The sequence below is a fragment of the Lactuca serriola genome, chromosome 9, assembly GCF_051521515.1.
Source record: "Lactuca serriola cultivar US96UC23 chromosome 9, Lser_US96UC23_V15, whole genome shotgun sequence".
Lineage (NCBI taxonomy): Eukaryota > Viridiplantae > Streptophyta > Magnoliopsida > Asterales > Asteraceae > Lactuca > Lactuca serriola.
The window spans coordinates 180,044,286-180,116,374 of NC_136416.1; the positions used below are offsets into that span (position 1 = coordinate 180,044,286).

A 72,089-nucleotide genomic window follows, 5' to 3' on the forward strand; every position below is an offset into this window, starting at 1 on the left:
AGAACGCGTAAGAACTCGTTCAGATGATTCTCCTATTATTTGTGACTTGCGATGATCTTTAGTCCACTTAGTTAGTTGAGGGTAGTCAGGGTCATAGGTAGGATCCAACTCTGCATTTACCTCTACTTCAGATTCTGATCGATCATCTTCGTCATTTGGATTTTCATTCTCCCCCTCAGATGATGAAGTGGTTTCCTTGTTAGGTTCAGGATCCTCCCCCTCGGTTGGAGTTGGATTCTCTTGCTCGGTTGGAGTTGGATTCTCTTGCTCGGTTGGATGAGACACATATAAGCTCTCCCCCTCGAATATTGTGTTGTTACTTGGAGGTTTTTCAAAGGGTTGACCATTAGCTTGGTTTGTAGGATCCTTTGCCATGTCTTTGCAGCATCTTCGATAATCTTTTTCAGATGGTCGATTTTGTTGTCGGTTGCATTCGCCTCGGAGTGTGTAGTTGTAACATCCAGGATTTCAGGTATTATTTTATCATTTATTTTTGGAGTTTAAGAAAGAGAGAGAGAGAGAGAGAGAGAGAGGGAGACTCAACGAGTTGATGCCTAGACTCATCGAGTAGGGTCGCGTGGTGATGACTGGATTAATGAGTGGACTCGGCGAGTCGGTGAGGGGAATTGATGAGTCCGTGCTGGCGACTGAAACCCTAAGCCCTATTTAAAGGACCTTATAACCCTTCATTGCGGCTACCTTCGTCCTTGAGAGCACCAGAGCACCTGAGAGTCCTTGTGAGTGAGAAAAGAGGCCATTGTTAATCATTCATGTGTGTTTTAGCAAGAAGGGAAGAGGAAGGTCAAGCTAGGAGAGTTGGAGAGCTTGGATCTACTTTCATTTGGGCAGAGGAAGCTATTTGAGGTATTATTCAGAGCTTATTCTCGTGTTCTTGTTGATATAGTCAAATCTAGGGTTTCTTCATGCCTTGATTAGCTTGTATTTGGAGTGTGAGAGGTCCCATGGGGAATTGGTAGCTAGATCTGGACCTTAGAAGGTCCATAGAGTCCCAAATGCTCTGCTTTATGCCATTCCATTTGAGTTGTGGACTTAGGTTACCATTTTAGAGTTTATTTCACCAAAAGAAGCCTTGTAGGCGTTGCATGGGTGCCAAGATGTGCCCTTTACGTGATTATCATGCTTGGAAAGGTCAGATCTATAGACTAGAGAAACAGATCTGACCTCAGAAGGCCATTTGAGTTCGAGCATGGAATGGAATCGCCGAGTGCATGAGCAGACTCGACGAGTCGGACCGGGTTGTCCCGTGACTCACACAGTTGGTGACTCGTTGAGTTGGGGGAAAGACTCGGTGAGTCAGTTGGGATTTAGGGAACTGGATTTCACGTCTGAACTCGTCGAGTCAGTGTCTGACTCAACGAGTTGGGTGAAGGGGGTGGTAATTGACCAACGTTGACCAGAGTTGACTTGTGTTGACTTAAGGGCACTAGTCAAATTAGGTCAGGAAAATATTAATTAGAGATGTATTCATGCTATAGGAGGAAGCGAGTTTGGAGGATTGAGTGCGAGTGATTATCCGACATCTTCGAGGTGAGTCTTCTCACTATGCCTTACCCGATGGGGTGATTATGTGTGACCGGGAGGTCTTATGTGTATGATGAAAATGTGTTGTATTTTGTATATGTTATATGCTATGATATGAATATGATGATATGGATCGGAAGGTCAACAGAGTTATGGGATGGAAATCCCCTGAGACACCTGGATCGGAAGATCCCATAGAGCTATGACCTGGAAAGGCGTATGTGATGTGCGTGGTATTTTGGGTAACTCACTAAGCATTATTGCTTACCGTTTGCGTGTTATGTGTTTCAGGTACCAGTGATGATCGCGGGAAGGCGCCGGCATGATCAGTACACACTTATGGTGGAGATGTTTTGGGATTCTGCGGTTTTTGATTTGTACTTATGTTATGTAAAAACGATTGATACACGTTTTTGGGAAATTGTGATTGGAGTATTTTTATTAAATTAAAATGAAAAATTGTTTTGAAATTTCACGTTGTTACAGTAGCTTTTTCTCGTTCATCAAATAACCTCATATACTCTTCGAACAAATTTGAAATGGGAACCGAGACCTGTCCTGATTCAGGAAAAATTTCCCCTGTTGCACTTTCTTTTGCTTGAGCTTTCTTTATGTAGAGGTCATCAAAGGTTACATAATTTGTTTCTTCAATACGTTTGGAGTGTTTATCCAAAACCCTATAAGCCTTTGAAGTGACTGAATAGCCCATAAAGATTCCCTTATCTTCTTAACATCGAACTTGTTGCGGTTCTCTTTAGAGTTAAGAATGAAGCACCTTGAACCGAAAACGTGAAAGAATCTGACGTTAGGGTTTCTGTTGTTCAGAATCTCATATGGAGTAATTGAGAATCACTTGTTGAGTAAAGATCTGTTCTAAGTATAACAAGCAGTGGCAACCGCATCCGCCCAGAAGTATAATGAAAGGTAAGCGAAGCTCAGCATGGTTATGGCTGCTTCACAAAGGGAACGGTTTCATCTTTCAACGATTCCATTCTGTTGTGGAGTATAGGAAGCAGAGAAGTTATGAGATACTCCCTTATTGGTCAGAAAGTATTCAAGCTCTTTATTCTTGAATTCAAGTCCGTTGTCGCTTCTGATGTTTCTCACCACTTTTCGTAGCTGCAGTTCCACTTGCTTGATGAACATCTTTAACTTAGGAGTAGCTTCTGATTTCTGTTTAAGAAAGTAAACCCAGGTGAAACGAGAAAAATCATCTACAATGACAAATATGTTCTTACTACCACCAATGCTTTCGATAGCCGAAGGTCCATATAAATCAATATGCAGACGTTCAAGAGCTTCAATGATCTTGGTGTTGATACGTGTAGGGTGGCTCTTTCGGCTTTGTTTGCCCTTCTCACAGGCTGAACATAGGTGTTCCTTGTCAAACTTGAGAAGAAGGAGGCCTTGAACATGATCTCCAAGCACTAACTTATTAATGTCTTTGAAGTTTAGATGTGACAATCGTCTGTGCCACAACCAGCTTTCATCAGAATTAGCTTTGGACAGCAGACATATAGCTGGTTTCCCTTTAATTGAATTCAGATTAAGGAGGTACATTTCTCCTTTTCGTTCAGATTTTAACAAGACTCTTTTTTATTGTTTTTCAATGATTTCTGAGCCTTCGTCATCAAAGGAGACTTTCAGTCCTGTTCCCACAACCAATTGAGATACACTTATGAGGTTGTGCTGCAATCCTTCAACATATGCCACTTTTCGAATTGTGAAATCTCCATTGGTTATCATTCCATAACTTTTGATCGTACCATAAGAGTTGTTTCCATACTTTACACATCCACCATCTTTAAGGGACCGAAACTCCCTCAATTCTTCCTTTCTTCCTGTCATGTGACACGAGCAGCCATTGTCTATATACCATTCATCATCAAACTGCTCGTCACTGATAACCTGCAAATTTAAGCAGATTTAGGAACTCAAAGTTTCTTGGGCCCAGGTAAGTCTTTTACAGAAAAGGAATAACAACAGAAAGATCAACTAAATAAGTTCTTTTTATTAAAGTAGTTTCATCTTTTCGTTTAATGGTGTACATTTTAATTTTATTTTTATCTTGTTTAAACTTTAGTGTTTCAAATGATGTAATGTTAGATGGTTTTGAAATGTTCTTTTGAGTTGTGGGAAAGTCAGAATTTTTTATATTGTTTATGTCAGTGTTAGTATCAAGCTTTCCCTTTCCTTTAGCATCCTTCGTTGAATGAGTCTGTTGAGGACATGAAGTATAACCGAAACCTGACTTTCGGTTCTCACACTTGGTAGAGGAACCGAAGCCTGAAGTTCGGTTCTGATGTGTACTGAAGCTAGGCTTGTTGTTTCGTGAATAATAAGAGTTTGGACCGAAACTAGACTTTTGTCTGTTTTTGAACTTGTCACATCCTTTGATATTTGTTTCTTGCTTAGTAGAGATGTGGTTAGGGTTCTGAGACTGCCAAAACCTTGTTCGTTCACTCAGATTTTTCATGTATCTTCGGTTTCTTTCTCATTTCTGTTCAGCCAGTTGCTTTTGAGATTTATGAATGTTAAAGCTTGATTGTTGCTTCTTCTTTTGAGTTTCGGTTGAATTAGGAGACAAATTCATGGTTTTCTTTGATTCTTTTGCTTCCTTTCCTACTTCTTCTGGTATCTCTTTGGTTCCACTAGTGCTTGGTTTGTCAAAGCTTGAGGGTTTGTTGATTGGTTATGCTACATATCTGCCCTTTACCCTCCATGAGGTTTGTTTTGACAGACCGACGGTCTCGTCTGCATTATCGATAGGAGCGGACCAGAAATAGTTATCACACCCTTCAGCATTGTCTTTATCGACCAGGATTTTTAGTTCTGTTGTTTTTTTTCCAATTACTCCTGTAGCTGCATAAACCTGATTTGGCACGGTTTGAACTATCTGATAAACCACTGCATTCTCTTTGAGTTTCTTGGACTTGTCATTCGACAAGCGAGCATACTCAACAGAGTTTTCAGATATAAGGGGTTCTTCTTTCTCGGTTTGGTTCTTTAAGAACTCAGAGCAATCAACTACATCTTCCACTGATATTTCGCTCATCTCACTTTACTCATCGAATTCTGATGTGTTTTCGACATTTATTTTATAATTTGAGCAAAGTTTGGCATGTGACGATTCAAATGTCCGTATGGTGTCGGACTTAATTTTCAACCTATCATTTTCACCCAATAGATTTTTAAGCATACTTTTGTGTTCTTTGGAGTCGATAAAGGTCTCAATTTTGTCCAGTCCATATTTGTAAGTGACTGAAATTTCTTCAGAGGACATTATTGATTCACATTCAGCAATAACTTCATCCTCCTTAAATTCAAGGAAGGGTAAAATCATCTTATGAAGCTTTTTCCCTATTTCACAATCTAGATGAAGTTGAGTTATGTTAGCGTATAAGTGTTTTGCAATTAAACAGAAAACATTTCGTTGTTTCAAAAACTTTAAATTGTCTCTTTGCAAATAAATAATCTCATCACTAGCCCTAGCTAACTCTTTCTCCTTCAGTTGTATCCATGCTCTCCTTTCCTCACTCTTAGAAGACTCCCTGCTGAGTTGATCAGTTAGGTTAGAATTAACTAGTCGGGTTTGCATGAGACTACCACTTAAGTTGGAAAATTTAAATTTTAGTTCGTTTAGTTCTTCTTCATAGTTAGTGACAGGAACTTTCAATGATTCTAGGATGAATTGTACCATTTTGATCAAACGATCGCAGTCATTGATTGTTTCGCTCACGGGCTTGGCTGCAAAACACTTGTCTCTTTTCAGATTCGGCTCCTTATCCTCACCTTCGGTTGGTGTTTCTTCAGATACCATCAGGCACTTCCTAGCCGAACTGCTGACTCCTTCTCTAGCCACATATGCTCTACCATGCGATTCCTTTCTTACTTCTTCATCTTCTGAGTCGGTTGACCAGACTTCAACTCCACTGAACTCGTCATTTTCCAAATTCTGCTGCACAACTAAAGCATTCATTGAACTATTTGTTGCATTCTTTTTCTTTATTTCATCCAACTTTCGCAGGTAATAGGCTTCATCATTTTCACCGTCCTTTTTCTCTACCATCTTTCTCAGCATACAGTCCTTGGCAAAGTGGTTCTTGTCGTGATAGTAATTACAATCATATCCAGAATCTCCTGCCAGCTTGCTTTCTCTCTTCTCATCATCCTTTTGGGTGACGTTCTTCTGTTCTTCTTTCATCTTTTCTGAGCTGTAGCTTCCTTTCCAGTTTTGGTTCTTATTGGCAGGGAATTTTCTTCTTGCAAACTTCTTAGGATTGGATACCATCATTGCATATTCTTCGCTTGTAAGATCACACTCAGACAAATCTAAATCAACTTCTTCTTCCATCACATTCTTTCCTTTCGAGATAAGGGCTAATGAGCCCATGCCGGACACAGCCTTCGCTTCTTTTGTTACTATGCTTTCATGGGATTTTAGGATTCCCATCAATTTTTCCAGTGAGTAAGACTTGAACTGTTAATGAACCTTTACAGTTGAGACCACTGCCATCCACTCCGGTCTTTGGTCATTCATAAACGTGACTTTCTGTTCAATTTCCCTTCTTTCAATACCATGCTTCATCATCTTGCTGAGCAGATGATTGTAACGATCAAGCGTCTGAAGAAGAGTCTCCTCAGGTTTTTGAGCAAAGGCACCGAACTCAAAGAAGAACAAGGTTTGTGTTGAGTGCTCTAGATCTTCATCGGTTGAATACAGTTCTTTTAGTCTGTCCCATATCTCTTTTGTAGTAGTGCATGAACTGACCAGACGGGAGGTGTTTGCTTGTAGGGAAAACCGGATCATCCTTAAAGCTTTGAGATTGCATGTCACTTATCTTTTTCATCTTGTGGTATCCTTTCTACATCCAATAAAAGCTTATTATATTCCTTTTGAGTTTTTATTGTCCTGTTTGTACCGGAATGGATGAATTGACCGATCATAATGGCTTCCCAGATGAGATAGCCATTATCTTCAGATCCAATCACGTAATCTTCAAAGTGATGTGCCCATACTTCGTAGTCTTGATTGTAGAGAATAGGAACCCTTGTGGTGGATCCAATGTTGTTTGAGATGTTAATGGGATTGTGTAGTGACAAAGAACATGATTTGGCATGCGGAATTAAAGCTTGCACAATTGAACATGGTGATTTGGGTGTTTAAGAGATATATTGAATGTATATGGTGTTACAAAAAAAAGATCTAGATCTAGACTACATAATTAACACACACTTACGCACTCACTTCTACATCTCTCAAGCACACCTCTACAAGTGGACAAACCCACTATTTATAGAGGTGTTTACATGTCTCTTTCTCACTCTCACTAACAAATGGGTCAAAAGGCTAAAGCACCACATGCAAGTGGGTTTTACAAAAGTCAAACATTTATAAAGTCATGAATGAAGAACTTTGCACCCCAACATTCTCCCCCTCAAATTTAGGAATGAATGACCCACTTCAAATCTTCCAAAATCAAGCACTACGCGGTTCGAGCCTCAAAGATGACACATGTCGAAACGAACTTCAATCTTCAATTTTTCCATGACTCTTCAATTTGGGCTCTAGGATGTGAAACCATACAATCCGAACAACAACGAATGATTAAGAGTATTCCAAACTCCAAATAATCACCCAAAAGTTGCGCATAAAAACACACCCCAAAAATCTTCAATAAAACCAAACCCATTTCAAATATATCACTTCCGAACATCCAATTGCATCATCTCATAGGCTTCAAAACTTCAAGATCACTTCGGTCATCAAATCCGCGTAATATGAAAAATTCAAGTTCGAATTTCCATATAAAACTTCTCCCCCTTTTTATAATCGAAATTTGATTATAAAACTCCAAAGGAAAAAGAACGTACTCTATTCGGAATTTTTCATGTCAAAACTCCCCCTTAACATGTGGCATGAACTTTGTGCTTCAATCCGGAAAATCCAAAAAATAATGAATTTTTATCTTCGTTCACGGATCGCCTTTGACAAATTTTCTCAAAAATGGGTAGAAATTGTCAATTTCAAAATTCTGCAGTGACCCGTTGCGCCCAAAACAGCAAAATATGCAAAACTCTCCCCCTTTTCCAAAGCTAGGTAGAAAGCGTCAATTTGCACAAACTGTAGGGGCCTGAAATGCACTTTCTTCAATTTTCAGCAAAAAATAGTCCTTTTTGAATTTGGGTGAAAACTGCCAAAAATTCAAAGCCTTAGGGACCATTTTCAAAAATTCTGCCCTTTTTCACAAACATAGGAAGATTTGTTCCAAAAATGCAAAGCCTCAAATAATTTTCGAAGTTGGGTGAAAAGTGTCAAAAATTCGAAACTTGCTTTAATTTGTGAAGTGTCACATATTCGAAGGTTCAGGGGCTATCTTCGTAAATTCTGCCTTTTCATTCCATACATATGAAGACTTTGACAAATTGCAAAACTTACGAAGCTTTTTTTTTATAATTTGAGAAGTGACAATTTTTTTTTTAATTTGAGAAGTGACAAAAATTCGAAGGTTCAGGGGCCGTTTTCGAAAATTTGCCATTTCATCAAATCATACGAAGGTTTTGATCATTTCATACGAAGCCTTTTTCCATTTGTCAAGGGCTAGTTTCGAAAATTCTATCTTCCTTCTTTTTAATTCATACAAAGACTTAAGCATACGAAGGATACGAAGACTTGTTCATGAACAGTAATGAGCAGTAAAACTCTTCGTAGAAATTTTCAATATACCCCCTTCGAATTTAAAACACTCTTCGTTTAAATCTCCAATAACCCCTTCGTAAATTCACCCAAACCAACCCTTCGATTTTTACAATAGATCCTTCGTTTCTTACTGATCTTCCCAAGCATGTACCCTTCGAATCTTCAACATATACCCTTCGTTTTTCCCAATTAAAATACACTTTTGAATCCAAATCACAAACACCCCTTTGAATCTAAATCCAAACAAACACGCCTTTGATCATTCGAATATCAAACCATGAAGACCCTTCATCTCAAATCTCCGTTCTTTATCCCTTAGAATCAAAATCACCAATCACAGTCTTTGTTCTTAGATTAATCCCAAAATCAAAACTATCGATCAATGATATGAACAATCGATCACAGTTCTTCGTTATCAAAACTCAAATCAACAATCCAATAACCCCTTTTCACCCATTGTCGACTTCTTGGACTTGATCTAATTTCAAATCATTTGACTAGCAAAACATCGTTTCTGTTCGTCACTCGCATCGTCTTTTTTCTCAGTAACTTTCACGTTTAACATCAAGACTATAAACTCAATGGTTTTCGAAATTGATCCACCAATCAATCATGATTGTGACCTCTATATCTCATATTCAGCTTGCATCAAACAATTTCGAACTATAATTCATTGAAATCAATCCATAGAAATCGATCCTGACTTTTCGAATTCGTCAACCAACAAACACAAATCGATGTTTCTAGTGACAAAATTCAGATCAAAATATGATTATCCAACTATTCATCACAAGTTCTTCACAACAGTTTCAAATTTCTTGATCAATTTCTTCAACCATTCATCAATTAATACTAAAATCGAACAAATAGAAAATAGATGAAAGACTTAAACATATATACAATAGATACGAACAAATTGAACATATCAAGAATCAAATCGATATGAATCTAAGATGAAAAACTCAATCGGTGTAATACGAACTGAATCAATCAGAAAAAAAAAACTCCAACATATGATATGTCGGCAAAGAATGAAGACTGAATCAAATGACGTAGACGGAAATAATTTTATCTAATTAATGGATTCGAAAGTATTTTGAACAGTAGCAAATCAAACCAATTGGGCTTGTATATTGATTCAATGAACAGTGATATTCGAATTTTGGGCTCAATTAAATCAAAGATGAACATTAAAAGAATTTGGATATTGGGCTCAATAAAGTGAATAGTATCGGATTTAAATTGATTTTGCTATTTATTTGAATTTGATCTTCGAATGAAAATAAATTGGATCTGCAATTGGGCTTGAAACAAATTCGATCCAATCCGAGATAAAACGATCAAAAATCATAAACGCAACGCACGAATTCAATGATTACGAGAGATCATAGAGAGAGACTCACCAAAATTGTTCAAATTGCGACAAAAGTTGCCAAACCGAGAATCGTTCTTCAAATATCACCTTGATCTTGAAGACCAGCTCTGATACCAATTGTAGTGACAAAGAACATGGTTTGGCATGCGGAATTAAAGCTTGCACAATTGAACATGGTGATTTGGGTGTTTAAGAGATATATTGAATGTATATGGTGTTACAAAAAAAGATCTAGATCTAGACTACATAATTAACACACACTTACACACTCACTTCTACATCTCTCAAGCACACCTCTACAAGTGGACAAACCCACTATTTATAGAGGTGTTTACATGTCTCTCTCTCACTCTCACTAACAAATGGGTCAAAAGGCTAAAGCACCACATGCAAGTGGGTTTTACAAAAGTCAAACATTTACAAAGTCATGAATGAAGAGCTTTGCACCCCAACAGATTGGCTTGAGAGTCGTCGTGTGACATGATGAGCTTGTTTTTTCGGATCTGCTAGAATCAGACTTGTAATCTAAAGATTATAGTTTTTATCAATTATTGATAAAAGCGGAAACCCTAAAGAATTCTTCACACAGAAGAGATGCGTATGAGTAACACGGTCTCCTGCTCTGATACCAATTGTTGGAATAATAATCCTTAAAGATCGATAGATTCAAGCAGTAAAACAATAAATGAAACAATAAAGAACATAAGAATGGCTTGAATGATGTCGAATGATTAAACTTTGACACCTCAGAAGAGCTCGATTAAGAACTTCGTCTGTAGAGGTGTTTACAGTTACAATGCAAAAGATAATTAATCAATCGTACTAAGGCATACATGCATGCACTATATATATAGTATGTAACCCTAATCTACAATCACAGTTGGACAGGCCCAAAACTGGATATACAAAAGAACAGCCCATGACGCAACACATCAAACCCAACAAGAGTTACAAACCACTACGAAGGGTTTTGATGCTATCTAGGTGATAGTTGATCGTTTGACGAAGAGTTCTCACTTTCTAGCCATATGTGAGAGCTCTTCTTTCGAGAAATTGGCTAAGATTTATGTGCGAGAGGTAGTGGCTCGCCATGTGGTGCCGACTTCCATTGTGTCAGACTAGGATGTTTGCTTCACTTCCAAATTTTGGAAGAGGTTTCATGAGGATTTGGGTACCCGATTGCATTTCAGTACCGCTTACCATCCACAAATAGACAAGGTGAGCGAGCAGTCTATTCAGAAGTTTGAGGATATGTTAAGAGCCCAAATCTTTTATTTTGGAGAGATCTGGGACTCTTACCTTTTTTTAGTTGAGTTTAATACAACAAAAGCCATCATGCTAGTATTGGCATGGCTCCCTTCAAACTCCTATATGGGAGGAAGTCTCGGACTCCTATTTGCTGGGGAGTGGTCTGTAAGAAAGTCAAAGGGAGCACTGAGATAGTGCTAAAGATGAAAGAGTTTATCCAACAGGTTAGACAGAGGTTGCTGACAGCCTAGAGTCGCTAGAAGAGTTACACGAATTGGCGACTCTCTGAGTTAGAGTTTTAGGTTGGAGATTTGGTGCTCCTAAAGGTATCACCTATGAAAGGTGTTGATCGATTCAGGAAGTGGGGAAAGCTGGGCCCCAGGTTTATTTTCCCTTTCAGAGTGGTAGCCTGAGTGGGCAAGGTGGCATACCGGTTATAGCTGTCAGAGGAGTTAAGGCAGATTCATGACACCTTCCTTGTTTCCTAATTGATGAAGTGTGTGGCCGATGAGATAGTTGTTGTTCCTTTGGAGGACATTCAGGTCGACGGTTTCCTGAATTACATCAAGAGGCCGATGGAAATTCTAAATAGGAAGGTGAAGACCTTGAGGAATAAGGTTGTGAACTTGGTCAAAGTTCAGTGGCAACATTGGAAAGACAATAAGTATACTTGGGAGCCTAAGGTTGAGATGAGTGAGCATTACCCTGATCTTTTTGTAGCGACTGAATTCGAGGACGAAGTCTGACTCAAGTGGGGCAGAATTGTAACACCTGTTTCCAGGTATTTCCATTTTTCAACCTTAAAATGTCAAATTATTTCAAAGTAAGTCCTTAAGTTGGGCGTACATGAAGTGTACGTCGGGTGTAAGTCAGTATACGAATCGTGAACCTTCTTGAGTACATTAGTCGTACTCGTGTTGTTCCTAAACCCTAATTTTTTGGGGTTGTCTTCCCTATTTAAGCATCTTATTCCCCCTTGGACCTTCTTATGACCATCCTCCCTCCCTCTTAGCCCTAATATCGAAACCCTAACCCTTAAGTGTGAGTTTTGAAGATTTTGAGTGATTTTTTAATGTTCTTGGTGGTGAAGGAAGATCATTGAAGAAGTGGAGATGCATTTAAGCTCTTGGATACAGAATCTACACCTCATTGTTCATCTACAGAAGGTATAAAGTTCATACCTTGAGGCTTGATTTGCTAGACTTTGTTTAAGCTTAAGTTTATGTTCATTTTATCTCAAAAACTTTGTCTTTGTGAGTATGGACTACTTCATACCATTTGATTTTTCTTTTTCAGATGTTTTTGAGTGCATGGTGTCATAAAAATGCAAGCTTGGTCTTTTCCTTTATCCATACATGAGTTATGGAGTTTTTGGTGATGTAAGAAGTTAGGGTTTTGGGATTGAGCTCTCTTTAGCCATGCAAAGGCATAAAGTTAGAGACTTTATGAATTAGAATGCCTTTTAGGTTTAGATCTAAGGTTAAGATAAAGTGTCTTATTGATTAAGAACTCAAAAGTTGATATTTGAGTTTTGGCCAAGTACACTGAGCGTAAATCTCGCTATGCCCAGCATAACCAGCTGGAAAATCATTTTCAGACTTTGTAAACTATGCCTATCATAGAGCCTTGGTACGCCGCACATAAGGTCAACTGTGTTGACCTTTGACATTTTAACAAAATGTGGCTTTTGGGTCAATTTGTGGGGGTTTGGTCTTGGAAGGGGAAAAATTGTCTTTTTCCCAAATTGTGGATTAGAATTGGCTTTAGAATAATTGAGTTGGGAAAATTACCTTAACTGTTAATTAGAGTTATTTGATGTGATTAATATGTGGAGTCTAGTTCCGACAGTGCAGGTATGAGGTCTATCAATCTTCTATGTGAGATGATCTCCTATCTATTCTTACCTGTGTGTTATAATATATGTGTTGACCAACTGAGTCTATTTGTTGTTACTGTGATATGTGTTACTGTGCATACTGAGACTTCGGGTAGTCTCCGGGATTGTTGATAATCCACAGGGCGTGTTGTTTGTCCATTGAGACTTCAGGTAGTCTCCAGGGTTGTTGATAACTCATAACTATTTGTTTATGTTGTGATGTATGTGATATTTTGGGGAACTCACTAAGCTTCGTGCTTACAGTTGTTGATTAAATGTGTTTCGGGTACTTCTGATGGTCGGGATAAGGCAAAGGCTTGATTGTACACATTCGCCTGCAATTTATGATTCCGAATATTTATGGGACACTCTGATATTATGATGATAATTTGTATTTGATACTTATGACTTTCTTAAGATGAGTTTTTATGAACAATGTTTTTAGTTAATTAAAATTGAAAATTTTTGTTTGAAAATTTGGATGTTACAAACAACCTGACATCTTGATTAAGCAATAAATCAAATGTAAATTTTGTTAATCCAAAATCTGGTGACGACGCTACATACGCATATGTTTCCCACAAAATATTTTCCGTCAATTTGCGGTTTATATTATGATAAGGATATAAACAACATTTGAATGGGAAACACCTTCTTTCAAAAATTTATATCACAATTTGACACAAATGTTTTTGTATCACATATTGGCATTTAAATGTTTGCAAATTGTTAATAGTTGTGAGGTGGTATCCCACGAGATCTTCACGACACATGACATTTTACTTTAATATCCAAAAGAAACATATTGATACATTGTTATTCACCGTTTTCTTTTTCTTAATGGTCTCTTCTTGATCTATATGTCGAGCTAGCAATGAAGGAAAAGGATGTGTAATGCAATTCCAAAGGGGTTGTTTATTATCATTGCGAAATGTAAGCTCCTCCCAAAAACCTCATAATATCAAGGATCCGCAGTGGGCAGTGAGGAACCCATTTTAGTCTATTAAACACTAGTAGAAGGTTTATTGGATGCCATATTTCAAGTATCGTGTTAACAGCAGTGTTTTAAAAACCGGTTGGAAACGGCCGGTTGAACCGATCGAACCGGGAACAAGAGGTGAGGACGGTTCAATTTGGACCGGTTTTATAACGATTTCGTGACCGGATTAAACCGTCCGATTTTGGTAAAAAACCGGTTCAACCGGCTGAATTGAACCGGGTTGAACCGGACATTCTTGGATTTTTGTGTTTGTTTTGAACTTCTTTGTTTGATTTTGACTTCTATAATGATTGTTTTTATATGTTGGATTCTATTTACGTTTGTGATACTAAAAAGATAACAAGTTTTGTAATCAATGTATGCATGATAATTAAAAACATATAAAAATATAGAACCGGTTTAACCATCCGGTTGAACCGGAAAACGTCACCCAACCGGTTTAATTAAAAAAACGGTTTTTAAAACATTGGTTAACAGTATATATGTAGGGATTATAGTGGACTAAAAAAATTAATTACAGTTGCCTTAAACATGATATGTTTTATAGGACAATAACAAAGACTTTAAATATTTCTTATCGCTAAATGATGAACATAATCTACAAAGCTAAAAAGATTTGTTTCTTGACATGCACTGTGAGTTAAGGAATATGCATTCGGAAGTGAAGGAAAAGCAGTTGGAGTGGAAGAAGAATAACTTAAATGAGAATTTGAGGTTGGAACAATAAAAGTTGGAACTACAGTAACGGAAATGTGGTTGGAGTTGAAGAATGAGAACTAAAATATTAGTTTCAAATCGGAAGAACTGGAGTTTACACACTTATATTTAACGGTGGTAATCATGTCAAATTCGGTCAAAATGCATCAACTCGTATACAACCCATGTAATTATTTGTGTCATGGGTTGGCGGGTTGAAAACATCAACTCAGACACAACCCGTCTAACCCGTTTAGTTATATGGTTTCGAAAGCTCGTGGGTCGAGTTGAGTCAGTTGACGGGTTGACCAGTGAACCTAAATATTATTTGCATAAGGGATGATTTGTTTGATTTAGGGCATGCAGTACATATAGGATGATAGGCATAGTTAAATAACTTAAATCTAATATATTATACAATAAATCTTTCCATAAGGGAGGAGAAAGTCGTTTCCACTAAACTCACTGAACCCACTGCCACATCAGTTTTTCTCTTTGATTTTTTTTCATCTTTCCGAACCCACAACACACGGAAATCTTATCTTTTTCAACCCACTCAAGTAACAAAATACTAAACAACTAAGGTACAAGTCTTAAAACATATGGTACAAGAGAAAATGAGAGAGAGAAAGTAGAGAGAGAGGATGAAGTGGGTTCGTAAAACCAATTAAACAACTCGTCGAAGAGAGAGTGGTACCGGCGGTAACTCTATTGCTAATTAAGATTTTACATCGATTATTTTGTATATTTTTTTTAATTGAGCGGGTTTAGAAAGATAGGATTTCCGTGTGTCGTGGGTTCGGAAAGATGAAGAAAAATCAAAGAGAAAAACTGATGTGACAGTGGGTTCAGTGGGTTTGATGGGTTCAATGGTAACGACTCCCTCCTCCCTAAGGAGGTCATGGGTTAAAATCTTCAAGGTTCATTTCAGGGTAGCCAAGAGGGATTATGCAACAACCTTGCAAATGCAAGACAAATGTGTTTGTGTCTTCACCAAATGGTGAACCACCTTGGGGGGGGGGGGGGGGGGGGTGTCCTTTAAAATGGTAATCCATTTTAAAAAATTAAAAAATAAATGGGTTCACGGGTTGACCCAACACTACAAGGATCAAAATCCATGCAGACGACAATTTTGTACACTATATCGACGACATGTTGTCGGGAAAGGTTATCCAAACGATATGTCGTCGGCCCAGCTCCGTAGGTAAAAGTCGAAAATGTCGTCGGGACAAAAGTCGTTGGTTCAGACCCACCAATGCCTGCCCAGCACGACTCATTTATTTGGTGTCAGAAATCTCAACTCAAACATTTTTACTTTCGTATAGTGTTCGGGATCATATTGAAAATTGTCACCCCTGCTTCATTCACTACAACAATAAAACCCTATGGTGACGACAATTTCGGACCCTATCCCGACGACTTGTCGTCGGTATAGAGTCGTCGGCGTAGTCGTGTCGGCATAGGTCAATAGAGTCGTCGGTACAGATGTCATCTCGATAGCGTCGCTTATTCCGACGACTTGTCGTCGGGATAGAGTTTGTCAATCATATTTTCGGGGTTAAAAAATAAAGTTTTATTAATTACCTATAGCGACGACTTGTCGTCGGCAAACCTTTAGCGACGACATGTTGTCGCCACAGGTTTAATCTATTATGAAAACAAGTCGTCGCAATAGGGTTTTAACAGGAGTCAATGACATGCATGTAGCGACAACATGTCATCGGGATAGGTATTGTTTGTTTTTTTTTTTCTATTTTACAAATTTAGTACATTACAATTCCTGTATTTTTAACAAATCCAAAACACATTCCAACATATATCACTTAAAATGCATTAACTAAGTACCATAGTTCAAATTCAAGTCTAGTAGTTAACTAACATTGTTCAAATCACTAAAAAAACATCAAACATCATTATCATAATCATATCCTTTTTCTTCTTCTTCTTCTCCTTCTTCTCCTTCTCGTTCTTCTCCTTCTCCTTCTCCTTCTCCTTCTCCTCCTTGTTCTTCCATCCTTTCAGCAACTTGTTGAGAGGTACTTCCTTATGTGTTAGAGTTGAATAGAAAGTTAGGAAATGGAGGTGGTTGGAAGCCCGGAATACATGCCGCCAACGATGCATTATATTGTTGCAAGTATTCTTGCATTTGTTGTGCATCAAATTGGGATTGAGATTGGGATTGAGATTGAGGTTGATATTGGGACGATTTTGAAGTGGAACATCGTTCATTTGGCATTAAGCCGAAGTTGGCGGTTGGTCTCCTACACACCCCGCGAGCATGCCCGCGTCTCGTCCCAAGGGCACGTTCTAAACATTCTTCCTCGTCTACTATTCCGTCTTCCCCAACCTCGTTTTGCATTTTCTTATATTCTTCTTGAATTTTGTCTTAAAATAAATAAAACAATAAACATACGTTAATTAAAACAAACAACTAAACTTAAACAATAAACATGCGGTAATATCTATTTTCTTTGCTGAAATACCTTTAATGGCTTTTTTTTATAATATCTTGATTGCTGAAAATTTTAGTATCTTCATAATAATTGTTCATCAACTATATTCCAAAACAAAAGGACATTGTAATACACTACACTGCACATCGTTGATATGCTTTCTCAATTGCTCCACCAATGAAAACAACAAACAACGGTGAATTTGTCAAGAAGGCGTCGGAAAAGGTTACAATGACAAAACACAACCCCACTCGTGTCATTTCTTTAAATTCCAAAAAAGAAAGATTGTCTTGAATCACAATTCACAAGCCGTGTTTTCATAGTCTTACTGAATAACAATATTTGTTATCTAGTTTAGATTATTACTGTTGTTTTGATTTGTTTAGGTTCTTGAAAACGAAGTTCAGAATTGGACAAATGTTATTTTTTTTTAATTATGAAAATAAGTTTGATCACGAGGAATGAAAGTTACGTAGTAAACCGTTTTGATCACGGTATGTTTTTTAACAAAAAAAATTGCTAGAAAAAACATATACAAAAAGACAAACACTGGAATAAATATGGTAAAATTAAAATAGACCGACGCGAATATAACACCACCTACAAAAAGAACAACCCAATATACGTGTTATTTTGTTTAACAGTTTAAATTAATAGTAATTTATGTGCAGCTACGTACGAATTATTTAATTAAATATATTGGATTACAAATTTTATTATATATATATCAACTCTTGTATCCCAACATAGAAAATTACTCCACTGGGGAGCACATAATAATATCAGAAATTAAGAGATGGCGAGGGACGAGGTGCCTGTGATCGATATGCAAAAGGGTGATGGATTGGCTGAGGAAATAATGAAGGCTTGTGAAGAATGGGGTTGTTTTAGGATGGTCAACCATGGTGTTCCGGCGGGGCTCATGGCGGAGATGAAGGCGGTGATCGCCTCACTTCTTAGTCTTCCCGATGAGATCAAGAAACGGACGGTTCATAGCGAACAAGGTAAGGGCTACCTTCAACGCAACCCAGGAACTCCATTTTTCGAGACTTTAAGTATAGACGATATCTTCTCACCCGATGAGTTCTATGATCTCCTCGAAGCCTCCCCTCACCAAAGGTATCTTTTCCCTCCCACTATGGGAAAATGACTTAAAAGTTCAACCAAGTTTTCAAATCATTCAAAAAGCCTCAATCATGTTTTGTGTGTTCAAAAAAACCTAATGAAGTTAACATTTTGTCTAAAAAGTCCAACAAAGTTCCAAACGGTTCAAAAAATCACAATTTTGTTTTGTTTAAGTTCGTTCGGTTTTTTTTTTTTTAACAGTCAAAACATGATTGAAGTTTTTTAAACGTTTTGGAAACTTTGTTGGTCTAACAAGTCATTTTCCCAATACGGTAATAATCTACGTCATTTGTTTCTTTTATTTGACTTTCAGAAAACTGTAACTTAGTTAGGCTTTTTAGACAAAATGTTAAATTCGTTGGATTTTTTTGAATAAATAAAACATAATTGTGGTTTTTTGAACAGTTTGAAAACTTCGTTGGGCTGGTAAATCATTTTCTCCTCCAACTATATGCTCTTCTTATCACTAAAGAAAAAAATACATAAATTTCAATAAAAAAGAGAACTAAGAATATTATTAACTCAATAGTTTGATTGGTTGTTGTAGGGATATTATAAACACGTATATGAAAGCTACTCGTGATGTTGCCAAACTTCTTGGCCAGAAATTAATGGAAGGTAGTGGTTTAGCCGGAGATTTATTCGACAGATATTGTTGCCAAATGAGAATGAACAAATACCATTATTGCCAAGAAAGCGTTGGGTTAAGCGGCGTCGGCATGCACTCCGACCCTACATTTCTGACCATTTTACACGATGACGATAAGGTAAAGGGTCTGCAAGTGGTTGATAAATACTCCGGTGAGATAATTTCTGTAGATCCCGTTCCCGGTACCCTAGCTGTGAATATCGGCGATATTGGCAAGGTAATATCATTCCAAAGAAAGTTGTAATATTATATATCATATTCTTTTACTACTTTTTTTTCTTTATTATGATTTAATTGTATAAATGTAATGATCAAGGCATGGAGCAATGGGAGATTTTGTAGCGTGAAACACAGAGTCTGGTCTTTTGAACCGAAAACACGTTACTCGATAGTCTTATTCATGTTAGGACCGAAGGACAAGAAGGTGGAAGCACCACCGGAACTTGTGGACTCGGAACATCCTCGTCTTTATGTTCCTATTGATTTCAAAGAGTACAGACATGTTCGAACTTCTCATAGGTTACACACTGGTGGCGCCCTTGAGTTATTTAGAACCACTAATACCATGGCGTGAAAGATATCAGTGAAATGTTTCTCGTAATAAAAACTTTATATGGGTTAATTTGATCCTTTGCAATCATCTTGAATGTATTAATTTGTGGCCGAGTTTATATATGTATATCTGTTTAATTTAAGTTTACGTTCACTTAGAAACTCGAGTCTTTATTAGTTGTTGTTTTTTATTATTAATACCATGTACTTGAATTTATTTACTTTGTCATTACTTAAGATTTCAGAAACAAATAATCTTTTTACATAGGAAAAGTATTTGAGGTGTTTTAATTAAGAGTTTGAAGGTTTTTATTCTCTTCATTTAAAAGTTAAAACTCTTTTCTTGACTTATTCCAAAGGATTTGTATTTCAGAAAATTTAAAAGTTACCAACACTTTTCTTGACTCGTTCCAAAGGATTTGTATTTCTTTTTCTGAAAGGGTCCTGATTTGTATTTCAGAAAATTTAAGGGTTTTTTTTCTTCCACCGAAAAAAAACAATAGATTGATAATTCATAATTATACCTTTGTTTTAAGTTATAAATATTTAAGAGAGAAAAATATTTTTCTGTCCAAACTACTTACCATGAAACAACGCTCCTTCCTTACCTTAGAACCTCTTTCACGCTTTCAACAGTCGACATGGAGGCCTAGCTGCAGCATTTAAAAACCTCCAATGTAATAACCTATTTTGAATAATTTCAAATAATATTGTTTGGTTGGGAGATCAATATTTTACAAAGTCAATCCATTCATCTTCTTCACCAAGATTGAGAATAGTTCATATGCATCAATCCTTTTATTAATTCCCAAACTCACATACCCTAAGAATAAGATAACAGTTTGTTGAAAGATTTTTTGAAAATTCTACAAGTATTACTCTAGATGGTTGTGTTAAAAACTTAACTGCATTACATTAGACATAGAAAATGTATCTTTGTATCCCAAATTCAAACCACAACATCTTCACCATCACTAATGATGGTCTTGTTCATAGGTCCCCAAACAGCTATATTGATCCTTCGTTGAAGACCCTTAAGTACTACTACAGATTCACCGACCTCACCATGTGGTTTTCTTTTTCATGGATAAAATCGAACGAACGTTCAGTCTCCATTGCTACCGATATCTGCAGCCTTCTTTTTACCTATCGGATTAGTAACGTCACTTGAACGACCACGATTATCCATTCCCCTTTGAGTCAATTTTAACATCGTCATATTCAAGTTAAACAGGAATAAGACATCACCCATGGTTCTAAACTCAAGTCAGACATAGGTGATTGATTTAATTTCACTTACTGCTTGAGAGTGGGAGGAAGAAGTAGCGGCTGAAGGAGAAGCGTTGAGGAAATAAGAAAGGATCTTTCTCTCATTCACCGTTTAGAAACATGAAGGAACTTTTTATATATTAAATAGAACAAATTACTAAAATTGTCCCGATTTATAAAAATTTCATGTTTGGTCTCTATCTTTTTTTTGCATTCGGATCGTCCGTAAGTTTTGATTTTGTTATGGTGTAAGTCCCTAATCAACTTAAATTGACTAATTTGCTCTTAACACGATGGTGAAGCATGAAAGTAAAGAGCATCGTCGGAGAAGATAGCCTGTCGGAAAATCAGAATCTAAACCAGCTCAAGCACCATCGGTTTGTGACTTAATTTCGATCTGTACAGAAAAAGATAAGGACGGTCTAAGTGCAAAAGAAAAGATAGAGACCAAATGTGAAATTTTGGTAAACCACAAGGTCGTTTTCAGTAATTTATTCTATTAAAGATTTATAAATACCAAAGGGCGTGTAGCCCAACAATGTCAGGTGGTGTTCTCCCTCTTTTGAGCTCGAGGGTTCAAGTCTCGTGGTGGAAATAGGTGTTAGTTTATGATTATATTATATTTACCGGTTCAAAAATAATATTTATAAATTAAAACCATGGTATAATTGTCAATCTATTTCTTTTTTCAGTGGAAGGATAAAAACTCTCTCTTCAAAAATCAGGACCCTTTTGAAATTTTACTTGCTTACCATAAACTATAATAAAACATTATTTTTGGTAATTATGTTTTACTAAAATGGGTTTCTGTATGAAAAATCCTGCTATCTTGGCCTAACTAACTAAAAGGTTCGAAAATTGTTTTTATAAATCGTTTTTGTTCGGTTTCGCATTTTTATCTAGCATCGTGATTTTTTCTGGTTAATTTGGTTCAAAAATTATTGATTTTTCTGAAGTTAACATATTATTAACCAATAAGTTTTGACTTATTAATTTCTTAAATTAATATATGTTATAATTAACAAATCATTTATAAATATAACACATCTTTTTTATTATAAACAAAAAAATATAACCGTTGTAAATTTTTAAGGATGAAAAGGTGGACTACCTATTCTCTTATTGTTTGTTGACCACTTCATACATTTTGTGTTCCTCTTATGTATTGGTGTTCATGGTCAGATGCATTTTGTTCGTGTTCCTTTTATGTTCTTTAGCCTAACTACTACTCAACCTCTGTATCTTACATAGTAAACAACCATCGGTTAAGAAACATACATTGAGTGCTTATTTACTTCGTATTTATATCTGGACATAGATATAAACGTGAAATACATAATCATTCTTCACTCATCTTCCATTTAAACTGTCATTCGTCTTCCATTTAAATTGTCATTCAAGGTTCAGTTTTCACTCTCAATAGATGTGTGTTAGACGATGGTTGTTATCAGGTAACGTATGGAGGTTGGGTGTCAGTTAAGTTAAAGAACATAAGAGGAAAATCAACATCAAAAAAACACCTACATAGTGCATCTTATCATGACATGCATATCAATGCATAAGAGGAAAATAAAGAGTTTGAAGTGATAGCAAGCAATAAGAGAATATTTAGTCTACTTTCATTCCAAGAAATTAAGAATGACTGCATTTTCTTTGTTTATAATAAAAAATATTTGTTACAATTATAAATAATATTTTAATAATAATATACATTAATTTAAGAAATTAAGAGCTCATAGTGTATTGGTTAATAGTAGGGTTATCTTTAAAAATATTCTAATATTTTAACCAAATTATCGGAAAAAGACATTGTACCGAGTAAATATGAAAAACCTATCAAAAATGATATTTTTTTCAAAATTTTAACTAGTATCATGTCTTTTTTTGTAAAAATATTATGACTTTTTGCTTAACTATTGATATAATATTGAAACTTTTCTTACAATAACAATAGATACTAACCGATAATTAAAAGATTTACTTTATTTTATTCTTGGGTTAAAACCAAAAAGAATATTGACACAAAAGCTATAAAATTCCTCAATTAATAACGATTTATCATAAGTTTAATTTTATGTTCATTAATGTCTAAATTTTTATTATTATTTTTTTCTATTACCCCAATTTAATGGTAAAACAGATAAACACTCCATAAACACTCCATAAACAGTGCCGAAGTGGCACTGAATATGACCCCTAACAAAAAAGAGCAAAAGACCCTACCACTACACCAATATGAGTCTTTGGTTTTCAACATCTGCATGCTAGATATATGTATTTTAATGTATTTATATAAATACGTTAAAAATATATTAAAACGTTTTTATATGTTTCTTATATGTATTTAAATGTATAAAACACAAACACATGTGTGTGCATGCGCATGTACACACACACACACACACACACACACACACACATATATATATATATATATATATATATATATATATATATAGTTATGATCATATATAACCATCAAATATTATATGAATGCGTGACTAATTCTAAACCAATCATTATAAAAATATATATAGTTAAAAGATATATGCAGTGTATAAGAGAAATAGTCAAAGATATAAAAATTCTTATGAAAACATATAACCAATTACAACCATAAGTTGGCCACAAAGGGACAAACGTACAAATTTGTAACACAAAAAGTTGTTAGTTTGACGATTTGTATTTTCGCTTTTAAAACATAAATCAAATGTAAAATAAAATATCAAAAAATGACCAAATAAGTGGGTATCACTATCACCATTTTGTTAGTTATCTTAAAATGATCATTAATTTTGCATTAGGCACCGTTATAATTACAAAATCATTATTCGACAAAAAAAAAACCTTCAAAAAAACATGAGATATAAGAAAAATCATATACTTTTTAAAACTAATTTGTTGATTTTACCCTCCAATAATTTACAAGTCCAATATGACATCGTATAATTTCATCATATATATAATCATTTTATATTTTTAAAATCATATATAGATGTATTTGTTTTTACTAAGTAAAAAAACAAAGCAATAATCTATAGCTTTCAACTTACCGAATTAAGTTTTATGTCCTCATTTAGACAAATTTTTTAGAATGTTTATTCCCTAATATCTTCATACCAACAAAAAAAAGAGGTTGAGTTCAAGTATGCTCAATCTTTTAGATTTTACATTATTTCATAATAATCTGTCTGGATTTGTGATATGTATCATTCGAAATGTAGTTTCTTTTGTAATATAAATTTTTTTTCTAATTAAAAATAAATAATCTTAGTACCAAATGTTCTAACTTTTCTCTTTCTTGTTTATAGGAGAAAAATAAAAATTTTACTTGAGTGGTTTATTGGTTAACATGAAAAGGTAAAGATAAAGATATAGAAAAACCATAAAAAACAAATAAAAATTCTTCAAAAACAGTTATAGGTTCTTAAAGAATAGTAGTATATAGTATAAATTTTGTGCTTATTCTTTACAAATGATTACAAATTCTTAAAGAATATTAGTTAATATTATAAATTGTGCATATTCTTTAAGAATGATTACATATTCCTAAAGAATACAGTATAGAAGTTGGTGTATATTTCTTAAAAATGTCGTAATATTCTTGTTTTATATTATAAAAAATGTTCTTTTATGTTATAAGAATAATTCTTTTTTTAATTATATATATATATATATATATATATATATATATATATATTACAATATATTTTTCTTAAAGAGTTTTAATTCTAAAAAAATTCTTGGAATGAAATCGTATTTTCTAAAAAAAATTCTAAAAAAACGGGCATCATAGACAGAATGTGTTAAATACCTAGAGTAAGTATGGTCAGAGATGACAAAGGTATTTGTTAAATACCTAAGAGATGTATAAAGAAATGAAATATGACTATATCTAGCAAAATCAAATAAAAGAGTATGTGAGCATGTGTAGATGCTAATTTTATTGAGACTAATACATGTAAGATGTAGATGAGAAAAGAATAGGAGTATATACCTTATAACCCTATGTATGGATGTATGTCTAAACACTAATGATATTGTGTAGAATACCTATATGTCAATAGACATAGATGGAGATTAAGTACTTAATGAGTTAGTACTATATGAATGGTAGAGTATCTCTGATGAAATAAAGAGACAGAATGTTTATGGGACAAGTTTTATGTGATGAGTCACATAAAAGATTAGAGATGTGTAGAAAGATGATTCCTTCACGAATAAGATAGAGGTTCCTTCGGGGACAAGAGCATGATTCCTTTGGGAATGAGATAGAAGTTCCTTCGGGGACAAGAGCATGATTCTTTCGGGAATGAGATAGAGGTTCCTTTGAGGACAAGAGTATGATTCCTTTGGTAATGTGATGATGGTTTCTTAAGGAACATAGATTAATGATTCTTGCAGGAATAAGAATATGTATGGTTAGATAAGAGGTAGAGAAAGGTACCATGAGTGGAACAAGGAATGAGAGTTCGTTTAAGAACTTAAATGTAATCCATGATGGATTAAGAGTAAGGAATTTGTGAAGGATTCAAGAGAGAAAGAATGATTAAGGATCATAAGAAAAGGGAGTAAGTTTGTATGAGTTTACCCAACAATGTGATGGGACATTGTTTCCCTTAGAAGGTAGATGAGATTAGAGTATGAGATGTGACCGTTGGGTCTAGTTGAAAGTAGAATGTTGAGGCATGAGTATGTGAGGATAGAGTGATAAAGAGTAAAAAGATCATGAGACAAGCATGCTAGAGTAAGAGATGTGTAAAAAGAAATAAAGAATGTAATAAAGAGCATGCATAGAGTATGTGAAGATAACAGAAAGATAAAGAAGACGAGATAAATTTTAGAGTATGAGAAGAGGCTAAAAAGTGGTTATGAAAGAGTGCGAGATGAGTACATAAGAGTATAGTATAGAAAGAGCAGAGGAAGAAAATATGAGAAAGGTTGAGAAAAAAGCAGTGTATGTTATTGGATTAAGAGTAGATAAACATGAAAACATAATAGAATATAACTCACCATACATTGTTGTTTGATGTTGTGGATATGTTTCATGTTTTTCAAGTTCAGGTAGCAATCAGTGTATGTGAAGAAGATAGGAACACAAGGAGTTAGAATAGAAGAAGTAGTTTTATTTATTTGTATTTTCCTTGTTTATTTAATAGATTAGATTTTATTGTAAACTCGTGATTTAAGATGGGATGTAAAGTGTGTATATTTTAATAGAATCTTGCACTTGTTAGAAAAACTCTGATAATTCCCTAGTTAATAAGTTAATTTTCAATAATGGTTGTGAATGGTGGCATAGTGATCTCATTACTTCTTCAGGCATCAACTCCTACTTAATCAATCGACCTAACTCAATAAACATGGATAACTTTTCTTTTTCCATCCTCCAACCATTGGGTAATTGGAGTCCTGATGATTCTAAGAAAAGATCTAGCTTCAACGATCTAGCTTGTTGGAATAAAAGGTCATTCGGTGATGACTTCCAACATATTGTAGTCCATAGTTTTAAGAACCATGAGTGTCTTTCTAAGACACATTGTAAAGTTTTTTCATCAAAAGGATGGAATTCGTTCGAGGAATTTGATTGAAACATACTTGATAGGCATGATTGCATTGATCTTGAGAGAAACATGATTACAAATATAGCAGATCTTTTAGTAAATGATCTAAAATTGTTTTGATACTAGTTGTTTGTCAGTTACTTTTGCAATCACATGATTATGTCACACGGAATTAGCTTAGAAATTGATTTTTTATCGATCAAAAACATATCATGAATACAAGGAGAATAATGAGACACACCTCGATTGTTTTGCAAACAATTTAAATCCTCTGTGAAATCTCTCAAAAAAATCATGCTAAATCTTACTAAGAAACTATGTACAACAATGATTAATACTACATAAATACTAATCTTGTCAATGGTAAAAACAATCTCTTACAAACAGTGAGTCTTTTATCGTAATCTTGAACCACTTGTCTTATCCATATCTTCTATTTAAACTTAAAGCGGACTCTATCTTTATATCGTCATATCTTCATAAGTTTGTTGGCTAGGTTGTTGTTAGATAAGTCTCCAATGTTGAGATGTCCAAAACTTCAAGAAACTTCTAGTTGTCAAGCCATATTAACTATCTACGTATGCATATTTTGATTGAGCCCTTGTTGCAACACTCTGTCCGCTCATACTTAACAAAAGATGACAACTTGAAGTATATAATTCTTGACTATCACCAAATCATTAGGTTTGACCCTAACAACTTTCTCTACTGCTAATTTTGTTTTCCTTAGGATAAACTTTATCCATTAGCTCCTCTTTTACCTAGATGCTTTCCTAACTAGAAAATTGAAATATGTTTGAGGCTGTAATACATATTTGAAAGTTGTGATTACAATGTTATCGGTATTCTCGAGTGCATTGAACGTTGTCTTGTTGAATCTTTTTACTCATGTGCAGGTGGAATCATTAACGAGGCTATGTTATGAGAAGGTGGGTCAATTAACCCACCTAAAATTAAAAGGTTTATGACAAGTCATATACAAAAAAAATATTTACGACCTATCTTAAATATTTTGTAAGACCTATCTTAACGTGTTTGGTAAAAAAGGAAGAAAAAAAAGATATAAACTAAAGACAATAAAAGGCATATCATAAGTGGGATTAGTAGTCCCACATTAACTCGAAGAAAACAATGGTTAAGGAGTTTTCTATTATAAATATGTATAACATAAGCTTGCTGATGTCTGGTTTAGACCGATTAACACCAAATAAATTTTGCTTTTAGTAAAAAAAAAATTTAAGGAATAACTTATTCGGGCTCAGTCATTTCAACAACAATTTTTATACATGCTAAAACAGTTATTTTTCTTGGTGAACCGACTCGAGTGAACCTATTTTTTTTAACCGGTCTGACTTTTAGTGAACCACGTGGTTTTCCTTTCTAAACTCACCATGACTTTTAGTGAACCACGTGGTTTTCCTTTCTAAACTCACCACTGGGTGGAATCATCTTATTTTGGTTTGCATCCAAGTATTTATTGTTTATCGGTTTTATACTTACTTTGTTGCACAAAATCGCTTATTAATTCTTCTCTATATAAGTCGGTTGAAGTCTATAATTCTTTCATTTAGTAGGATCTTATATAGTAATTGAGTCGATCAGGATAGTGTCGTTGGAAAAGATAGTATACATCCATCATTCACGTGTAGTTCTATATATATGATCATCTAGATACCGACTCCTTTGCTTTTTTTAATTTTTTGAAGATTCGTTTGCGACCGCCTGTAATTTGTACTATCCTATTATTCTTGAAAGAGGTGATTGTTAGACCTTAAGTGTCTAGTTTTGTGTACTAGTGTTCACATGTTCCCTCCCTATTGGTGGTGTATGTGTATACTCTTTTGGTGGGATCATGTATGTGTTGTAGGTTTGCCCTGGTTGTGGGTATGTTTGTTGTCTATGGGTATGTTTGTTGTCTAATTGTTGTCATGAAATTTTGGATGTTTGGAAAGCCAAAAATTGGCCCGTTTAGTGGTATGTATGGTTGAATATTATGTGGTAGGTAATGTTCTAGAGTTAGCCTTATCATGTTTTGGTATAACATCGATACAAAATTGTTTATGTTGGCAACTCCTAGGTATGTTATTCAATGGAGGGTTTTGGTGACATCATTCTTCGTGTATAGTTTTTAGTTTTGGTGATCTTGTGCTTGTCTTTCATGGCATTTCTGCAACCAATGAGTTTTGTCATTATAAATTTAGTTTTTGTCCCTTCTTGAAGCCTCTGCTTCTTAACCTTTTATTGTTTACCCCGATCTTGGTTTTGTGCATTGATCAGTGTCATGTTTGTTACCATGTAACACATGTACAGCAGACATCGAAGGTATGCTTGTTTATATTGTTTATGTTGTTGTCGGATGGCATTGAAGGTATGCTTCTAGTATTGTTAAATTTCGTTATGATAATTTTTGTGTCGTATTTTTTTCTAGTGGAGTTTTATTAATGACGTAGTGATGCCACATCAATCTCCATCGGTCTCTGTCTCTGGGGTTGGAGTACATCTATCGAATCAAGCGTAGTACTTGAAGACAACATAAGATAGGCTAGGAGTATTGTCAGATTGTCCATGATATTTTGATGCCTAAATTAGAGTCGTGAGGTATTGTAAAAGTGTGTATGAGCGGGGTTAAGAGAGAGTATGTATGTATGTGTGTGTGTGTGTGTGTGTATATATATATATATATATAGAGAGAGAGAGAGAGAGAGGTAGTATCAAATGAGAACATCAAAAAGGTTGAGAACGCGAGAACAGATCTACACCATCTAAACATTCAGATCTAAGGTTATTATCAGACGGACCATTTATGTAAATTATGAAATTGATTGGTATTAAAGTGTAACTTTAAAATAGTGAAAAGGGTATAATAGTAATTCATTGTTTATTGAATTCCTATAACTTCTCACTAATTCCTTTCAATTGTGTCACTCTCTCTCTCTCTCTATACCTAGAGCATGTCTCTATCTCTCAGTCGCTTCGAATCAAACCCTCCTACCGCCATTGTCAACCTTTCTATCGGTGTCATTATCTCCATAGAAATCTTAAACTTATGTCGCCATCATCAACATTGTGAACATCGTTTTAGGTAAGCTTTAATTCGGACTGAGATCAAGAAGGGAGATGGTGAAGCAGCAACGTTTGAGACATATTGAGGTGGTACTCGGGTGGCCCAACGAGCAGACGACAACCCCAGTGGTGGGAAGTTGTGATTAACACTCTTGTTCGTGTTACTCTTCTTCTAGTTCATGTTTCGATTTTTCTGATGCTATTTTCTTAATTTTTGATATTATTTTCACAATTTGTTGTTATTAAAATTATAAGTGATTCATAAATGATTATGGGGAAGATGCACTAAAACCCAATTGGTATTTATTGTTATTAAAATTATATTGAGGTGGTTTGGCGATCACAAGTGAGGATTTTGGGTTTGAATTGGGATTTTTGGGTGATGCATTAAAACCCAATTGGAAATTTCATTGGATTTAAATTGTTTACGTTTTACTGATTACAAATAGAAGTGAATAATGATCTGACTGTTTGAATCTGAAACTGTTAGTCGATCAACATGATGTGAAATAGGTCGATGATAGTATGCTTGAAATGGGAGTAAAAGAAAATTTCATATTCCTTTTTTATGCTTCTTCCCTTTTTATCAATCTGTTTACTGTAATCTAGAAAATCAACTTGCTATTAGTTTGAAACGGATGAAATGATGATTCCTATTTAGCTAATACGATTCATCTGTTCAACTTCCAATTTCAAGTTTAGATTGTTTTTTCTTTTACATTATTCGTGTTCATAACTTTCTCTTCCACAGGGAATGTCATATCTTCCGGCATGTTTATCTCTCCCTCGTAAGTCCCTTTACTTTTGATTAATGTTATTATGTATTCATTCATTATTAAATTTATTATACTTAATTTTATTGATTGGTTGTAGGTTCTATTCATACATGAATATAGCTCTATTCACACATGAATATAGTTTTATTTATATATTTTTATGTATTTTATATTTTGTTCATGTTTGAACATGTTTTTCTAAATCTTTTTCATTTAATTAATTGTTAATTGTATTTATTTCTTTATTTGACGGTGTGCAGAAAAAATCGAGATGCTTCTACAATGGAATGTCGGAGCGCTAATATACAAACAAACACGACAAAGTGGAAAATATCTTGCTGTATTCATTTATGATTAGAGAATAATAGTTTTATTATAATTTTTGTTTATGTTCTATTCATATGTGACTATAGCAAAATAGATATTTATTACATTATAACTTTTTGTGTTATTATTTATGAATAGATGTATAATATATATCTAATGTGTTTTATTTGTTTATGTTTATAGTTGTATTGTAATTTTTTCTATATAAGTTGTGTTATATTTATTTATTATTATAACTTAATTCATCTATTCATTTAAGATTACAACCAAATTCATATATAATTACATATATGTTTTATTCTTATATGATTACACATATTCGGATTAAATGATGAACTCATCAATATTTTTGATAGATTGGTAAAAAAAGGTTTTTTAATCAGGGTAAAAACATTTTTCTAAATGATATTATTGATTAAAAATAGATTAAATACATTTCTAGTATTTAGGTTAAAAAAATAAATAATTAGATAACATCCCATGATTTTAGGAGTTATTAATTATCCATATTTAATTATATCGTAAAATTCCTTTTATACCCTTATGGAATTATTGGTCTAAAATTGTTCTCGCATTCTCAACCTTTTAGGTGTTCTCATTTGATCTTTTCCCTATATATATATATATATATATATATATATATATATATATATATATATATATATAGAGAGAGAGAGAGAGAGAGAGAGAGAGAGAAAGAAAGAAAGAAAGACAGAGTTAGGTTCAAATTTTCTACTATCTATTGTGTACATTTAACATTGATTCTAGACCAATCATTTAAGTTACTTTAAGAAAGTTATTAATGCATATTAAATGCTGAAAATTTAATTAATACTCATTACATCATTAACATATAATATGCATTAATTACTTTTTTAAAATAACGAAAATGATTGGTCAAGAATCAATCATACATGCACACAATAGATAGTTAAAATACAATAACCTAACCCTATATATATAAGGGGTGTTCGCGGTGCGGTTTATCCTTAAAACCGCATATGCGGTTTGTTATTTTCGGAAACCGCAGACCGCATCGCAAAGGTAATAAACTGCGTTATGTGGAGCGGTTTTGTGCGGGCGGTTTTGTGGTTTTTGTGCGGTTTATGCGATTTCATAAACATAAATATTAAATTTAGTTTTAAACATAATAAGTGTGTGGTGCTTTATATTCTATGATGAAAAGATTAATTTTCTGTATAAGCATCTTCTTTATACATAACATCAAAATATTTTACAATATTTTAAAATTATAATATGAACTTATGGTAATAAACACATATTTTTGATATTGTTGGTTTCCCATTTTGACTCATATTTATCAATCGAAATCTCATAAACATTATTAATGGTATTAAAAGTGGTAAACATCTAGCGTGTTGTGTGTGTGTGTGTGTGTGTATATATATATATATAGTATGTTGCACTGCGGTTTGAACCATCGTTTGGTAACTATAAACCGCAAACCGCACCGCATAGTGCGGTTTATGAAAACTACAAACCGCAAACCGCACCACGAGCGTCCAAAACCGCATTATGTGGTGCGGGCGGTTTATGCGGTTTGTGCGGTTTAATGCACACCCCTAATATATATATATATATATATATATATATATATATATATATATATATATATATATATATATATATATATATATATATATATATATATATATATATATCGTCAAAGGCTGAAAATTAAAAGGTATAAGCCCTTATTGCATCATGTACAATGATTTTATGATTTGAAATCTAATCCGGTCAACATTGAACATATAAAGATAAGTAAGAACTTGGTCAACATGAATGAAATAGTCAAAATCTAATTTATAGGAAAATATTAAAAACGTGACAATAAATTATGGATTAGAATAACAAATATATTGATCTTAATGAGAATGTCAAACACAATTTGACTCGGTCTGCATTCCTATCCCACCCAACAACCTCGCTACTGTATCTCAAGTTTTGAATTGGTCATTTAATCCGTGCATTAATCGAGGAAAAAATCTCTCAATGATGGTCATCTTCCCCTATATCACTAAGTTCACATTCACCGGATTCGTAAATACACAAAGACGAACAATATGTATGATTTTAAACCCTTATAATTGTTTATCTTCCTCTTATCTTTTTTTACGTTCATAAATTTTGTGATTAGGTCATGACAGAATCCTCATAATTTAGAAGTTGAGGTATTTGGTGTTCAAATCTATGGAAAAGTTAGCACGTGAGAGTTTTATGGCTCCGACAAGGTCAGGCAAGTTGTTGTTGTCCTCTCTTCTACTATCTCTCAACTATATCTTACTTGAAATCCTCTTACTATACATTGAACTTCATCTCTTCACTCATGATTTTTTGCTAAAATATTTTCTCTCTAGGTCATAGAGAAGTAAAAAGTGTTCAATATGGCATACATGCAAAATCAACATGGTGTATTGGGATGACAAATACGGAATGGAAAAACCTAGCAACTCATGTTTTTGGAAGAAAAAATTAGCAGCTCATGTTGTTTGAAGACTAACTTCAAGTAACTTATTTAAAGCATTACAATACTTTAGTAACTGTTTGTATACATCATTAATGGGAAAAAACTAGCACTTAATTAAATGTTAGAGGGACTGGAATGTTGTTGGAATGTTTATCAGCATATACATCACCTTAATGGGAAAAAATAACCCCTTAATTAGTGTGTGTGTGTGTAATGTATTTATGTATGTATAATGTTTATCTCTATATATATGTCGGTCTCAAAACCATTTGGAAGGGGACATTTACCTACACGATAATACACTGTTGGTAATAATTATATATGTTAACATGACCTTTTTTTTACTACCGTTGATTATTAAAATTTTAAGATTTTTTTTAGTAATTTAGTCTCGAAAAAAAGTTAATAAAAAGAATTTATATATTTTGTAGGTTTTTTAACTTAGTATTTCAGTACTTTGCTGGTGATACTTGCTGGAATTGCTCCTAAAATCTTGATTAATGAGTTGAAGAAGATTCTCACTGACAAGGGCTACACCTATGGTTGAGTCCATGTGAAACAAATTCACCAAACTCTAAAAACTAAACCCTCGCATTATAGAGTTATTGACTTAGCTCTTCAATGTTTTGTTCGTGGTGATGTTTTTAAATAGTTTATAGACATGAGCCTTAGGTGCAGCAAGGTCCTAATGTTCAGAAAAAGAATGTCGAAGATTTGCTCTTTGCTTAGCTATTGTAAGCTTTCAAGTAGCTGATATATGGTATCAATCTCATGTGATTTGTTAGGCATTGAAAAGAAAAAAGAAAATTGTCAACCAAAATCACTGTAAAGATGAAACAAAGAAAGAACCACATGATATATGTTCCCATTTTATAACCCATAATTAGGGTTATAAACGAATCAAACAAACACGAACGGTGTTTGTTCATGTTCGTTCGTTTAAGTTAACCAAACAAATAAACGAATGCGAACGGTTAAACGAACGAGTTTTCTTGTTCATGTATGTTCGTTTAACAAATTACATTGTTCATGTTCGTGAACATGCTAACGAACGTTCACAAAACGAAACCATTGTTCATGTTCGTTCGTTTAACTAAACGAACAAGAATTTATGTTCATATTCGGTCATTTATTAAATAAACGAACATAAACGAATTTTCCGTCGAACGGTTATCCATAATCAGATCATGATAACTAATTATTTACAACTTTAAAGTTTAAAACAAAAGTTTAAACATACTTAAAATTGTATCTCGGGCACCCCACTTCGAATTGATAAATTAATAGTCAAAGATTTTATTATTTGATCTCTTCTTATAATTATTGTGTTAATACGTCCAAATGCCTTCTATATATTTGTCCAGAACAGGATTGAACTTTCAACCACTTAGAAAAGGGACACATTTCCAATACAATTTGATAACGTCAGGCCAAATGTCAATCTCACACTTCGGGTTTTCTCTTTCACTTTTTTTTTCTCCTTTCATTTCTTCTTTGCCTTGAACGATTTCTCTGCTATTGCAGCAATGTTAAAACTAAACTTATTATAAACATATAACTCTCAATAATACCAAATGAATATTATTTCCCATTTTTAACTTTTAACTATATAACGTTAACTCTATTCATTTTACAAAGTTCTTTACTTCTTTTCATTTCTATTGAATAAAACTTTATTACTAATTAAAAATATACGATCAAATATTCAAATTCGAATATAAATTAAATAAAAACGGTAAATGAATCTCTACTCATAAATTTATAAAAATACAATCTTACAAAATAAAACCTCTTTTATCGCGGATGTTATCAATCTCTAAATAAAAGATTAACAATACCTTTCACGTGCATAATTTGAAATTTACGTTTGATTTAGTAATTAACTTAAAAAAACAACTTAAGAGACAATTCATATGTTCTCATCAAAAGCTTTGAATGGTGTGCAAGTAGTTGACAAATACTCCGACGACTTTGCTCCGATTCAAAGCAAATAATTGTATAAATCTAGGCCCTCATTTACATAAGCATTGTGGCAAAATTTTGAGGCACCAACATCTACTCCCCTACATCTAAAAAAACATATTCCAAACACATCTAAAAATCTAAAGTGTACAATGCCCAGAAGTTCTATTCATCGAATCCTTGTGATCACTTTCATATTTCATGTATAATCCACAATTACTACTCGAATCCGATGAACAGACCTTCTGTAATCTGTACGGAGGTTCACAACCTTGATACGATTTCAGGGGTATCAAATTTGATCTACTTGAGGCCCTGACTGTTGTATAATTATAATCAGGAGGGGTGCTATAAAGTGTGTTGAAGATTGAAGAAATCGGATCGTTGTCTGTATAATCAATGGTGCTGAATGAGTCACGGGTGCTTTCTGTAGTGAAAGATGCGTCGTCTGAGCTTGTGAAGATTGACCAATCGCTTGATGCTGCATCGGAAAAATCGGTACGTGGTGGGGGAATGTTTTGGGTTGTGATTGATTGGAATGCTTTTGGTTGTTGATTTATGGTTGGTTTTGGAGCTTTTGGGATCCGGTGTTTTTCGGAGATGGAGGAAGGTTTTGGTTTTGTGGAGTAGGTTTTTAGGGGACGAGGGGATGATCTGCGCATAAAAAAAATATATATTTGACATTTCAATCAAGTAAGTTGGTTGGATACTGTGTTTGGTGTGTATTGGACTGAGACCGTGTTAATGAAGCAGACAATATTTTGGTACGTGTGTTTGGGGTGTTGTAAATTGTATCAAGGATGGGTGCCCAACGCGCACAATATCTTTGTATGTTTGGGGTGTGGAAAAAAAAACAAAAATCTAAAAATTGTGACCGAAAACCAAACCGTTGTGAGAACAACGGTTTGGTTTTTTGGTTTTTACGAAAATTTAAAAACCGAAAAAACCAAACCGAACATAAATTTTGGTTTTTATAAAAAGTGTTCGGTTTGGTTTTGGTTTTTACAGATATAAAAACCAAACCGAACATAAAATTTGGATGTGTTACAAAAACTATTCAGTTTGGTTTTTACATAAAAACCAAAAAAACCAAACCGAACATAAATGTTCAGTTTGGTTTACATATATTAAAACCAAACCAAACATAAATTTTGGTTTTTACAAAAAACTATTTGGTTTAGTTTGGTTTTTTACAGATATAAAAACCGGGAAAAAAAAAAAAAAAAAAAAAAAAAAAAAAAAAAAACAAACAAACAAACAAACAAACAAACAAACCGAACATAAATATTGGTTTTTACAAAAATTGTTCGGTTTGTTTTGTTTTGTTTTGGTTTGGTTTGGTTTTTACAAATGTAAAAACCGAATAAACCAAACCGGACACAAACACTCAAAATGGCGTCATTTTGAGTTGTGTATCAGTTAATTAATTAATTACGTTGAAACTACAATAATTAACATGCATTTAAGGTTTCCATTTAATTATTAAAATAACGGACATGCATTTACGTATGCTTGTATTATGTTCCAACAAAGTTTTAACTACAAAATAGATAAATTACCTCATGTAGAACAATATATACGCCCCTTCTGACATCACTTGAGTCACAGACACCGGCTGAACATGTGTGTCATCTATCCTAAACCAATTGCCTCGAAGATCTTTCACATATGAAATATAATGACCCGAAAAAGACGCATTCATTGTGTCTAAATGAACAACAACTCCATAAAGCATGTAAAGTGGAGGCACATCATCTGTCCCAGTCATAAATGGAATCATATCCAACATGTCCGGAAATGTAATGCACTTATTTATCTTCCCATAACTCCCCTCCTTAAAAAAAACAACAAACTATTATTAAAAAACATGTCACATACATACATTACCTTATTTTACGCTAAAAAAGTCGAAAAAAAAAGTTAAAAAGATACCTGAAATCTCTTCAAGACAATTGTTAGAATGTTTGGAGCTTCTTGAATTGCTAATTGTTTTTGTGCTCGAACATATGCCGCACACCTTTTAATGGGAAATCAAACGTGTTATTATATTTACATTTTTATATAATCTTACTTTTGTTTCTTTTTGTTTTGTGTATTATTTATAGCATTCTAGTGATAAATCTTTTCATGTTAATATATGAATATAATTTTGACAAACCTTCCACATCGATACATGTTTTCTCCATCTAAATCCTCAGGGCTCGTGAATTGAGTCAATGCATCTTCTAATGATTCAACCCACCCGAAAATCTCTAATGTAAGATCCATTATGTTTTCATATCTATCGGATTCACGATGACATCTCAAGCACTTGACCTAGTTTTCATCGGAGCAAACTCGGTGAAATTGTTTAAAATAGAAAAAAGGGTTAAATGTGAGAAATAACAATGTACGTTTTTCATATATTTATGTATTATAGCATATCCTACTTTAACTTCCTTTTCTTTTTGCTACATACGATTGGTAGATTTTTTGAAGCAATGAAATGAAAGTAGGATGCTATAATACACAAATATATGAAAGTGATTGCTATTTCTTGCATTTAACCCTAGAAATTGTTTAAAATAGAAAACAAGGCTAAATGCAAGAAATGGGTATTACTTTCATATATTTGTGTATTATATCATCCTACTTCCACTTTATATTATTGCATTTTACTTTGTAAATGGTAGATTTTTCAAAGTACAATGCCTTAATAGAAAAGAAATGAAAGTATAATGTTATAATAAACAAATCAATGAAAGTAAATCACTATTTCTTGTTTTTAACCCTAAAAACAAATGCAATAAATATGTTTTCCGATTCCACCTTTGATCGTAGTTGTCCCCCAAATGTATGTTGAATAAAAGTTGTTTCTTGCAATTTGGGATGAACTGCATCTTCTCCACCCGAACCCTCAAGACATATAGATTGCATCGAGGTAACTAAAAGCCTAAAACCAAAAAATACAAAATCAAACATAATTCAAAGGGTAAAAATGTAATTTTGAGCTTTTGACATACCTTAAAAACTCATGAGCATCTTCTTGACTCCCATCACCAATTTGGTTATTAACATTCCGCATATTCACAAGAATTCTACTAAGTGATAGTGGCTCTCCATTGTCACGTAACATTAATACGTGATGCTCAAGTTCACATATAAGACACCAACTTTTTGCACAACCTTAAATACAATAAAGAACAATTAGTGAATATATTTTATTGTTTTGAATTTTGATTGAAAAAGTAATTTGGAGAAAAGATTTTTTTTTTTTTTTTGAATTACAAGCTCGAGAATGTGATCGGCGGAGTAAATAGATGGTCAACGGCTTCGTGGAGGTCAAACACTGCAGCACTGCATTCGCATAGCAGCTGGAGAACAAGTAGAATGGCAAAATTGTTTTTTAGTTATTTAGAGTAAATAACGAAAATGGTCCCTATGCTTTTTGACTTTACCGTGTTTAGTCCAAAATTGAAATATTTTTCGATTTTGGTCCCGTGGAGTTCGTGATGTAGGTTCTTATTTTAAGGTTTCATATTGATTTTGGTCTTTTATGTCAAGGTATCATGGACGAACACGGATATGAAACCTTGAAATAAGGACCAAGATTGAAAAAAGATTCTAATTTTGGACTAAACACGTTAAAAGTCAGAAAGCAAAGGGACCACTTTGTAGTTTATTCTTTACTATATTTGATAGTTAATGAAATCTTTCAGGGCATGTTTGTTACAAGAGAATTCGAGATTGGATGAGCTTTCTAGGGCTATTTTCGATGATGATGAATACAAGGGCATTTACGTCTTTTGCACATAAGAAATATTGAAATTGAGTCTTTGTCCCACCTTTTTGAGTGGAACAAAAAATTCAAAAAGGTGGGGATAAAGACTCACTTTCAATCTTTCCTTATGTGAAAAAGACGTAAATGCCCTTGTATTCATCATCATCGAAAATAGCCCTAGAAAGCTTATCCAATCCCAAATTCCCTTGTAACAAACTCAGTGTAACTTTTGATTTATACATACACACACAAACACAAATACACACACACACATGCAAAATATGCAAAGTACCTATTCCCACAATTTACAAGCCCTCTTGGCAACAAATCAAAAGCTTCATATCGGAAGAACTTCACAAATTCTTCATATGGAAATAGCATCTACCATTACAAAAAGAAATCATTTAACCATATTACCATATTGACAACATGATAAAAAGATGCAATGATTTGATATTGAATTATTAATGAACTTACTTTTACTTTCTTATGTTTCTCAGTATTAGCTTCCACTCTATCCTGCTTCGAAGACCTCTTTAAACCAATCATCTTCATGAATCCCTTATTGCCTTCATGAAGAGTGTTCATGTCCCCATGTCTAGAATCATCTGCATCACAATTACATATGAATATAACATTGTAAAATAATTGATATGAAATGAAAAATATAAGATTTAAAATTGCACCTAATAATACATCAGCAACTTGATCCATACTACGCCTTTCATAATCTTTCAACACTTTCACAGATGATTTGGTGGATTTATGCAATTTTGTATTACTTTTCTTTGCTTGGCTTCTTTCAGAACATTTTGTTGTGTGAATCTCATAATCCACATTTGATTCGACTTTTTCAACATCTAATAAATTTGTCCCATTTTGAGTTGACTTTTCTGAGTCAAATTTACTCGTTGTTGTATTACACGAATCCACATTACTTTTTTCTTGAATGTCTTCTTTAGATAACACAAGATGACCCCGTTTCTGGTAAAATAATCAGTATTTAGTAAATATAAAAAACAAAAAACAAAAACCCAAAAATATTTTCTATTAAAATATAAGAATTAAGAACCTTATATCGAGTGAAAGTTCCCTTTGATGGAATACTATCATATGAAGTGGAACATGTTTCTCCAAATGACTCTATTGTAACACTCTCTTCTTTTCTTGCTATTTCTTTGTTGAATTTGCAAGAATTATCATCTGAAAACGGTTTTTCAAGCTTGAAATTGGATTCAGAAAATTGTGAATCCGATTTTTCATTGAATTCATCAACAGATTCTTCATTTGAAGCTGAGTTTGGAGATGCACAACTGCTGTTGTACTCCAAGAATTGACACTCTTGTTTGTGAACTTGCCTCCAATGAATTATTTGACACTTTCCAGAACTACAAGAATAAAAAAGTCCAATTATGTTTCAAAGAAATAGCAATGTACTTTGTAATAAAGCATCCTACTTTCACTTTTTTTTGTTATTGTAGGAGTGAAAATGGCTTTATATTTGGATGAAACTAAGAAATGAATTAAAATACATTGTTATTTCTTGCATTTAACCTTTTCTTTTAAAGGATAAATGCAAGAAATATCAATATACTTTTGCTTATTAGTCAATTATATGATTTATATCATCCTGCTTCCATTTTTTTCTATTACATAATTACAACATTCCACTTCCAACTTTTTTTCCTTTTTAAACATTAAACTTCAAAAAACCTACACAATCATGAATGATTCCACTTCCAATTTTTTTTCTTAGGGTTAATCTCAAAAAAAACCTTATATTTCATGTTTTTTTTTCCGGATTAAACCTTAAATTCATTTTTTTGCATGAAAAAGACCTTGTATTTTTTCCATTTTTTCCGAAAAAGCCCTCAACTTTGTATTTTTTCCAAAAAAACCCTCAACCTTCTAAATTCTCCCAAATAAACCTTCAACTTTTTTACTTTTTCTCGAAAAAAAACCTCACATTTTACAAATTTTTTCGAAAAAGATGACTAAAAGTGCCAGATTGGAAAAAATGAAAAAATACAAGGTCTTTTTCAGGCAAAAGGTATTTCAAAGGTGTAAAAACACAAACTATAAGTAAGTTCTTTTTTGAGATTAACCCTTTTTTCTTATAGCAGTTAAAAACTTAAAATTCCTTTCTATATTGACAACATTGCTTAAGATTTCCCATAACACAATGTTTCAATAGAAAGAAACAAAAGAGTATAACATGCTATACGAAACAAATCAATAAAAGTAAACCGCTTTCCAATTTCTTTTTCTACAATCTTTCTTAAAGATTCTTGATGTTAAACATACATTACATACCAATATCGAACCGATTTGCAACGAGAGCATCGAGTTTTAGCTTGAGCAAAACATTTAGCACATTTATGAACCGAATTGTTGGATTTTGACATGGGAACAACAACAACAGGAATAACAACAGCAGCAGCAGCAATAGTAGTAGTAGCCATGGATGATGATTCTACTTGAAAAGCTTCTTCTGCAGCAATTTGAGCAAGCTCATTTATCCTCTCTTTCTTTTTAGAAGACTCACTCCATTTTCCTAATAAGATGTAAGCAACAAGAGGAAGCACAACCAACACCAAAAACAAGGCTGGCAAGTCTGTTTCCCTTGGCTGGAGCATGTCCCCACCAGCATACTCATGTCCTGTTCAAAGTTTAATCTTTCAAATTAGTGAATTCACTTCAATTTTTTTTCATGTGTTTCTTAAGGAATGAAATGATCATGTTTTGATGTTTGTGTGGATAAAGGCTATGTTTGGTGTACTAACTGAAAAGTTAGCTGTTAAATAAAAACTTAGGCGATGTTTCGCATACTAGCTGTTAGCTGAAAAGTTAGCTGATAGCTGAAAAGCTAGCTGTTAAATAAAACGTTAGCTGATAGCAGAAAAGCTAGTTGTTAAATAAAGAGTTAGCTGATAGCTGAAAAGCTAGCTGATAGTTGAAAAGCTAGTTGTTAAATAAAAAGTTAGTTGATAGCTCAAAAGCTAGTTGTTAAATAAAAAGTTAGCTGATAGCTCAAAAGCTAGTTGATAAAAAATGATGTTTGGTAAAACTAGCTGAAAAGCTAGTTGAAAGATATAAAATGACTTAAAAGGGCATTTAAAAAAATGTGTTTCTATAATTAATGAATGGGTATATTTGGAAAATTTTGAAAAAGGACCTAAAAAGCTGGTCTAAGTAGCTTTTTAAAAAGCTAGCTTATAAGCTACTTTTTAGCTTGCCAAACATAACAATTTAAAAAAGCTCAACACGCCAAACACAGCCAAAGTGTTAGAATATTTTATACATAAGGTTTGTTTCTTTTAACATGAGAATAGTTGAGTGGAAAAAATAAGGGCAGATAGGTAAATGGTTGGTGTTTTATATATAACTTGTTAATTCAATGTAACCGGATTAAGTCAAAAAGAAACAACCATATATAGATATCCAGATTAAGTGCTTAACTCATAAAGCTTATTGAGTTAAAAAGAAAAAGGCACTTTGATAGAAAAAGCTAATAACCACTAGCTTATAATACATGTCAATAAAATCACACTTTACAGGTATCTTTTTTACATCTATTACAAGTTTAATCTTACGAATTAGTGAACTAATCTCAGTTTTCACAACAACAATAAAAGAAACAGCTATAACTCCTAAGTGGTGCACAAAAAAAGTATGTAACAGAACTTGAAATTCATATAAATCTTAGAAGAAATAGATCGATAACAAGAAGAAAGTTTATATATTCAAGCAATGACCTCACTTGCTTTCCCTTTTTACCCTTTTGAGTTAACCATTTAGGGAAAAGTGGAAACTTGGATCATATTAAGGAAAGAATTAGAAACACAGACAAAATCATATATTAGGTGTTTCTATTTGTATCGAATCAAATGACACTACAATTCCTTAAAATGATGAAACCCTACATTCATTCAACAACACATAAAAAGAACCTTCAAATTTGTTCAAGTTTAACAAGGAAACTTAGAATTAGTTAAAAGTTCAACAAGATTTTTGGCATACTCTGATGTGGGCAATAAATTGTTTCTTTGATAAAATTAAATTCCCAAGTTTTTAAGAAGTTTATCATGTCATAAAGTACTCTAATTATGTGCTAACAATTCATTAATCTCAAGTTGTGATTTGTGAACCTAACACTTGAATATTCACTGATGCTGCATTATACAATCCAACAATCACATTAAATTCCAAGAAAAGAGGAAAATCCCACGACAAACACAGAGATTTCACTGAAATTTTTTGAAAAAAAAACCTAAAAATCGATTTTTTTTACGAAACCCAGAACCAAAAAACAAATACTTCAAAAGATCAGATGGAATTAAGCAAAAATCTATAAGCATTAAATCCCTGGAGAATTGAAACAAGCGTAAACCCTCATTTTCTTCCTAAACAATGGCATTTATCAAGAAAAAATATGAAAAGGAAACACAAAGTAATCAAATTTCCACGAAACCCGAGACAGAAATTGAAGAAATCAAGCAAAAAACCGGAAGATAGATTCGAATTGAAGAACCCTATACCTAAAATCGCTGAGGAAGAAGAAAGTCCGATGAAACAAACCCGTGCTCCTCTTTCCTCTGAAAAAAATCGACAGACAATGGAGAAAAGATTCCTTCTTTGGCGTCAAGAAGTCCTGTTTACACACACTCTCTCTCTTTCTCTCTCTCCTGTTTACGTGAATACGTCCAAATGTTGTTGCTAACTTCATACACAGTTCACACACCTCTCAGTCTCTCACTCCCTTTTTACCACTTTGAGATTCGTGACGTTTTTATATTCTACAGAAACTGTTGTTCCAACAGCTTTGTGGGTTGTAGCGATTGTGCATTATTTTCTTATAATTAACTTCATAATATTCGGTAAAATCTTTTAGTTTTTACTTTTATTAACGATTAAGTTATAATGTTGTTTTTTTTAAAATAGACATAATATAAGCGATTGTCTGTTAAAAAAAAATATAATTTTATAAAAACTCAACATATTTTCATCAAACTCTTAAAAAAACCACTATATTATTTTTTTTACATTAAAACTCTTATATTTTTTTTAAAATATATCATTTAAGACATTGATTGTTGGATTGTATAATGCAGCATCAGTGAATATTCAAGTGTTACAATTCATTAGATTAAAAAAAATTAAAAAATATAAGGGTTTAAATGCATTAAAAAAATAATATAATGGTTTTTTTAATCATTTTCATGAAAATAGAGTAGGTTTTCTAAGCTCAGAAAACCTTAAATAAGAACTTTAAAAAATATAAGGGTTTTTGTGTACTAAAAAATAATATAGTAGTTTTTTTAAACATTTGATGAAAATATGTTGGGATTTTGTAAGGTTATAAAACCTGATAGTTAGTTTATATATTTGAGATTTAAGTCTGTAATTTTCAATTTTAACCGTTTTATTTTTTACGATAAAGTCATGACATAGGTTTTTTTTTAAATAAAGAAAGAGAGAGAGTAATATTTTACTAAATATTTGTGTATTCCATTTGTCTCATAAATTGTATTATTTTTATTTGTCATTTAATTGTATTCTCTTAGGCTGTTTTGTCTTATTAAAATATTAAAATTTGATTGACAAAAATAAAATTAGAAATAAAGAATATAGTAATGTTATGGTAAGATAATGATATTAGGTAGAGAGAAATATTGACAATAATATCATCTATAAAACAGGGAAAAAAAATTATAGTACAATCATATCACAGTAAGATAATATAAAATACATATAATATGTTGTATTATTTCAATTGCATAATATCATGTCTTTAGATAGAATAAAGTAAGTTATAATAAGATAATATTTTTTTTTTGTCATTTTATGTTAAAATATGAAATGACTTTATCATTAATGAGTCTAAAATATAAATATTTTTCCAGAAATTGTTGGCTAAAATTCAATATTAGCAGCTATAGTCACAATTTTGTAAACAATGGTATGTTTCTTGTCCTTTTCTTTAAACAATTGCGGGTATTTTGGTATTTTTTGTTCAAAAAAGTACCAAAATCATGATTTTATCATTACTGGGCCTAAAATATATAGGAACTTTACTGGATATTTCCATAAATAAAAGTGATTTTATAAATTCAAAATCAAGAGATATTGATAAATACATTAAAATATGAAAAGACAACATTAAACTGTAATTTTTTCATATTGAACTTGCAATAGTTATAAGAAAAATTATGTTGATCCTTGGACTTCAAAAGAAAGATAATTCGAGTTAAATGAGTAGCTTTATTAGGTCTTCCTTGAAACCCTCCATGGGATGCTTGACTCAAGTATATGAGAAAGATGATTGGAGTTAAATTACTCATTTAACCTTCAAAATTGTCCTTTTATAAGTTTACATAACATATAATGAGAAGTGTACATGCAAACAAAAATCTACAAGCAATGAGAAGGTGAAATATACGTACATGCAATACGCACTAAATTTGTGCAAGCTAATACTCTTAGATGATTGGAGTTAAATTACTTATTTAATCTTCAAAATTGTCTTTTTGTAAGTTTATATAACATATAATGAGAAATGTACATGCAAACACAAATCTATAAGCAATGAGAAAGTGAAATATACGGCGTGCAATATGTACTAAATTTGTGCAAGCTAATACTTTTAGAGGACACACATAAAATCAAATTCATATTCAAACAACATGTAACTAAAAACATATGTTTTATGTTACAAGATATGATTCATATTCAAATAATTAGGCAACTAATTTTCTAATAATCTATAATTTCCAAATAAAAATTCTTATCAGTGAGTACAAAAAAATTATATTTCTAAACCTCAAATTGAGTTCTTTCTGGTGCACCAAGATTGGCCTTTTAGGATATTACTAATTTACAATAAAAAGGACTACCACAAATGCAATCTACTAAATGTATGCGGGAAACAAATTATATATGTGTAACATTCCAAAACATAAAACAAAAATTTTCATTTTTAATAGTAATAAAACCATCCCAATTTCATTCAAGATAACAGATAACTAATGGTGTATGGGGATCAGCTCACACACAAAGAAAGAACATCACAGATTAAGAGCAATCCACAACCAAGCAACGGGCCCAAATACTTAGCAGGTCGGAGTTATTATATCAAGTTAACCGGCCAGGAAAAAATCGCCTAGCAACATATTAAAAGTAAAAGAAACCGCCTGTATGGATTTTAAGAAAATATCTCATAAAACACGAAAAAGGCAACATTACAATATTGAAGAGTACTACCCTTGCGATCCTTGGACATTTACAACACTCGTTTAGGAAAGCAAGAAACTGCACCACCTTGTTTATATATAAAGCCTTCGATACGCATCAACAAGGTAGAGTTCAAACAACCCATGCAACTTTACTACCCCTTCTAAATGACGTCTGACTTAGGCATCAGGGAGCAATATCACGGTCCACCCTAATGAATTTTCTAGGTTACATTAAACTTAATTACACAGCAGAAGCATCATAAAATCTATGCATGGGCACATGCAACCTAGGGATTTATGTATTTTCTCATTATAGAAACATATTATTGAAACAATCATAAACCCTATCCTAGATCAACTTCAATAGATTGGATTACATATCTTTAGTGTTACAATTGTATGTAGCACCCTTAAATCATCATATCTACTTCAGAAAGCTAGCACCAAACTTGTGGTTGCCTCTAATGGCTCACACCCAATACCATCGAACCTTAGAAATCAAGAAGAGATAGGAAAGATGGAGAGAAATTTGTTCTCCACCTTGTGAAAGGTAAGAGCCATAAAATTTAGGAGCCAAAGGTTCTTATTTATAGTTAGGGGGTCACAAGGATAAACCCTGATTTGAATAATATAATAATCAGATTTTATCTATTCAAGGCAGTTATCTTTATCAGCTCTAGGAGGCTTCCGGAAACCCTAAAAGCCCTCCATAAAATTGTCCACTCCAATAAAACCATCTAAAATTGTTCTTTTTCTCAACTATGGACAATTATATTCATCCCTTGTGCCTTTACTTAATTCCAATTAACCTTGAATTAATTCTAATTAATAATAAATTAATTTGAACTATTTATAATTAATTTATTAATCATATAATAAATAAAAAATCATTTTATCTCTCTCATAAAGTCATTTCTAGCCATTTCTAGTCATTAAAGGCAACCCAAAAAAGACTGTATTTTTATTCCATAAAGTTATACCAATGTCATTTTGACTTTGACCAATTTAGTTATGACATTGGGCACCTATTCCAACAATCTCCCACTTGGCCCAGTCATCAACTAGAATTACTAATATAGACTTTGAATAACAAGTGAAGTGTGATTTCCAAAGCCATTGTCGAACTCTAATATAAGTAAACGTTGACCCTTAGTTAAGTGATCAGTTATTCCTTCATTCTACAAGATATCGTATTAACATGATGATGGGTTTTATACAAAAGAACATCATATGTGCTCATGCAAACCCTAAAGCTTGGATCTAGGTTTCTCTATTGTACATGCAATTCATCCAAGACTTATAAACCCTAGATCTAGCATACATATGTAACATCCAAAATTCCGGTATGTCGTAAAACCCTAAGGATTGATAATATTTGCATAAATGGTCCCTTAAGTACGTTGGGCGTACTTAAGTGTACGCTTAGCATACTGCATGGAAGTGGTCGCGGAGGAATTAGGGTACGCTGGGCATACCTTGAGTTACGCGGGGCGTACGCGCCAGGGTCGCAAAACCCTAAATTTCTAGACTTGAGGCCTATTTAAACAACTTTAAGTCCCTTAGACTAAACCCTAGAGAGCCTCCACACCCTTAAAACATCCATATACTCCTGGAAACCTTGTGAGTTCATTATTGAGCCTTAAAGAGTGCATTTGTGGTCTTTTTATGGGTATTTCAAGAAGAAGGAGTGGTCAAGCAAGCTTGGATCAAGTGGGTGCTTCAAGATCCTGCACCAAAATCATCTTGCAAAGCTTTTGGAGGTAAAATGCTTGCATCTTTCCTTTCTAATCTTGAGATCTAGCTAGGATTTTGGTGGTTTGTCCCTTTAATGAACTTTGGACCTCTTTTGTTGAGTTAAGTATTCCCTTTTGATATGAAAGTCAGATCTGAGGTCCCCTAGTCATTTAGAAGTATAAAAATGGAAGCTTGATGAGAGATTTGACCTCTTGCACGGGTCAAAGACCTTTGAAAGGTCTTAATGGAATGGTTTGGTGTGTATGAGACATGCAAGGGCATAAAGTTGCCAACTTTATGCCTTAGGACATCTTTTCAGAATTAGATATAGCTTTTAGACATGAAGGATTCGAGCATTAAGCACTTAATGGAAAGAGTGCTTAAAATGGTTGTACGTTGGGCGTAACCGGCTGTACGCAGCGCGTAGTCCCTAGACCTTCAGTATGTTGTGTGTACCAGGGTGGTACGTTGGGCGTACGCAGCTCAGTTGGGCCCTATGTTGTTTTGGGCATTTGGGCCTCATTTGGTTGTTGGGATTGACTGGATTCTGTGAAACAGAGGCCTTTTCATCTGTTTGGGTCGGGGACTTATCGGTTGGGCCTTATTGGGCCAAGGGGCCCATTAAGGATATTGGACTTGGACCTTGGGGCCCATTTGTAGAAAAGGGTAATTAGGCCTTGGGGGTAGACTTTGAAGGTTGGGCCTTTCCTTGGGTAATTTAAGGTCCTATCATTGATTGTATTATTATTGTTGTTATTCAGCTCGGGAGGTTGCAATTTATTAGGAGGGCGGTATTCGTATTCATCAGACGGAGGTGAGTCTTCTCACCATACCTATGGGTCTACGGCACCAAGGCTGACCCATTATGTGAACATGTTATGTGTGTGTGTAATTCATTTATGAATTGATATGTTATGTGATATTATGTTGGTATGGAAGACCCCGGGGGGAGCCTGTGGCATTGGATATAAGACCATGTGGGGTATCCCATGGCATTCCTAAGTAAAGACCATGTGGGGTAGCCCATGACATTGGAAGTAAGGCCATGTGGGGTAACCCATGGCATTCTTGCTGAATCGTATTGCATGGTTTTTATGGCGTGATTATAGCTTTATTAGCTATCAGGATATGTGTATGTGGATGTGTGTGGTATGTTCTGCGAAACTCACTAAGCATTTCGCTTACAGGTTGTTGATTTGTTTCAGGTACTTCTGAGCCCAAGGGCAAGGGCAAGGCGTGATGACGTGGCGTGCACTCTATCTCTCTTTTGTGTGTTTGGGACCCTATGATGTTTTAAAAAGGGAAAACAATGATGTAATGAATGTTGATTTGAAAAAAAATGTTTTGGGAACTTATGGTTTTCGAGATTGGCTTGATTAACTAAAAATGAAAAATTTTCTTTGTAAAATATGGGTTGTTACAAGTTGGTATCAGAGCCTTGGTTTGAGGGATTCGGGCACATCATCGGGTGCATCAGAACTCAAACTAAGGAAGTGATAAAATGTTTTCAAAAAGTAATCTAAAAAGGATTTAAAAGAAACCCAAAAGATGAGAGTGCGACACGCGTGATCAGCCGAGCCAAATAAGTAGTTTCCCTAATTTGAATAGCCATGTTATACTGATATGGAGCTTTGTTGATTATCTTGAATTCGCTAAGTGTATGTATTAAAAATTGTATACGGTTAGGAGCTTATAGCCTCAGAAGGATTGATTTGGTCTTATTTTCTTTTCCTTGTCTAGATGTGGTCTTAGGGTAGAATCACTTATTCAAAAGTCTATTTGATCCTTTTGTGTATAATTTGCATGCATAGAAGCAAACTGTTATGATATGGTTTGTTTGTCATGGGTAAGACAAATGATAGGGCGGTCCAGAATTTGTTTCGTGTAGCGGTTATGGGATATGGCATTGTGGGATTGTGTTGGAGTCATTAGGTAGAGCAGTGGGGGGAAGGTATAGGTAGGTATGGAAGGTAGTATTGGGCCCATACTACTTGAAGCACAAGACCTGTACCCAAGACCATGTTCTACCTGGGACTCCAAATGGGAGGGGCAACAAGTGTGGAAGAACCCTCGTAATAGGTATCCTGATCATTATGTTTTGGTATTTCAGTTCAGCATGGTGGTGACACAGTTAGGAGCAGGGGGATTAGGATCGGGATCTGGGTCCGGGGCCGAGTCATGCGGCACTACTAATGGTATTGATGAGAGGTTGTGTGATTTGATTGCAACCGAGGTTACGAGGGGCATCCTTGACGCTACCCCAGTCATCTTGGGACGATCAAGGAGGGAATAATGGAGATCATGGAGGAGAGACTTAGGGCATTCAGGGCTGATGTTTCTGCGGGTCAGGGTGGAGCTCGAACTCCCTCATTTCGGGAGTTCAAGGCATGTGGAGCTCCAGAGTTCTCTGGGGTCAGGGACCCCATTGTGAGAAGACGTTGGATAGTGTACATTGAGAATGACCAACACACGAGTTCTTGCCCGGGGGAGGCAAAGGTCGGATTTCCTTCCTGTATGTTGAGGGACAGGGCCCGAGATTGGTGGGGTGAGGTTACTAGCCAGGTGGGAGCAGTCGGTGTGGCTGAGATGTCGTGGGCTGAGTTTGTTTGATGTTTCGATACGGATTTTGCACCACCTATTGAGGTAAAACGGTTGGTGAAGGAGTTTCATGGGCTGCAGCAGACCTCCGAGACGGTGGCGGAGATCACCGCCAAGTTTCATGAGCGAGCTTTGTTGATTCCTTAATATGCTGCGGATAAGGAGATGAGGCGGAACCGATATCATGATATGCTGAGGGATGATATTCGGGAGTTTGTGAGCTTTACAGGGTGCAAAACCCTGAACGAGATGGTGGAGAAGGCCTGTGAGAGGGAGATGGAGTTGGAGTCCCGCATGAAGCGGAAGACTGAGAAGGTACAGGCAGCAGGGGCTCAGGCTAAGAAGCCTAATACCTCTAATTCTTCGGATATAAGCTAGCAGGGTCGGGGCCGGTGTGCCAAGTGCGGGAGGTTTCATAGTGGGGCTTGTCGGACAACCGAGATATCAGGTTGTTACTCTTGTGGCCAGTAGGGCCACATGAGTAAGGATTGCCCCAAGAAGGGCTTGATATGTTTTCACTGCAACCAAACAGGCCATAAAAAGGCCGATTATCCGAGGTTTCAAGGAGGAAGAGGAGGATCAGTGGTGGCGCCCGTGTCCGCCACTATGAAGATTACTGACAGCCGCCCTATCAAGGCGGAAGCTCCAGCGGTGAAAAGCCGCACATTTCAGCTGGCCACCGAGGAGGCTCTAGCAACGCCAGACGTCGTGGCTGGTATGTATTTAGTCTTCTCTGACTTATGTTGTTAAATGCTTATGTATGTGTTATGTTTCGTATAGGGACCTTTTCGGTCAATGGAATGACGGCTCATGTTTTGTTTGATTCGGGTGCTACCCAATCGTTCGTGTCTCTTGCGCTTAGCAAGAAGTTCCGAGACGCGTCGGGGACTCTGGATACCCTGCTCGAGGTGGAGATTATAGATGATCGCACTGTGAGTGTTGCGAAGGTATATCAGGACTGTGTCCTTAATGTGCATGGAGAGAGGTTTCGCGTTGATTTAGTTCCCATACCGTTGCGAGGATTGAAGGTAATCATTGGGATGGACTGGCTGGGGGCCAATGGAGCCATGATCGATTGTGAGCAACAACTGGTCCGGGTTCGAACCCCAAGGGGGAGAGCTGGTTATTTAAGGTAAGCGGGCCTCGTATAGTCCGACCCTCTGTTCCGCCGCGAGGGCTAGGAGGTTTTTACAACAGGGCTGCACAGAATTTTTGGCTTATCTTTCGGATACGCAGATAGAGGCGGTAGCGAATATTGACAGTATGCCGGTAGTGCAGGATTTTCGGGATGTTTTTCCCGAAGAGTTGCCTGGGATGCCTCCGGAGAGGTAGGTGGAGTTTCTCATTGATTTGGTACCGGGTGCCGCTCCGATAGCCAAGGCACCGTATTTGTTGACACCACCTGAGATGCAAGAGTTATCTACACAACTTCAAGAGCTTCTAGATTGAGGGTTCATTCGTCCAAGCAGTTCTCCATGGGGAGCAACGATCCTTTTCGTGAAAAAGAAGGACGGATCGCACAGGATGTGCATTGATTATAGGGATCTGAACAAGCTGACGGTGAAAAACTGCTATCCTTTGCCAAGGATCGACGATTTATTTGATCAACTTCAGGGTGCATCTTGGTTCTCCAAGATTGATCTTCAGTCCGGGTATCATCATATGAGGATTATGGATGAGGATATACCAAAGACAGCTTTCAGGACTCGTTATGGGCATTACGAGTTTGTGGTGATGCCATTTGGGCTCACCAATGCCCCGACAATGTTTATGGATCTCATGAACTGGGTGTGCAAACCGATGTTGGATCAGTCAGTGATCGTTTTTATTGATGATATCCTAGTTTACTCCAAAACCAGGGAGCAACACTTGAGAGAGGTGTTGGAGACATTGAGGGCAGAGAAGCTCTATGCAAAGTTCTCTAAATGTGATTTCTGGCTGCGGGAAGTGCAGTTTTTGGGGCATGTCATCAATCAAGAGGGTATTTCGGTTGACCCGGCTAAGGTGGAGGTTGTGATACGATGGGAGGTACCGAGGAATGCCTCGGAGATTCGTAGCTTCTTGGGTTTAGCAGGTTACTATCGGAGGTTTATCCAGGATTTCTCCAAGATTGTCGTGCCATTGACCCGTTTGACCATGAAGAATGTGACTTTCCGGTGGGATGAGGATCAGTAGAAGGCTTTTAAGACCCTGAGATGGAGGTTATGCGAGGCTCCAGTCTTGGTACTGCCTGAGGGGTTGGATGATTTAGTGGTATACTGTGATGCATCGATTTCAGGTTTGGGTGCAATGTTGATGCAGAGGGGGCATGTGATTCCTTATGCCTCAAGGCAGTTGAAGCCTCACGAGGCAAATTACCACACACATGATCTGGATCTAGGGGCGGTGGTGTTTGACCTCAAGATTTGGAGGCGTTATTTGTATGGGGTGTGGTTCATTATTTATACCGATCACAAGAGTCTAAAGTATTTGATGGATCAGCAGAACCTTAATATGCGGCAGAGGAGATGGTTGGATGTGCTGAAGGATTATGACTGCGAGATCCTATACCATCCGGGGAAGGCCAACGTGGTGGCCGATGCATTGATTCGCAAGGCGACGGGGTCCTCGATCAGGGATATTTGTATGAGGATGACTGTGAGTTCACCTTCGTTGGACATGATTCGGGGGGGGGGGGGGGCATATCAAAGGGGTAAAGAAGGAGAACTGGAAAATGGAGAAAAATCGGGGGCAATATCCTTTGTTTGTTAAGGATAGTCGCAGTTTGTTGACACAGTGTGGCCAAGTATGGGTGCCAGTATCAGGGGGAGTGAGGCAGAGGCTGTTAGAGGAGGCGCATAAGTCCAAGTTTTCTATACATCCAGGTGAAACGAAAATGTATAGGGACTTGAGCCTTAGTTATTGGTGGCCCTACATGAAGCGGGAGATCGCCTGGTTTGTGGAGCGGTGCTTGACCTGCAGGAAGGTCAAGGCCGGGCATCAACAGCCACATGGCAAGGTTCAGCCGTTACCCATTCCCATGTGGAAGTGGGAAGAGATCACTATGGTCTTCATTACGAAGCTGCCGAGGACGGCGAAGGGAATGGATGCCATATGGGTTATTGTGGACAGACTGACGAAGAGTGCCCACTTCATTCCGATCTCCAAGAGCATATCCATAGAAAATTTGGTAGACATCTATGTTCGAGAAGTGGTGGCTAGGCACGGGGTGCCGGTGTCAGTGGTTTCGGAGAGGGATGTTTGGTTTACATCCAGGTTTTGGAAGAAGTTCCACGAGGAACTGGGTACTCAGCTACACTTTAGTACAACATATCACCCTCAGACTGACAGTCAGAGTGAGAGAACGATCCAGACATTGGAGGACATGCTGCGAGCATGCGTGCTGGATTTTGGAGGAAGTTGGGATACATACCTCCCACTGGCAGAGTTCTCGTACAATAACAGTTATCATGCCAGTATCGATCGAGCTCCATTCGAGATGTTATATGGTCGGAGGTGCAGGACCCCAGTATGTTGGGACGAGGTTGGTCATCGGGTGATGGGAAGCACGAAGGTGATACTCAAGACCACCAGGTTGATCCAACAGGTGCGCGACCGGTTGCGGGTCACGCGAAGCCATCAGAAGAGTTATGTTGATCGACTGCGATCGGATCTTGAGTTTAAGGTGGGGGATTTTTTTTGCTGAAGGTGTCACCCTAGAAGGGGATTATCAGGTTTCGTAAGAGAGGCAAGTTAGGGCCTCGATTTATAGGTCCGTTCAGGATCATAGCCCAAGTGAGAAAGGTAGCCTATCGTTTAGAGCTTCTAGAGGAGCTTAGTCAGATCCACAACACCTTCCACGTGTCTCAGCTTTGGAATTGTGTTGCTGACGAGTCCGCGATTATATCCTTGGATGATATTCAGGTGGATGGGGGCCTGAATTATGTTGAGAGGTCGGTTTCAATTCTAGAAAAGAAGACGAAGGGACTTCAGAACAAGGAAATGAAGTTGGTAAAGGTGCAATGGCAGCACCGAAGGGGCTCCGAATGGACTTGGGAGCCAGAGGAGGAGATGCGGGAGCATTACCCTGATCTGTTTTCAGCTACAGACTTCGAGGTCGAAGTCTAGTTCAAGTGGGGGAGAGTTGTAACATCCAAAATTTTGGTATGTCATAAAACCCTAAGGATTGATAATATTTACATAAATAATCCCTTAAGTATGTTGGGCGTACTTAAGTGTATGCTTAGCGTACCACATGGAATTGGTCGCGGAGGAAACAGGGTATGCTGGGCGTACCTTGAGTTACACGGAGCGTACGCGCCAGGGTCTCAAAACCCTAAATTTCTGGACTTGAGACCTATTTAAACAAATTTAAGTCTCGTGGACTAAACCCTATAGAGCCTCCACAGCCTTAAAACGTCTATATACTCCTGGAAACGTTGTGAGTTCATTCTTGAGCCTTAAAGAGTGCATTTGTGGTCTTTTTGTGGGTATTTCAAGAAGAAGGAGTGGTCAAGCAATATTGGATCAAGTGGGTGCTTCAATATCCTGCACTAAAATCATCTTGCAAAGCTTTTGGAGGTAAAAAGCTTGCATCTTTTGTTTCTAATCTTGAGATCTAGCTAGGGTTTTGGTGGTTTGTCCCTTTAATGAACTTTGGACCTCTTTTGTTGAGTTAAGCCTTCCCTTTTGATATGAAAGTCAGATTTGAGGTCCCCTAGTCATTTAGAAGTATAAAAATGGAAGCTTGATGAGAGATTTGACCTCTTGCATGGGTAAAAGACCTTGGAAAGGCCTTAATGGAGTGGTTGGGTGTGTATGAGACATGCAAGGGCATAAGGTTGGCAAATTTATGCCTTATGACATCTTTTCAGACTTAGATCTAACTTTTGGACGTAAAGGATTCGAGCATTAAGCACTTAATGGAAAGAGTGGTTAAAATGGTTGTACGTTGGGCGTAACCGGCTGTACGCAGCGCGTAGTCCCTAGACCTTCAGTATGTTGCGCGTACCAGGGTGGTACATTGGGCGTACACAACTGAGTTGGTATTATGCTGTTTTGGGCCTTTAAGCCTCATTTGGTTGTTAGGCTTGACTGGATTCTGTGAACTAGAGGCCTTTTCATCTGTTTGGGTCGGGGACTTATCGGTTGGGCCTTATTGGGCCAAGGGGCCCATTAAGGATATTGGACTTGGACCTAGGGGCCCATTTGTAGAAAAGGGTAATTAGGCCTTGGGGGTAGACTTTGAAGGTTGGGCCTGTCCTTGGGTAATTTAAGGTCCTATCATTGATTGTATTATTATTGTTGTTATTCAGCTCGGGAGGTTGCGATTTATTAGGAGGGCGATATTCGTATTCATCAGACGGAGGTGAGTCTTCTCACCATACCTATGGGTCTACGGCACCAAGGCTGACCCATTATGTGAACATGTTATGTGTGTGTGTAATTCATTTATGAATTGATATGTTATGTGATATTATGTTGGTATGGAAGACCCCGGGGGGAGACTGTGGCATTGGATATAAGACCATGTGGGGTAGCCCATGGCATTCCTAGGTAAAGACCATGTGGGGTAGCCCATGACATTGGAAGTAAGTCCATGTGGGGTAACCCATGGCATTCTTGCTGAATCGTATTGCATGGTTTTTATGGCGTGATTATAGCTTTATTAGCTATCAGGATATGTGTATGTGGATGTGTGTGGTATGTTCTGGGAAACTCACTAAGCATTTCGCTTACAGGTTGTTGATTTGTTTCAGGTACTTCTGAGCCCAAGGGCAAGGGCAAGGCGTGATGACGTGGCGTGCACTCTATCTCTCTTTTTGTGTGTTTGGGAGCCTCTGATGTTTTAAAAAAGGAAAACAATGATGTAATGAATGTTGATTTGAAAACAAATGTTTTGGGAGCTTATGGTTTCTGAGATTGGCTTAATTAACTAAAAATGAAAAAGTTTCTTTGTAAAAATTGGGTTGGTACAACATATTTCAAAATTATCATATAAAATCAGATCTAGATGATTACCTTTTCAAGAATGGCTTGAATCTTCTTGTCTTGGATCTTAGAGTCACAAATGTCACTCCTCTAATGGCTTACAAACACCACAAGCAAGAGGATGATATTAGAGAGAGGGCAAGAGGCACAATTTCAGCTATGAACTCTTCTAGGGTTTCCAGTGGCCGAAATCTGGTGCCCTAGGGGTCTATTTATACTTGTGCGGCTAGGTTTTCAGTCAAAACCCTAATGGACAGCTTAGGCCTTAAGTAGTCCAAGGAACCTTCTGGAATAGGGCCCTTATGGCCGAAATTAAGATGGACACATCCTTAATTTTTTACATGCCTAATCCATAAGGCTTCTCAGCCCAATATTCAACTATCACACAATTGACAGTTCCAGTCCCCTTTTATTTAATGGGAGATGATTTGTACACAACAATTTTTTTCCATACACAACAATTGGTGCTTTAAAATATTGTACTGTATAACTCTATAATGCATAAATTGTTGTGTATGACAAAAAACTGTTGTATACGAATCACTTCCCTTATTTAATTAATGTCTTTTAGCCACATAATTAACTCTTAATTAATTCTTGTCTAATATTAATTAAACTATATGATTTCTCTTTTAATATATTATTCATATAATACATTAATAAACCATAATAACCTCTCTCTTCATAAATCATCCTAACAAGTTGCTTTAGTGAAGGTAACGCAAAAAGACCATGCACAACCGGGTCAAGTACATGCCAAATATAGTTACGGGCTTAGACACTAATCTAACACATGAGACATGGATACAAATCAATCTCATAGTCCAAGATTTAGTTTCCTAATTTCTGATTTATGATGACTAAAGTCATACTACAAATTAAACACATCAATTTAGTTCGAACTAGGCCTAGTACACTAAGGTCAACATCAAATCACTAAGGGGCTTTCCCGTTAAGGAAAACTGAACGAACAAACTTCGACTATGTAATCATAACCTTTACTCATCATGCCATACATGGAACTATGGTTTACAACATCAAGTTATGGATGCGTTTATATAATACCAATGCACAACAAATTTGTAAACTAAAACTTATGCATCTCGACTTAAAGAATAAAAGATATTATCGTCTTAGAATTACTCGTGATTGAATCCATGATGTAATCTCTAAGTTCGGGTTTAACCAATACTTAAAATCCTTATTTAAGCACTCATGAGTATAACAACAATCCCTATGCTATGTCTAATCACTATGAACAGTCTACTAGTACTTAATGATAGTCTTAAATCATTACTTACTTCCTAAAAGTATGACCAACAATAGTGTTTCAAGTAAATTAATTACTTAGGAAGAAACATGCAAAACGAAACACGATAATAAACTAATTGTCTATGGTATCATATTCCTGAATATAAATAATTCCCATTATTTAATAGTCATATAATTACAAATTTATTGATTGTATAAATGATTTGGGGTAATCTACTTAACAACTAAACTTTTCATTATTTCCCATGCCCATGCCCTTATCATGCATATAATGGTTTCCTTTGGTCATCACTATTGTGAACGAATCATCAGGAAGATGCTAACTTCATAACTAGATCTTTATCCTTAACTTTATCATGGATGCATTGGAAATTTCTCCTTCTATGCATTGACCTTTTGTGATCTCAAGGGTCATTACTCTACCCGACTTCACCTTCATAGAATATTTCTAATAGCAATTTCTTACTCAAAACAACTCTAAGGTCAACTATGAAGTTTTTTAGTCCAAGTACGCTCCTTGGATATTTCACTTGCACTGATGCAATCTGATTCATATTATTGAGTCTACCACCATCTTCTACATGAAACCTTTCATGTCAACACACTATAGTTCAAAATAAATGTTCATTTAGACTATGACTCAGAGTCATCCCTAAAATTTGTGTTACTTTAGCTCTTCTTAATCATGCTTTATACTATTTACAAGCAACTAATCCATGGTATCTCTCAAATACCTCAGAATGTCCTTGACAGTTGTCTAGCGGTTCAGCCGAGGAATTTTCTGAAACAATTTCATGATGCTCAAAACATCTTAGACATTGGAAAAAAAAACACTAGTCATAACATACATGATCGATCCTATATCCAAAGCATATGAGACTCGACTCATCCTATCAATTTCATGACTATAACAAAAATTTTGAGATTCACTCAAGTCCTTGCTATGATGCATATGAACAATTCCTTTCTTGGAATTTTACATGTTGAAACTTTTCAACACATTATTTCTATATGTGCTTTGACTGAATCATATTAAGAATTTTGATCTATACTTTTAGATCTGAAGTTTAAGTATCAATATTGCTTCCCCAAATTTCATCATAGCGAAATAATCCTTGAACTTTTACAATTTGCAATCTAGGTATATTGTTTCCTATGTAGAGTATTGTCATCAATATACAACACCAAGAAGATAACAACACTCCCACTAGCTTTAAAATGTACTCAAAACTCATCTGGACTTCTAGAAAGACAATACTCTTTGACTCTTCTCACAGGAGCACATATTCTTGCTATATGATGCTTGTTTAAGTCCTTAAATAGACTTCTCAAGCTTACATACTTTATTTGAATATTTTGTATGTTTAAATTCTTTTAGAATATGACATTCATCCTTCGAAAGTTTCCTATTAAGGAAAGTCGCTTAAACATCCGTTTTACCATATCTTATAAAGAATGCGACAATGGTAACATATAACCAAATAGTCCTTTTCTCAACTACTTGTAAGAATGTTTCCTGATAATCAATTCATTGAGTCTAAGTGAAACCCTTTTTCCACTATACTAGCGTTGAATGTGTGTACACCTATCCATGTTACTCTTCATATTGAAGATCTAATTGCAACCTATTGTCATAAGACTAGACTTCTTATCAACCAATTTCAAACTTGGTTATCCTTCATGGACTGAATTTTGCTATCCTTAGACCCTTCTAATTAGTAGCCTCAAGGCCCGCCATTGCTTCCTAGGAGCTATTAGCTTATCCAAATTGATCAGTGTTTTATCACTACCCAGTGTGTCTCCTTCCATAGTTAAATGAAATTCATAAAACTCAGGAGGTGTACTAACACTACTAAATCCACTAAATTCACTACTACAAAATGAGTCTAACGCGGCCTTTTTGATGCAACCTTTTCACCACAGTTGCATTTGATTATAAAAAATGTCGCGTCAAACAAAAATGTTGTACTAGAAGATTTAATGCAACTTTGTTTCAAAAAGTTGACAATTCTATTACAAAATGCAAACTTTTTTTTAAAAGTTGCAAATTTTATTGACAATTGCAAATTTTTTTTTTTAAAAGTTACAATTTATATTGAAAATTACAACTTTTAAAAAAAAAGTTGCAAATCTTATTAAAAATTTTAGCTTTTATTACAAAAGCTACATTTTTAATTTTAACTCCTACCAAATATATTTTTTTTTAAAAATTTCCCTCTAAATAAATTAAAAAAAAAATTATTATCTCGTAATTATATCTACGATGGTAACGACGATGAAAAATAATATATTTAGGAAAAATAAAATGTATTTTTTTTTCATCTTATAATGTCTTTTCTTAAATTTAAATTGTTATGTTTAATTTAAATATTATGTTTAAAAATATTTGTTTTTAGAATTATTAAAAAAAGCTTGAAAAAATTTAAAAAATAAATGATGACATGAAAAATATTTGATATTATAACATGTTGATCATTTTGTACCTAATACTCTTTTCTACCTATTAGTCTAATGGTGTTCCTCTTTTCTACCTATTAGTCTAATGGTGTTATGACATCTTAGATGATACATTATAACACCATGTTTATATGTAATAGTCTAAACTCTAAAGTACGTAATATGTTCACTCCTCTGATTTTTGTTTGGTTTAGCAAGAAAGTCAACAAAAATAATAATAATAAGGTCATCATCATGCCGTATATTTCATATATCATTTAAAGACATGATTTAATGAAAACAAATGTAAAGTTCAAGAGCCTACCTTGGCAAAATTTAATATAATATTTAACTAAAAAATTGTGTAAAAAGAATTTATTAAGGTTTGACCAAGTTTTATGCACATGGAGGGTGGAGGTGACATGTGATCTGCCCAAGGTAAAGTGGCATCATGGCAACAAGGGTATGTCTTTATTCTGAGTTTATTCCCATGTTATTTATTTATTATTTTTTTTCTTATTTATTTCTCTTGTCTTACTATTAGTTTATTTTAACTTCTTTCTATGCCCAATAAATAAACTTATTAATTAAATACCACCTTTTTCTAATCTATTTTATACTGATTAATTAGGTACCACCTTTTCTAATCTATTTGTTATATACGTTTATCCATTGTATTATGAATAGAGACAATTTTTTGGAGCTTCAACCACAAGATGAAAGGTAATCATGGAAACAAAAAGTGTATCTCGACTTGAGTTATATGTATAATTTGTTTTAAATTTCACTTATGTATGATTTTCAATGAATTTTGCGACTTTAACTCGGAGAAGTTGATAGGAAGTTATTATTTAATTCTTTTAACTTTCACTTGTATATACACCTTCCCTTATCTTATATTATCTTATATATAAACACTTATCTTATATTATAGTAAACTTTTTGGTAACGAAATAAATATATTTAATAAGCATAACAAGATGCGATTTACATACATTTTTTATGATTTAAATTGGATTTTGAAGCCACTCTATCCAATCCGCCGTGGATCCAAGAATGAGAACTAATGGTTAACAATATGATCAGATCAAGCCAATATAACTTTTTGTTAAATATAAACTAAACTTTCATAAATATCAATTGGTATTGGATCAAGAATCAAAACAATGAGGCCTGTCATACAAAGAAGAATAAACAAAAATAAAAAACATTAAAAGATTTCCGTAATTTTGAGATTTTTTTGGACTATTTAAGAAGAAAACTGTGTTAAGAAGAAAAATGTACACAATTGGGCCTTTTGGGCTCTTCTTGACTAAATAATATTTTTTTAATATATAATCCGAAATTAATTAGTCTTTAATTAATCTTTTTATTAATTTAGTGCAAAACAAATTCTGTTAAATAAGGGATTAACTGCAACAGTTTTTGGCAGTTAATTTCAGTTGGTGGTTTACAACCACCATTAGAAGCCTATAAATGAAGGAATCTTGACAGAATTTGAAGGTTAATGATACACACAATCTTTCTCTCAAAAATCGTTTATCTTTCCAAAGGGATCATGGTGAATTTCGACAGATTCAAGATCTGTTCTTGAATTGGATTGTTGTATCCTCAAGACAGACCCATTCCAGGGAAAATTCTGTCATAGGACACTGCAAAAACATGCCTCAATCTCTAGAATTTCGTGGTTATATTTCTGTGTAATCATCAAACAAGTATGTTTACTGTAAATTTGATTCTTGTATATTAAATATATCTGAATTTAGTTAGTTTTATTTCAATTACTTTGTTGATTGTATACTTCTGTAATAACATAAATCAATATGCTTAGCCCGTTTATGTGAGATCGGATTTTGGCTAAGGAAGAGAGCACTTTTGTTGTCACATAACAAAGTTAGACGATCCGGAGGTAATGCATGGTGCTCGTGAAGTAGATGAGTTATCCAAACGATTTCGAGGGCTGCGTTTGCCATAGCTCTATATTCCGATTCACAACTTGAACGAGACACAGTAGGTTGTTTCTTTGCACTCCATGAGACAAGATTTCCACCTAGAAAGATTGAGTAGCCATACGTGGAACGTCTAGTCTCAACATAGTGAGCCCAATTGGAATCCGAATAGCCAATGATGGACGAGGTCTTTGGTTTAGTGAAGTCAAGACAAAATGAAAGAGAGCCCTTCATATATCGAAGAATATATTTGACCCCCTGAATGTTAGAGACATTGGAGCTTGTAAAAATTGACTAACCTAATTCACGACATAGGAGATGTTTGGTGTGACATCCACAAATTCACCGTCATTTTAAAGTTTTTATTTATGGTTATTTGAAAATTAGAGTATTCATTTTTAAAGAATAATATTGCGGAATTTGTTCCCAGAAAACATGATAAATATATTATTAAAGCATTTCCGAACAAATGTATTTTGTTTATAAACCTTGGGATGTCATCGTCAATACAGAAACATAAGCATAAACAAACCTTACATTAATTTATACTAGTGATTTACATCTCCTTTAATCTCTCAGTGTAATGTAGATTCATATCGACACCTATGATACAAATAAACTTAGTGGGTCAGGTTGGGAAACCTAATGAGTACATAGGGTTTTCAACCAACAATAATAAAGTTATTATGTTTCATCATCAAACAATTAACCTAATTACTCATCCCCATTGTCTTCTTTATTTCTTAAGGATCTACCCTAAGAATCTTCTACCATTCACTCATTCATTCCTAAGGCTTGTCCTAAGGAATAGGCACGAAGTCCATCGCTATCAAGGTTTATATAACAGGCACTAAGTTTATAGATGCCGAGGTTATCTGTTAGGCACTAAGTTCATAGCTGCTAATGTTCATCTATAGGGCACTAAATCCATAGCTGCCAATGTTCATCTATATCATCTTTCATCTCTCATCATTCATCTACCCATCTTTACCTAATATTTTTATATGTATAAAATACATATACAGTTTAAATAAAATAAAACATGTATATTTTGTTCATCCAACATAGACATCAAGAACAAAGATAATATGGACACATATCACATAATTTATATTAAATACTTCATATCTATGTAAGATGAAAGTAACTATGCACTCACTTGTTAAAGTGATGACTCGAAACTCAGGCAACGCTTTGCTTCTAACAATCGTCTTTTCCTTCGACGAAACCTAACATTATTATTGCTAAGTTTTAGTCTAATATTTATTGCGACTAATTAACTCAAGGTCTACGAGCGATATTGTTTTATAAATGTTAAATAATACTTTTCAACTACTATATACAGATAGGTGCCAGTCATGAAACACCAGAGGGCATGACCATTTTGGCATTACATCACTTCTGAAATCCAACAACCCTATGCAGTCCTTCAAACGAGATTCTCCATACCGCGAGTAGTTAAATGATATTATAATAACACTTTGTATATTATATTTTATAATATATATTGTTTATAAGTTCATAATAACGATATTGAACTTAAACATAAGCTATACTTAAAGTAGGGTAAACATAACTCACTTACTAGGAGGTTTGGCTAGGAACTAGGCTCTGCGGGGGCAGAACTTCCAATCTGAAAGCTCTTCTTCTCGGAGTCTTCTGGCGCTCCGGGAGTCGCCTCTAGCACTTAGGAAGTACTAGGGATTGGGAGGAAGAGATTGGGAGTGTTGAGAGAGAAAGAATGGGAAAGGTGTGAGTTTTTGGGGTGATTTGTGCTTCTATTTATAGGTTAAGTTCGGTGCGAACACTAAGAGTTCCCTTGCTGAACGTTGGGCGTTCCCATGCCACATGTCACCATCTGGTGGCAAGACATGGTGAGGAAGCAGTGGCTCAGATCGCGCCACGTGTCGTTTGCTGGTTACTCAAAAAACTAATTATCTTCTAAAATCCGTAACTTTTGCATATGAGCTCCATATTTGGCGTTCTTTATATCCACGTGTAGGTATCAACAGGATATACAACTTTTGTTTAGACTTTGTCGGATAATTTTGAGTTTATTTTTAAAGTTATATCTTAACAGTTTAGATAATTAAAATCGGTTAAAAATTCATAACTTTTTCATCTGATGTCCGTTTTCAACTGTCTTTATATAGTTGAGCTCCTATTAATGAGATATTCAACTATGATTTAGGTTGTGTTGGCTAAACATCGATCGATCTAAAATTCGATTTCTGGGTTGTGCACTACTATGCTAAATCTTAGAAAAATAATAACTTCCTCATACGAAGTCAAATTTGGACGTTCTTTTTATGTACGCTCTCAGTTTAATGTATACTACGACTTTTGTTTAGATCGTTAAGGCTAAAAAGTATTTTATCGTAAACTCAGTTTTTACGATTCCCGGTGTCGTGTCGGTGTTGCCGTAAAACTTCGACAGACCATCACTTTTTCGTTATAAGTCGGATTTCCGCGTTCTTTATATGTACGGAACCCTTGTGACGTATACTATAACTTGGTTAAGATTATTTATTCTAAATAATATTCTATAAAAAAGTCATTGTTGACTCTTTATTGTCTCTAAATTGACTAGCCCGAATCTGCAGGCGTTACAATTATCTCCCCATTAGGATGATTACATCCCGGAATCATCAACATAACATGGCTTGTATAATGACTCCATACATTATCTATTCATCCTAGGTAATAACTGTAACTATTTTGTCCTTTAAAATGAGTATCTAACTCTTGGAGTTGCTTGACTGCTGGCAGTGCTCAATCTTGCACCTGCTCTCTATCTCGCGTTGGACTTTCAATTGTAACCTTCGAGTTACAAAATCAATCCTTATTGGAGACTCCTACTTAACTTAAGATAGGTTTGTTACTTCGATTATCGTAACAGACCAATGGGTCCTCTTCTAATGACCTCTCATCCTATGATGAAATGCTTAGACTCAGGTCTTTTAGAGTCGAATTCCAGAATGGAATATACCTTCCTTCATATTCTAATGTGATATAATCACATTCTAGCATGTAGCACTTCTATCTACAAGCTTCTTACTTTAACAACGATCGCGATACTTCTACTGATCGCTTCGATTATCTTTCCTTTCAATCTTCTGGCTTAAGTTGGATACTACATCAAACTTGGTTCTCTAAACCACGTAACACACTCATCTTAGTATGAATCGATTTGATATGACCACTAGGGTCGGAATAATCATCTTCTTAGTCATTAACAAAACAATGGTCGAAATAATCATAGTGTGTATGTCACCGAAAGTCTGATATCATTGTCTATATGAAACGGTTTTGTCTGTGTGACGTCAAGTCGTTATACGACCCCCCTTTAAATGCTAAAGTGACCATGAACGGTTGATATTTACTTATAGACTTTATGCCAATTTTGAGAGGAAGCTTTGTAATAGGTATGAATCGACTACCTCTCCATTGTGTCTAGATCTGTACCACAAGAAAGTTGTACGATCAAATCTACCCATGAGAAAACCATGGTCATTTATGACAAGTCAGAGAAAAACCTAAAGTTTCCTTCCTACCGTAAAAATCAAACGATGGAATACTATGAACTTCTCGGCTCACCGTGATTTAAGTAACCTTGTGAAGGATTTAATCAAACGTGAAAGATTTGATAAATGTGAAGGATTTGATCAAACGTGTAACAACGTAAATTTTCAAAACAATTTTTTTCATTTTCAAAACATTCATTTACTCACAAATTAACATCAAACATATTGTATCAAATGTATTTATCACAAAAACATCTCCCCAGAATCCAAAACATAAACCCCTTAAGTGTGTACGAATCATGTCGGCGCCTTCCCGCGCTCATCACTGGTACTAGAAACACATACCACAATAACTGTAAGCATGAACGCTTAGTGAGTTCCCCAAAACACCACATACAACACATACGCCACTCGAGGCTATAATATGACCCTACGGTCGATGTGTCTCAGCGGGACCCTCCAGTCCCGTAGCTCGTTGGACCCTCTGGTCCGATCATAACTCGTTGGACCCTCCGGTCCGGTCTATATCATCATACAACATACAACTATCACATAGCACATAGTCTCATACATAACACATAAGACCCTCTGGTCCACACAAATATACCACTCTAGGTAACGTACAGTGAGAAGACTCACCTCGCAGTCTCGATAAGTATCTGTCTCGGAAGAAATGTGATCTAGCCTCCGCCTAATCACACAAAGTAATACTCTCATAAATACAATAGTACTCAACCCTAAAAGTCAACAAGGTCAATGGTCAAACTTGACCCGACTCGGCGAGTGCACAAGGGCGACTCGGTGAGTCTACACGTGTCCACTGACTCTCTTAGATTCTCTCTTGGCACGTCGAGTATTTCCCTTAACTCGGCGAGTTCCACCTGGCATGAATCGCGGGGCCACCTCGACTCAACTCGCCGAGTCTTAAGAACAACTCGGCGAGTTCCAACTTGAAATCAGACCCCATGACTCTCCCTGACTCACCGAGTCATTCCCCCAACTCGGCAAGTCCACTCACTGAGTGATTAACGGGCAACCTTCATACTCGCCGAGTCTGTTCTTGGGACTCGGCGAGTTCATGCCATACACCAACTCAAAACAACTTCTGAGGTCAGATCTGTTCCATATAATCATAGTTCTGGCCTCCCCAAGCATGATAATCACGTAAAGTTCGGACCTTGACACACATATAACATAGAAATGGTCCAAAATGGTGATTTAGCCCCAAAAATGACATTCCAAGCTCATGACTTCCAAAATGACTCAAAAAGCTCCAAAGGTTAAGGTCTCTGGACCTCTTTGGGTCCAGATCCAGAACACAAAATCGAGGAGGGACCAAAATACCACTTAATCAATCTCTAAAAGGGTTAGGAAAACCCTAACACAAAGAATCAACACCAAAACTGAAGAAGGTCCGAGAATAATACCTCAATGCAGTCTCTATGAGCTCAAAACCACCAGAAATCGCACCTCCTTCAGCCTCCTCTTGCCTTAAACACTTCCTTCTTGCAAAAACACCCACCAAAGCTCAAGATTAGCCTCTCCTTCCTCACAAACGCTCTAGGTCTCTTTAGGGTTTCTCTCTGGGGTTGGTGGCCGCAAATGACGGCCATAAGGCCCTATAAATAGGTCTCAAACCCTGGAAATTAGGGTTTCATTAAACAGCGTGGACTCGCGGAGTCCACTCATGAACTCGCCGAGTCCAGCTGTGAACTCGCGTACCAATCCACGACCATACTCGGCGAGTCTAGACGCCAACTCGCCGAGTTCCCCCACAAAACCGAAAATAAAGGAACAAAATATTATACCTGGGAATCCGGGTGTTATAATTCTCCCCCACTAGAATCAGACTTCGCCCTCGAAGTCTCACTCTGCAAACAACTTCGGATGCTGCTCCCGCATCTCACGCTCCGGTTCCCAAGTCAACTCTGACCCTTTCCGATGCTGCCACTGGACCTGCACCAGTGACACTTCCTTGTTCCTCAAAACCTTGATCTTCCGATCCCTGATTGCCACCGGTCTCTCAGCATAATTCAGGCTCGCATGCACCTGAATATCTTCTAATGGCACCACTGCCGACTCATCGGCTATACACTTTCGCAACTGCGACACGTGGAAAGTGTCATGAATCTGACCCAACTTTGCTGGCAACTCCAAACAATAGGCTACCCTGCCTACCCTCGCTATCACCCTGAAAGGTCCAATATATCGGGTCCCTAACTTGCCCCTTTTCCTGAATCGAATCACTCCTTTCCAAGGAGAGACCTTCAGGAGCACAAAGTCTCCGACCTGAAACTCGAGCTCGGATCGGCGCCTGTCCGCATAACTCTTCTGACGACTCTGAGCGGTCAACAACCTCTGCCTGAACTGCTGAATCTGCTCTATCGTCTGAAGCACAATCTCAGTACTGCCCATCACACGCTGCCCTACTTCTCCCTAGCAAATAGGGGTTCGACACCTCCTCCCATACAACAGCTCAAATGGCGGCATGCCAATGCTCGAATGATGGCTGTTGTTATAAGAAAACTCCGCCAAGGGCAAATACGTGTCCCAACTCCCTACGAAATCCAATACACATGCCCGAAGCATATCCTCGAGCGTCTGAATCGTCCTCTCACTCTGTCCGTCCGTCTGAGGATGGTATGCAGTACTGAAATGCAGCCTCGTTCCCAACTCCTCGTGAAACTTCTTCCAGAATCTAGAAGTGAAATGTACATCTCGATCTGAGACAATCGAGATTGGCACTCCATGCCGCGATACCACCTCTCTCACGTACATCTCCGCCAACTTCTCCGTGGAAGAGCTCTCACTGATGGCCAGGAAGTGAGCACTCTTCGTCAATCTGTCCACAATCACCCAAATTGCGTCGACACCGCTCGCGGTTCTTGGCCATTTGGTGATGAAATCCATGGTAATCTGTTCCCATTTCCATTCGGGAATCTCTAATGGCTGTAGCTTACCATGTGGATGCGACCTTCACCCTGCGACAGGTCAAGCACCTCTCTACGAACCATGCGACATCCCTCTTCATACAGGGCCACCAATAATCCTTCTTCAGGTCGAAAAACATCTTAGTGGCCCTGGGATGGATCGAGAATTTCGATCGATGAGCCTCTTCCAACAAAATGGTACGCGTCCCACCCACAGACGGAACCCAAATCCGGCCCTAAAATGTCATAAGCCCCCGGCTGTCGGTAACAATTCCGATACTAACCCGACAACTCGCTCCCTCTTCTGACTCTCTGGCTTCACAGCCTCAACCTGGCCCCACGAATAGCATCCAACACCGGGGTCATCACTGACAATCTCAAACAAACGTCTCGAATTGGGGCGCCCTCCGCCCTACGGCTCAATGCATCTGCTACCATATTAGCCTTGCCCGGGTGGTACATGATCTCATAATCATAATCCTTGACCACGTCCAACCACCTCCTCTGGCGCATATTCAGGTTGGGCTGATCCATCAAATACTCCAAGCTCTTGTGGTCCGTGTATATCGAACACCGGACCCCATACAGATAATGTCGCCAGATCTTGAGAGCGAACACTACCTCTCCCAACTCCAAATCATGAGTGGGGTATCTCGACTCATGAGGCTTAAGCTGCCTCGATGCATATGCAATCACATGCCCCCTCTGTATAAGCACCGCTCCCAATCCAGATATCGATGCATCACAATATACCACAAAATCTTCCATCCCTTCCGGAAGAGCTAACACTGGTGCTTCGCATAATTTCTGGCGAAGTGTCTTGAACGAGGCATGCTACTCCGGACCCCAAGAAAACGCAACACCCTTCCGGGTCAACTTGGTGAGTGGCATGACGATCTTGGAGAAATCTTTAATAAATCTTCGATAATAGCCGGGCAAACCCAGAAAACTCCTGATCTCGGTGGGTGACCTCGGCACCTCCCACCTCATAACCGCCTCAATCTTGGTCGGATCAACCAATATCCCCTTCTGGTTAACGAGATGCCCCAAAACTGAACCTCTCACAGCCAGAACTCACATTTGGAGAACTTGGCATAAAGCCTCTCCGATCTCAGAACTCCGAGGATCTCCCTCAAATGCTCCTCATGCCGCTCTCTGGATCTCGAATACACCAATATGTCGTCGATGAACACGATCACCAAGCGATCCAACATCGGTCTGCATACCCTGTTCATGAGATCCATGAACACCACTGGTGCGTTGGTGAGTCCGAAAGGCATCACCACGAATTCGTAATGCCCATAACGAGTCCGGAAGGCTGTCTTCTGGACGTCCTCCTCCCGCACCCTCACCTGATGATACCCAGACCTCAAATCGATCTTGGAGAACCAAGATACTCCCTGCAACCGATCAAACAAATCATCGATCCTTGGCAACGGGTAACGGTTCTTAACCGTTATCTTATTCAGCTCACAATAATCGATGCACATCCGAAGCGAGCCATCCTTCTTCTTGACAAAAAGGATAGGCGCTCCCTAAGGCGAACTGCTCGGCCTGATAAATCCCTTCCCCAGCAGCTCTAGAAGCTGCGAGGATAACTCCTGCATCTCCGGAGGCGCAAGGCGATACGGTGCCTTAGCGATAGGCGTAGCTCCTGAAACCAACTCAATACCGAACTCTACCTGCCTCTCCGGAGGCACACCCGACAATTCCTCTGGAAACACATCCGGAAACTCACGCACTATCGGGACCTCATCAACTGACTTCGGTCTCTCTGAATCAATCCTCGCATCCATTACATATGCCACAAAACCCCTACAGCCCTGCTGTAGACTCTGTCTCGCTCTGGCGGCCGAACAAAATGCTGACCCCGTACGTGTACCCTCGCCGTACACCATAAGAACTACCCCACTAGGGTCTCGAATCATCACCAATTGACACTCACAGTCTATCACAGCTCCATATCGGCTCAACCAATCCATACCCACTATGACACACACACCCCCCATCGCAATCGAAATCAGATCTATCGGAAACTCCACCCCGAAGATCTCAAGGACACATCCGAAGCATACACTGCTCGCTCATCAACTATGGAAACTCGCAGAGGCCGATCCAATGCCTCTTGACGGACACTCATATGCCGACTAAATGCTACGGAAACAAACGACCGACTCGCACCCGAGTCAAATAATACAAACGCAGACACAGAACTCACAAGAAAAGTACCTACGTATATCATCATATAAGCATAAAATCTCAACTCAATAAAAGATGAAAAGAAAATACATACCAGCCACAACATTGGGCGCCGCGCGGACTTCCTCCGCGGTCAACTGAAATGCTCTCCCACGAGCCCTTGGGGCCTCGGCCTTCACCGGCCGAACCTCGGTAACCCTAGCAGCAGGCGCAGATCCCTGAAGAAGCTGCGGGCACTCGGCCTTCCGATGGCCGGTCTGGTTGCAATGAAAGCAAACCGAGAATCCTTTGGGGCAATCCCTCGCGACACGCCCCTCCTTCCCACACTTGTAGCATACCCCAGCCATGCACGACCCCTTATGGCTCTTACCGCACTTACCATAAGTTCGGCCCTTCGCGCCCCCAGATCTCAAATCAGCGGTTCTAGCCCGCTTGGCTGCCGGATGAGACTGAGCCGGCCGCCGGTCCATCCTGTGAGACTCGGCCTCCTCCTTGGCCTGAGTCTCCAGCTCGATCTCCCTCTTTCGGGCATTTGCCTAGAGCTCAGCAAATGTCCAGTAAGTCGAGTTCGCCACGAACTCCCGAATATCTCTCCTCAGAACACCCAGATAACGGCTCATACGAGCGTGCTCAGTCGACACCTGCTCAGGGCAAAACATCGCCCTCTCATGGAACTTCCTGGTGATGACTGTCACAAAATCAGTACCCTGCTTGAGGGTCAAGAACTCCTGGATCAACTGGTCCCTCTCTACCGGGGGAACATACTTCTCTCAGAACATAGCGATGAACTTCTCCCAGGTCACCTCAGAAATCTCAGCCAAAGTAAAGTTCGCCGTCACGAACTTCCACCAATCCTTCGCTCCCAGGCGGAGCTGGTTCAAGGCGAACCGAACCCTCAAGTGCTCTGGACAAGAGCACGTATAGAAACATCCCTTGATGTCAGAGATCCACCTCATAGCGGCAATCAGGTCCTGCGTCCCGTCGAACTCTGGTGGCTTCTTGTTGCTGAACTCCTGGAACAACAACGAGTCACCTCCCTGAGGTCTGGCAGCAGCAGTAGCTGCGGCTACAGCAGCCTCAGTCAACGTTGCGTACCGCTCATCAAAAGTCTCAATCAATATGGTCTTGATGTCCCCAAACATCTTAGGAATCTCAGCCTGGATGGCAGCAGCCACCTCCTCATGAATCAACCGACGGATCTCCTCGTCGCTGACACCACTGATCTCAGGTGTGTGTCGAGTCCCAACCATGATGCCTCTGAAATACAACAAAAATTATCAGAGATTCGATCGAACATGCTCATACTCGATGATGCAACCCTACTTGTCCTCCGTCGTCCAAAAGATTCTTACTTGAAATGCCCACTGATCTGGTGTCTTCAGTAGTACGGGCCCAATACTACTGACCACACCGCATCAACATTCACTTCAAGTCCTCCTCCTTGGATCTTGGATTACAAGTACTCTATTCTCATGAGCTCCTAACTGCTATCCACTCGCCCTCAAAGCATCTCAGCAGCAGAAAACTCCTAGGCTAAGGCATCACAAATTAGGCCACTCTAGTCCTAATATGTATACTTAGCCTACTCTAGCATGCATAATATAACATATCTCATAACACATAAAGTAAGGGTACTTTTGGGGAATTCGTCGTTCGGGTGCTGGCTGATCGTACACACGGCTCTGCTCTGTTTGTCTCAAAACTCTTTTACTCTTTTCAAAAAAAAAATTTACTTCATTATCAAAATTTTTGTCAATTCCTCAGTTTGAGTTCAGATACGCCCGAAGATGCATCCGAATCCCTCAAACCAAGGCTCT

At 36.3% G+C, this 72,089-nt stretch overlaps 2 protein-coding genes and 1 long non-coding RNA gene across 3 annotated transcripts; 2 read left to right on the top strand and 1 right to left on the bottom strand.

Annotated features, from left to right (window-relative positions):
* Window positions 1-17,645: 17,645 nt before the first annotated feature.
* Window positions 17,646-19,378, top strand: LOC145073515 (2-oxoglutarate-dependent dioxygenase DAO-like). Its single transcript, XM_079020065.1, has 3 exons — window positions 17,646-18,009; window positions 18,563-18,881; window positions 18,981-19,378. The coding sequence occupies exons 1-3, from the start codon at window positions 17,687-17,689 to the stop codon at window positions 19,236-19,238; spliced, it is 900 nt and encodes a 299-aa protein (XP_078876191.1). The 5' UTR covers window positions 17,646-17,686; the 3' UTR covers window positions 19,239-19,378.
* Window positions 19,379-32,212: 12,834 nt separating this feature from the next.
* LOC145074336 (uncharacterized) lies at window positions 32,213-32,996 on the top strand. The gene is made up of 2 exons (XR_013691801.1): window positions 32,213-32,475; window positions 32,597-32,996. It is a non-coding gene; the product is annotated as an uncharacterized LOC145074336 (long non-coding RNA).
* Window positions 32,997-34,620: 1,624 nt separating this feature from the next.
* UBP15 (ubiquitin-specific protease 15) lies at window positions 34,621-43,181 on the bottom strand. Its single transcript, XM_079018518.1, has 13 exons — window positions 42,967-43,181; window positions 40,742-41,087; window positions 39,501-39,816; window positions 39,115-39,412; window positions 38,906-39,036; window positions 38,721-38,809; window positions 37,936-38,021; window positions 37,671-37,833; window positions 37,477-37,600; window positions 36,827-36,984; window positions 36,601-36,685; window positions 36,228-36,502; window positions 34,621-35,322 (listed from the first exon to the last, which is right to left on the bottom strand). Exons 2-13 carry the CDS (start codon window positions 41,062-41,064, stop codon window positions 34,809-34,811), a joined length of 2,562 nt encoding a protein of 853 aa, XP_078874644.1. The 5' UTR covers window positions 41,065-41,087; window positions 42,967-43,181; the 3' UTR covers window positions 34,621-34,808.
* Window positions 43,182-72,089: the final 28,908 nt, after the last annotated feature.

Coding starts and splice junctions, on each gene's coding strand:
- UBP15 (XM_079018518.1), bottom strand. CDS start 41,064: ATGCTCCAGCCAAGGGAAACAGACTTGCCAGCCTTGTTTTTGGTGTTG. Junction 37,834..37,935: donor CCGATCACATTCTCGAGCTT/GTAATTCAAAAA, acceptor ATTGTATTTAAG/GTTGTGCAAAAAGTTGGTGT. Junction 35,323..36,227: donor TATATATTGTTCTACATGAG/GTAATTTATCTA, acceptor TTTTATGCGCAG/ATCATCCCCTCGTCCCCTAA.
- LOC145073515 (XM_079020065.1), top strand. CDS start 17,687: ATGGCGAGGGACGAGGTGCCTGTGATCGATATGCAAAAGGGTGATGGA. Junction 18,010..18,562: donor GAAGCCTCCCCTCACCAAAG/GTATCTTTTCCC, acceptor TGGTTGTTGTAG/GGATATTATAAACACGTATA. Junction 18,882..18,980: donor ATATCGGCGATATTGGCAAG/GTAATATCATTC, acceptor GTAATGATCAAG/GCATGGAGCAATGGGAGATT.